The sequence below is a fragment of the Varroa destructor genome, unplaced genomic scaffold (genome assembly GCF_002443255.2).
Source record: "Varroa destructor unplaced genomic scaffold, Vdes_3.0 BEIS01000002.1, whole genome shotgun sequence".
In the NCBI taxonomy this organism is placed as follows: domain Eukaryota; kingdom Metazoa; phylum Arthropoda; class Arachnida; order Mesostigmata; family Varroidae; genus Varroa; species Varroa destructor.
In genome coordinates, this window is record NW_019211455.1 from 45322282 (window position 1) to 45394370 (window position 72089).

Sequence of the window (72089 nt, forward strand, 5' to 3'; positions counted from 1 at the left end):
GCATTGGTATTGGTGTAGGCATGTTACGTCCTCCTTGTGGAGGGCGCTGCAAACAGCTTCGATCCATTCAGTTTCCCCTTTGCGAGGCCTCGAACAGGCGTCAGTTGTTCTGCAACGAAGGCCTTACGGTCCCGCCATTAACGTTACTATTCTCTCTGTTTTTCTGCGTCCTAGTGTGTGGCGTACGCCGATACGCCATTTTAGCCTTTGGCATGAAGGTGAGCAATTTGGGTAGGCGTCCCGGTTGCGGTTACCCCCACATCCGAAGCACGTGGTTAAGGACCACAAAAGCCCTACAGAGCCTTGTGTGACTGACTCGGCTAACGTCCTACATGTGGCCTCGTCCTTCGTATACGGTTATTTAGTAGACAAGGTTGGCCTGTTGGAAACAGAAGCCAATTAGGCCGAGAAGCAGTCGCTTAGCGCCAGAAGACGCTATTTAGCTGCTTGAAACGGCGATTGTTGTTAGCCACATACGACTGTTTGAGAATATCACTTTATATTTACTAAACTATCAGAGTGCGTCGCATGGCTTTATAGTACTATTTTGTCTTTTTGTACGAGTCGACTAGCGAGGTCGAGCAGTACGACAAATTAAAACCTCTATGAATCCTTTCCATCGATTTAACAGTAGTGGTCGTTGGGTATTTATTGTCATTAAGGGCCGTTGTTGTTGTTATTATTATGGCGGTTAGCGGATAACAGCAAAAACCTGTAGCAAAGCAAATAGGAGCTCGTGATGACGGAGAGAGAATGGCAAACCCCCCTGTTATTGTTACTTATAAGGGCCTGCTAGGGCCTGGGGGACATGCGTCCGCAGGTTGCAGCTGGGCGCATATAGTCCTAACGATACTATGGCAGCGAACAAGTTCATGTTGCTCGAACCACTTGCTATCCGTAGCGGAAAAGCCATTGATAGTATGTCATATATATATATATATATATGCGTGTGCGCACTTTAAGTGCATATTACAATGAAGCTAAAGTGGGGTTTAGCCAGGGGTACTGTCTAGGTTGAGGGGACTTCTCAAAAGAGGAAGGAGGGAGCGCCTAATGAAACCGGGCAGAAGTGTAGCAAATCAGCGTGGAGTTTTCGTCCATAGTAGCGAAATTCCGTGCTGGCAATAGATGACACTCTAGACGGCATAGTCTAAAGAATGCACGTAGCGCCACTATTGAGAAAAGCACAGACAACTTTTGTTCAACATTGCCTATACAGACACAGAGTCACATATGTAGCTACATATCTTTGCTCTATGCGATTGTGTCCTTCTGACTATTGAACAGAGCGAGGAAAACATGTCGTAAGCTAGCGCGTCTGTCCAGACTCGCAGGCAATACCGAAAGCGAACATACACAAACGTCGTCGACAACTGTAATGAGAGTACAAATAATAACAGCGTATCTAGGAGCAATACGAGTACGGAAAATATTAACTAAATTCTACCAGAAGTAGTACGCGCAGTAAAACTGGCTAGAAGGCTTCCACTGCAATACCTAAAACTCTGCTGATAGCACCATGGCGTCATCGTAATTGTTAGTAACAACAACAGTCAACTCCCATTGATACTATTCTAATTATAGGGAACGTAGTCACGAGTAACCGTCCCGTAAGTGTTCAGAGACGCTTGAACTGCAGTGATTGCACCTACTCCGAAAACAAATGTATTAGTGTTAGACGCATCAATGCGGGCATATGGATATCTGGCAGCCCACGGAACGTGTTCGATGCGTGAGGAATATTGCTACCATTTAGCATCCGCTTGTTTAGCTCGGTCGAAGTTTGCTGCTAGGACATAAAACCGCAGTTGATATTCTGATAAAATAGCGGTAATAATCAAGGGGAAATTTGTGAATATGTAGGCCAGCAATATGGTGTACAGCATGTACTTTGCGTTAGCGAAAGCTCGATTGGAAGCAGCTGCCTGCTGGGAGGGATGAGGCAGATCAGTGTCTCATTTCGCCCCTCTTTTTGCGCCCTAGCTTCGGATGGGGTTGAGGCATTCATAAATATTATATTAACTTTTAAGCACCTATCATAGCAAATAATACAAAACTACCCGAAAGGCTACTAGTGTCTTCAGTGACAAAATGATGAGAGCTGATTCACGTCGACTAAATATATTATAGATGCCCACGTGTCAGATTCAGCTGACAGACAAGTTGGACTTGTCGATATATGCTAGCAGGATATTTGTGGTACGGTGGCAACGATCATCGACAAAATGCCCTTAAACACTGTGTATAGTAGAAGTATCACGAAACCGTCTTGCCCGTAGTTCACAGATTAGCTTCGGCTATCGACGCTATAAAGTTTGAAAATTACAGTTAACGAACTTCTAAATGCCGCTTGCAACGGCTGAACGGTAATAATTCATCAGGATCGTAAGTAAAAAAAGGTGCTAGAGCGATCATTCTTTAGAAAAACTTTTGTTGCATTTTCTTTTTCGCTAAACTAAAACGGGTTAGAACGATCTTACCCAGTGACATTTGTTAAGAAGGCAATGTATATCTACACACATATATAAACTTATTATATAAATAAGCACAACTGTAATTGCAAATATGTCGTGCAAGGTGTATAAAAACTATCTCCTATTAGATTCCGTATTTCTGCAATGACACAAATGCACAAGACTGCAAATGACACCAGAGGAAACAATAAAACGCAATTTTGAACATCCATTACGCCGAATACACTGATCCCTCCATTCGTACAAGGCTTAATAGTTCTCCCTGAAGAGAGTTGGCGAACTGAGCGAAAGGAGGGTAAATTAAATCAATGTATTTTCTATCCACATCCTTTATATATGCGTGAGCCTACATTCAAATCATGTGGAGTGGCCTCGTAGTTAAGCAACGAACGTGGTACCCCATCCAGCACAATCCTGTCGCGTATCCTTAGGCACCTCCCCCCCTCCTGTAGCTGCGCAAAAGCTAGTCCTCGCTGATACACACACTAAAACTCAGAAGAAGGGCAAAATTGGACAATGTCATTATCTCTTTGCAAAAGCCAAGAACTCCCTGTCTGTCCGATCTTAATGCGAACACGATGTTTGTGCCTGAATTTGTCTCCGCCGCCGCTACAACATCGGCGCTACAACACATAGTATATAAAATCAATACCGACAACTGTGGCCGCAGACGCGGTCGGCCAGCCACTGTGAATTCGATTAATAAAGGCGAACCCCTATACGACTACCCCTCAGGATCCCTGGTGTGTCCGCTCGATAGAAGGCTCTCGGTGCGAGGACACACGGGTCTGTTCCACTAGTTGAGGCTTTCTTTCTCCTTCAGTCGTCCGACGGTCGTGCGCTAGGAAACTGTTAGCAGAAAGAAGGAATGGAGGAAGGCAGGGGAGACAATAGAGAACAAGGGCACTGTGCGGGCCAACTGGAAACTGATATGTCGCTGGCGCTGCCTGTCTGTCTTTGCCGACCGTTGAATGGCTGTATGAGTCAGAGATTACATAAGGCTCCTGAGAGGCGATCTGCTTAGGCTATCCATGTAATAGCGTGTAGGTAGTTTGTTGAAGCCGGTAATACTATAGCAAAGGTTGATAAACATTGTACAATTGCGAGGACAGAACAGAGAGCTAAGCAGTTACGCTCGTAAACTCTATTGATTTTTGACATCTTTACGCTGAATATTGTACATTTAAACCAAATCCATGATCGTAATGAAACGGCTGAACACGTACACATTTTATTTCGCGATAATAATTATTGTAACTATAAAATGGTATTACTCTATTGATCTCATGTATTATTCTATTGTGTACCGGGAGGGCAGGGGAAGGATTGTACACAGACGTCGTCGATTATCTGATATCACACACTGTTCGTAGATTGGAGAGTTCGTAATAGTGGTACAATAGCAGATGGGAAGGGTGAGGCAGTTGTCTTGAAGTTAAAGAGTCGGCCCAAGCCGTAAGATCGACTCTCACAAAATGTAAGGGAGAATCTAATCTCTCCGCGTATATTGTTGTTCGATAAGTCTGCTAGGGAAAATGTCCTTTGCGCTTATCTCTACCTTTAGCAGGAATAAACACCTCATATTAGTAGTCAGGAGGCTTGGGGGAACGTGACAAATGTAAACCGGGAGTCGGCACAACGCTCATGCTGGAGACTAACCGTTACATGTAATGGCTCGGTATGTAAACCGGAAAAATTATCTTTATGAATTAACATGAACGTGTCGATTAATTCTGACATGTTTAGACTATAATGTACATTATAGGTATACATCGTGGAAGCATACGGTGAGCACGCTTCGACGAGAACCAGGGAATATGGTTTACAACGGCAAAAACCACCTCTCGAACTGAATAGCCATGCATGTTGCTAAATGGAAAAAAATCTTCGAAAGGACCTCGTTCTGTATATATTGAGGAGCCTCTAATCTTGTACTTTCGTTAGGAGTTCTCTTTGAGAGCGATACGCATTTAACGAGGGCGCGAAGTAACCTATGACACTCTTGCGATTTGTTCTCTACCCTAGTGTACTGCATTTGTCATCTATTTTGGCCTCATCATGGGTTTTTATGTCCTTTTTGAATTCAGCACCGCGTCTAGACAGGTAACAGTTGAAAATCGGGTTTCGTATATTATGGTGTAGGTATCAACAATGTGGGTTGGTAACTTGTACTATAAATTGGTGATTTTCTGAGATTTACTGCACTTACGTATTTTACTCTATAATAACCTGTGATTAGCTGGGTTTATTTATCGTATTTGTTCTTACTATACGAACTATGACTAAAAAAACTAGGTGTTTTAAGAAGATTAAGTTATTTTATAATGTACAAACGAATATCTAAATACTTCTGTACCTTAAATCACGAATTAGATAATCGTGAGTAGATAGCATTGGGCTGCCGCCATCATTGCTTTCCAATGGAAAAACCAACATTGTCACGTAGATTGACTCTTCTACGCGTTCTCTTCAAAACAATCGCCGGTACGATTCAGTGTCATAGAGGGTCTGTCGCATTGCTTGTTGAATTGTATAGCGTTCCGTATGTACCGGCCGCACGTTATAGTCGTAGCTGTAGACTCACAGAGACCAACACACTTCGCTATACTGAAATATTAAAACAAAGCTTCGTTTCGCTTAGGCTAGCAAAAAACATCATCCAACAGCTTCAGTCAGATTAAAGAGTGCCGAATATAGCACGTGCTCCTAGAAGCGTTAAACTTAAACGAAATTCTACATTTGACCAAGGACCTCTTCGAGATAAGTTTGGTATCTATTATACCAAAGGGAATTTAATATCGAGTAACTAGCCTATGTTATTACATTACTCGAAACCGCCTCTACTGTGCGGTATACTCTTCCACCTATTTATATAGTCGAGCTTTAAAGGAAGATCCGTTGTAAAAAGTAACTTACGAACTTCGTCGACGTTAGTGGAGAAGAGACTGTTTCTGTATTGAGGTCACACAGTGGCAAACATTTCACCCCTTAGTAGCCGTTTCATCGTTCGGGGCTTTGGCAAGTACAACGTTACACAAGCGCTTAGCTAGTTGCTTTCCTCTTAACTTTTCTTGTAAGACCCCGACAGCTTGCCATGTCTTTAGGAGGCATAACTATGAAAAGCTACTAGAAGAGGACAAATTATAGTTATACTGGAGGACTTATACTATTACTAGTTAATAAGAGACAAAGTAAGCGAAAGATAGTCAGATATCCGAAAAAGAAAGAGAAAGGAGGGAAGGCAGCAAGGACTTTGCTGTTTGCTACAAAGTCTGTCCTTGGCCTTAGTAATTACTTCTATAATAATATTTGCCGCCGAGTAGTCAGCACCATTAACACTATATCGCTTGCAGGACGACTTTGGCGTATTGGCAGGCGTTTCTGCTTTCTCGTTCGTGCCAGTCTATGTATAAACGTTTTCGTTCACCGTGAAATGGCTGAAGAGTCTATAACGACGATATGAGTATGCCGTCGCTACTAGAGAAGCGTCCAACATCTCTCGAGCCCCTTGTTAGCAGACTTATCGCGAAAGCTTTCATTTCAGTGATCTTCCTTTGGTGCTCCAAGAGTGCTGCATGGTGCGCCACTATGAAGTTTGACACACTACTAGCACTACCAGTTGTTCCATCGGGCTTGGGACGGCGGCGAAGGAGCGAATGCATGGCAGCGTACTGGTATTCCGAGTCGTGCTGGTCATACTCCAGGCCGTGCTGGTAGTGCCTGTAGGTGATGTCTGCCTTGTCTTGCCTGCTTGCAAAGTCGGGCTCGTGAGCCTCGCCTGGCTGTATATGACCAGGTGGCCGGAACCTTGCACGAGCCTATCTTATAACCTATGCCCCTGTCCCCTGCCTATTTCTTCTGCATCTATATGAACGGAAACGCATTTGATGGTAACGTGGGGTAGAGGGATACCTTGGGTCATAAAGCGGTAGGATTTACTGCCGAACCAAGCAGCCGACAGCGGGCTGTATATGGAAGTCGACTAAGAGGGCCTGCATGTGCTAGGCGACGAACTGTGCGGATGAAGGCATCACGAAAAGGCTCCGACCAGGAGGGCTATTCGGAGAAGAACAGTGCAAACACACACACACACTACACACACACACACACACACACACACACACACACACACACACACACACACACACACACACACACACACACACACACACACACACACACACACACACACACACACACACACACACACACACACACACACACACACACACACACACACACACACACACACACACACACACACACACACACACACACACACAACCACACCCACACACACACACACACACACACAGATGCAGACATATATACACTCAAAAGCTACTTCTCACTATAACGAACGTGCCGGGTACAGCTGCGTTCCGCCACGTCACATGCCGCCTATTTGTCGTTCGTGGATTCGCTCAGGTCTCAAGATCCAGGGATTCAGACATCTGAAGACTCTTCCTCTCTTTCTGTCTCTTTGCTCCAGAAGGCGAAGGCTCTTGTTATATTCTTCAGACGCCCAATCGGGCCGTGTTGGTTTGCATTTGCATCAGCAGATGCGAAGGGGTCCAGCCTTGCTGAGTGTTCAGTGCTCAGATGGTCATAGCCCTTACTGTGCCGCTAGCGCTGCTACACCTCAATGCGGCAGGCTCTGGTGGTCCTGTCGGTAGCCTACCGCTCATCGCCAGAGAGGTTTGGGTAGTTACTGGTCTCGCGCGATGAGCATAGCTAACTCTAAGAGCTGGCAAGCCAGCAGTCTTAAATAATTCTGGCCACGCGTCCACGACGGCTACCGTCGGCGCCTGTTTATGCTTATGGGAGTACCGCTTATTTAACTCTTGGGGCGGACGTATGCAGTGGCGAACGACGCCAGAAGGAGCACGAGGAAGAAAAGACTTAGAAGTCGGTGGCTAGCGAGTCCGTTTCAGGCCGAGTTCCTCCGCCATCATCCCGCGATGATCTGCTTATGATGATGCTTATGGCTGGGGTACGCCGGATCACCGCCAGCACTCTGAGCCAAGAAGGGAATCACAGTCTGTGAAAAAAAATGCTCCTCCGCGAAGAGGTCAGGCTTTACCTCCTTCGTCGTTGCAGTTTGCCCCGTCTTTCCATCATCTGGCCCCTTTTGCCAGGCCATCCCCTTTCACGCGGCCAAACCACCCCTTCGTTCTTCTCTACACATTGAAGTGACTCGTCGGCTGGCCGTTTACCTTAGAACCAACTAGCTCTCATGACTTCATCTCTACTGCGGGGTGATGGCGTTGATACGGCCTCAGGCCGCTTACACTTCCTTGCCGCTGCTGCCATTGCTCTGCCTGCCATTACGAAGACAGTCCTACGGTGCCGCCCATAGCAGCCGTCGCAGCAATTACCTTTAGGAAAATTAACGTCACAAGCCTCGGTGCCAGCTCAGGCCTACCTACACCTGACTACGTACTCCTTCGCATACCTTACGCGGGACGATCTAAGTTTGCTTTCAGCTACTACCGCTACCTCTAGGACTATAAGGAAATGTACATTTTATGGAGCTGCGTGCTGCTCATATTCGTCGTTTGTCCTACGCAGTGAAAGATCGGGTTAGCCTAGATGTAAATGTGCCACTAAACGTAAAAGAAACGGGCGACCCCATCGTCTACGCCGAGGCCGTAGTGAAGATAACAGCTAAAATGTGCTAACGTCCGGAAAGTATATGATTATGAAAATACTACTACAACATACGATGCAGATCATGAACCGACAAATTGAAAAAGGGGGGTGTACTCATAATCGAGAAGCCCTTATCAATCCGTCGACAAGCCATGGACAGGTTTATTGGTCCAACTTAAGTGAAATTGTCTAGAATCGCAAGTGAGCACCTTGTTTGTAGAGTTCACAGTATATAAGAATAATTTGTTTTGGGAAAACATATTTTAAGTAAGCTATAAGTATCGCGTTATTTATCGTTTTATTTTCTGTCGGATTTCATTTTTCGATGGGGCAAAATCTCAAGATGACACAAAAGTTATTTTACGATTCTGCTTATTCACTCATACGACAAGCTAAAAGGCAATAAAGATGACTACCGCTACAAATAGCTTTGCGTCTGCATAACAGCAAAGCGTCACACGAATTATTTACGAAGTCCACGTTCCTTTGGCTAAACTTCATTGCCGTCGTCCTCGGCGGCTATGGATTACAGTTAGTAATGCTTCCGTGGCGAAGTATTGCGCCGAAGTTATCTACAAGCCAGCTTTCAACCGAACAGCTATAATATAAGCCATATATCTCTCAATATGGCTCTATCAAACCTGGTAACACACTATTAACTCAGTGTACACTTGTCCGCCCGCTCGATTGTATAGCAATGCTTATTTAGGCACCATATAGCAAGCGGTGCAATTTGTCCTCCGATTGATTCAAGGTCGAGTACAATACCATCAGGCTTGTATCAGTCAGCATGTAATGTCGGATGCGCCCGGATTCATAACAGGCTCGACTAGATATAATTTTGCATTGAGTTTTTATATTTATTACAAACTATCGTCGGAAAACGCTTGACAACTGTGCAAGTTTGGCTGCGATAGGTGTTTTGCTGGACTGGCCGACTGATGCTCGATTTGTGCATTTGGACTTCGCTCAAAGAGCGAGCTCGAAGCGTAGAGGTTAGTTACATCCTTCACTTCTTTCTAAATCAATACTTGTGCACCCCGCATTCGCATGCACGTTTTTTACGTCGAATGAGTAGTGTAAATTAATTATAACGAAGTACAGGCAGTCCTCGTTGACCGTAATCAACCGCGTATGAGTGATGACATCGATCAGGTATCAATCGAGGTAGGCTATTGCTCTGTTTATCTTTACGATAACCAAGTGTCGGCCGGATAGCGCTGTCTCTGCGCTCGGTATTTGTAATCATTTGTCCGATTCAAACGAAGTTACCTTAGGTTCGTGCTCTAGAAATGGGCACCGTCGGATAATAGGTATGTCTCCCTATTTACTCTCGTCGTTGGCCGGGTTTAACTCAACGACTTTTTGATTTTTAAGCTGCTAGAGTTTGGGTTATAAGAAACAACATTTTTCGGATCCTGTTTTATGTTGCGTCAAGTAATGGGAAAGGAGGGCTGAAAGAGACTTCACTTTTAATCTGTATCTTGTCGTCTTCTTCGATCTGCGCTCGCTTATAAAGCGATACATCAACAACCGTATTTTTAGCTCCATGTTACATCTGTGCACGTACATTTGGCTATTTAAAATAACATACTAAAGCCTATCTGAATTTGTTTTAATGTACTAAGATTCTGTTGAAGCGTTTGTTTCCAGGTCCATATTTACTCAAAACATGTTTTTCGGCAGCTTGCTCAGAGCATTATCACCTGCAGATAAGCTTTCAGAGCAGTGCGAGATAACTCCTACCCTAACGATTATTTGGTCTTTTCCCAATATAACTTTTCCAAATGTTATTTATATATATAAGAACAAAGGAGATCTAAATTGCCATTAATACCAGGTGTAACAAGTCGCCCATAACGATGATTGTTTTCCACGCGCTATGTTTGCTATTGGCAGTTACTCGTCATCGTCATGTTTTCCAAATCCCTGTGCAGTGTCAGCGTTACTTGTGACCATCTGGTATCTTCCTTGACGCAGAACGTAATATTACGTTCTGCGGCAGGGTGGCGCAGCGTTCGACAGTACACTTTGGTATTGTAAAAAAAATACAAAATATTGCCGAAACCTATTGGTTACACAATACTGGCAAATTATTTGAAAAACGACACATGTGAAATTCGACATGTGTGAGCAGGTGGGCGGATGAGTATAGCGCTACAAGTTCGGTTACAAAGTGGCGGATGATTTATCTATGCTTTTTGACTTTGATGAAGGCATTAGCTTTACGTATATTACGCTCTCTTTCTCCTAACACAGCCGTAATAGAGAATCACTGCAAAGGTAATTATCGTCGACGTCCTATGCTGTACGTGTCCGTCATTTCTATAATTACGGATTATTTGCCCATTTTAAAATTTAAATAATGTCTATCGTGATGTTGACTATAATGGCCCGGTATTTGCCTACGGGAAAAAGTATAGTATCGATCCTGGCTACGATTCAGCTAAATTGAGGACCAAAAAACATGGCGTTAATATTGGCCCTAATAACAGTGAAGTGATCGAATCTTTCTGCCCCACCTAAACTAATACGAGTTATCGTGTTCAACTGTACACATACCTACATGTGTTGATCGCCTATGCATGCAACGTACATATGTGCATATAGATCAAGATCCGCTCGTATAATGCAATACATGTGTGCCTATTACCCTTACACGGCTCTGTCTAGCTGCTGTCGCTATAGAGAACATCGCAGAAAATAAATACAGGACATACATGTTTTTTACTTAACGAGCAAGCTCACTTCTTCACAATCAATTGGATCAATCTAATGGATCGCGATAGAACGCGCTGAGGGACGCGGTCCCGACAGAGTAAGTACTCATATAACGGACTAAGAACACTCAGTAGAGTATGAAAGAAGAACTGCAATACAATCGTATATGACGTGTATTTCTATGACGAATACAAAGTTAGCTTTACTCCATCTTAGCAAGAACTGTGCTGGCCGCTTTTGTGAAGGTGGCAGGTGGTTAAGAATATATAATGTCAATTTGACCCCGATAAATTTCTGGAAGCTATTAGGTGCGCCAGTGCATTAAAGTTTGACGTGATAACAACAACGATGATACGCAGCTCTGACAATAACAATAATAGCGATGATAAAAACGTGATTTGAAGACTCGTCAGATGAAGGCCCCGTTTTTCTAGATGTTTTTTGTATTTTGCTGTTCAAAATGGGAGAAACTGCATGTGAAATAGTCCTGCATATATTTTTAGTCCTTAATCAGGACTGGTAACCATTGATGTAGAGCGTGACGTGTCCGCACCGTGTGAATTTAGTAAGAAATGAGGATGTTTAGAACCGACGAAATCATATGCTCGAGCGTATTTTTCAATTGTTACATTAAAAATATATAATTCTGTCTTATGTTTTTGTAAGGCCAGAGTAGTTCACACACAAACACACACACACAGTTTTCAATTCAGCGCAACGAACGTCCTGCATATAAAGATTGATTATAGGCGCAGTCTATATTGTCCACTTAACAAAACCACGCGCTTCCTGAGATATATATATATATAGATATATGCATATATATTGATAACGGGATCACTAAGATAAAATATAGCTCAAAAACATGGTAAACACGTTACCTAGATAATCAAATGCTGCGCACACATAAATGGATGTAACGTGTAACTGTTTGCTTTATATTGATCTCAACAAACACTACGTAAGCTTGAGGTTATATAGAATTTTATTGCTGTGCAAAAATTCGGCCGCGTTTTTACTGGCTCGACGTAAATTAGCTAGTCGAAGATCCAATAGCAACATTTGACTTTATAGTCGGTTAGAAAAAGCGTACATTTTCTAATTGTTTAAATCATTCGATAGAAGCTGTATAATTGTGGCAGGGTTTAGCAGTTATAGGGGGAAGTGCCGCCGGTTACGCGAGGCGATAAACATTCGATGGGTTTGGTGTTTGTGTCTGGGTGCGCATACGTGTGTATGAGTTAGTATATGTTTATTCGTGTCCTATTGTAATGTTACTGCGACTCTGTTACACGGTAAGCATTTAAGCTTCATGTACTTCAAATCGATTCACTTGTAAAACGAGCTAGAGAAGACGGTGGTGTTCGAAGCCATATATGAAGGTGTCTTGTCGTGAAGTGGCAATGGCCCCAGAGCGTACGGGTCTACAAGGAAAGTCAGCATCAGCTTCCAAAGGCTATTCTAAAGAGGAGTTACGCCTCGCAAAATAGACTTTTCCCAAAATTTTCCCACAGAAGTTTTTCCGCTAAGACCCGTTTTTCAGCACAAGGCGTTACACTTGGACGCTAGCAACAATGAACTCGCTTCCACTGCCTCGAGCAATAGCGTTTATAATGTCCTTACGACGGTGGCGCACGACGAGCGTTTCCACAAGCCGCCGCCCTCTTGGCCGCTCGTGTTACTCGCAAAGCTTCGATCTCTCTCCTTTGGCCTACTCTCTCCTCCCTTCCTTTCCTGTCTCTCAAATTTCTCTTTCTTTAGCCTTCTCTCTCCTTTTCTCAAACTCTGCCTACAGCGTGTAAGTGTACGTACAAACGAGGCGTCGTTTTCTGTTCCGCTATGGCGTTTCTCCTCCTCGGTCCTCGTCCGCCAGCCAGGTCTCCAGCTGCATATTCCTTATTGTATATTGCGCTCCAAAAGCTTGCGCCACAGCCGCGCTCCTTGCAGACTTCGGTGCTCGCTTTTCATGCGTTTAGGTGTAGCGAAGTCGACGGTGGAGACGACGACAAGCGCTCATGGAATTGCAAAACGGAGATCTCACTCGCCGCTACCACCGCTACGGTTACTAGGTGCTTACGGCTCTTGAAAATGTTCATCGCCGAATCAGTGAGTATGTTCGTTATGTGTGAAGACTAGGCGCGCTCCAAGGATTCGAAGCGATAGAGTGTTAGCCTGAAGACCCCTGCCGAGACGCCATGCAACAAGAGCCTTTTCCTTTGGCAACGATGTCCAACACCCCTGCTGATTTCCCTGGTCGTAGCCGTCGTCGTCATGGTAGAACTCCTTTTCTCTCGTAGAACGAGCTAAATCGCGATGCAGCTCCGAGTGGTTTGCGAAGTCCAGAGGCTTCGAACACAGAGATATTCCCTGGCGTTGTCCTCGTACCGTTCAGTCGCCTTGCTTGGTATGTAACTTCGAGCACAGCCAGCGCCACCGTTTCCAGAACCTCAGCTGAGGTAGGCTCCGTGCGCGTAGCGTGTGTGGTGTTCGTAGGAATTAGCTTGCGGACGCCAAGTACGGTCCCAAGGGATTGCCGCAAGAATCACGAGGATACGACAAGCTAAAGAAGTGGAAAGCGGAATGAAGGTGTGCCTGTACTAGTCAGGTATTTAGACGAAGGAACGCGTTCAAGTCTCAATTGCGTGCATTTGTGCGAAGGGCCTCCCCGCATACGAGTTCTGGAAAAGCACATGTGCGTCCTGAGTTAGAAACGAACCACCTACAGCCTTCAGCTTCTCAGACTGAAGGCTAGAGCTTCTGAACGCAGAGTCCTGGTCGACCCGAGAAATACTGGGAATTTCTAAGATTTCTACAAAGGAATAGGACGCAAGCGAACTGCAGCTCGAGCCATTGTGGAGATTTTGTTCATTTTGCATATTCACTCGTTTAAAGTATTATAACAAGAAAAAAAAAGTCAACTTCGTGACGCTAAGTGGTGATAAGACTACTTCGATAATAGGCTATACTATAACCTAACCACTTAGTATTTTAGAGGTTTGAAAGAATGGCTATTTCTATATTATTGAGAAGTTAGCGGTGAAATATTCGCTTCGGAAGAATGATTTATTGATGGTGCTTATTTCTTTATAATTTTTTGCTAGTTCGTTATATTTACTATTATCTGAATGTGTGTGTTATTGAGGGTCTTATTATATAGCTCGGAAAGCCGCGCTTCATTGAAAACAAAGCGATCTGGGTACCACTTTAATTGGTAAAGGCGTCCTCTACATGTACTCGGCATCAATGTTATTAAATAAAAACTAATACATTCAATTTTGGAGACAGACTTTCATCTCTCGTAGAAGAGACGGCAGCAGGGTATGAATCGCAGCACTAAACATAAGCAGCACCAGCAATCGTAATTTGCCTAGCATAAGTAGAAGTAAACAGCTTGGATATATGTGATTGAAGAAGTTGCGTTAAATTACAGGCTTTGTTATTGCAACAATGAGTCAGCATCGTCCTCATATGGTTTTGACGTAATACGTAAATTATGTGTAATTTCATCTTAATTATAAATCACATATCAGGACTCGGGCCCATTCATGGTTCACTGCGCAGGCCAGTAGTGCTTGTGCGGTATCTGAGATATTCGAATGAATAGTCGATTCTACATACATTCATTAATCATGATGGATAGACTCGTTTTTGTACTACTGAACAAAAGATAGTGGTGATATTGCTTGTTCTGTTATTGTCAACGGGACACCAAAAATTACCTAGCTATTGGTACTTACCCTGACTTGCACGCGTGCTCACACATGTCGATAGCGAAGTGGCAACCTGTAAAGGCGGAAACGTACAAAAATCAGTAACGCAGCTTTGAGACACGATCAGGGCCTTTTATAATATATATAATAAGATGTAGACCTTATTATTGATACTATTAATCAGAATTTGCGTTGCGACCCATTCTCTGGGCAGATAAACTTTGTCGTATGCTGATGCTTTCGCATATTGCAAACCATTAACCAAAAGTAGCAGTGTTTCTACCTTTTTCTCCAACTGTTTTAGTCAACTAGAGTTTCACGAAACTTCTCTCAGTCGTTTGCTATCGGCGCTTCCTAGTAACCTCAGCACGACGCCCTAAATCATCTTGTTGCCCTAAAATAGATTACAATAGCTGCTAGTGCAAGCCGGTCCTATAATTAGGCGACGCTTTGAAGCTTCGCTGTTAACGCAGGTGCTTGTTTCTATCATCCAAATCCTGCCGACCTAAGCAGCAGCCACTTCTATACATGCTCTGAACCTCTATATGCTATTTCTTTGTTGGCGGCTCTGGTAACGTTTAGTTGATTTTGTCAATGGTCCCAACGTTTCTTCTTCCGGGTGTCAATTCTTCAGTTAGCTTTTACCACGGCACATTGATCGGTGCCCGGTTCAAGAAGAGAGCGAGTCTGGCCGCGGAGTGCTAAAGATTGAAATCCCTTAACCACAATGGCTCATTTGCTAAACTAGTTAGTGCAGCGAAAACTTTATTGCTTTCATCTATTCGCCTGCAGGTTCTCTTTTAAACTTTGTTTGCTCAATTCCACAACTGCTTTTGAGGTCACAACTGTCGTGAGGCACGGTCCTCCTGGACTGATGACGAGTTTACTCCAAAGGAGTTTTTAAGGACGTAAACGAAGTACCATATTCAGTTAACCGTGTTGCTCGTACATACGCTCTCCTGTACGCCGACCACAGAGCTGCAATGCGTGCGAGGCAGCAGCGGCACCCCCCACGTCTGCTCACCGATGTCTTATATCGGAACACTTTCACGCCATCAGGACATGTACAGACAATCTGTTCTAGTCAACATATCTCAATGCCTAAATAGACGAGTATGTGCACATACTGCCCCATTTAAAGATAGCGCAGTTCCCTTCTTTTATAAATATCCTACAAACAGAAAGGTCGTCAGCGCTTTCTGTAATTCTTCGCGTGCAAGTCCGTCGTCTAAAGGCATTTGAATACATGTTTACTTTTTGCAAGCAATCCACAGTGAAAGCTGGCCGTTGTGCATGGGTGAGACCGTGCCAGAACCATAGCTATAGACCGCTGAAAACTATGCTATGGCTTCAGCTGCCTATCGCATAACCATAACGTCACATATGTGCAAAAAGTAAATTTACCAATAATAATGATTATGTGTATGTATATAGACACACTCATCATAAATAAAACCTACTTGAATGGAAACATATAGCTCGCATATAATATTTTTTGTAACGGTTCCTCTGTCGAAGCATTTTACTAACTTAGTGTTTCAACATAGTACAGGCTGATTGCGTTGGCGAAGCTTATATGTCGCCATATATATAAACGAATGCCAATTCTTGTAGGACGAAGGCGGATTCAGAGTTCTCAATTGAACCTGGCTTAGCCGAGCGGAGGATCAAAGCAGCAGCGTTTCCGTCTGGACGTCCGTCGTCTCCCTTGTTCGACCCAACAGATTTGCCACCATGCCACTATTTCACCACGCGCCATTTTGCACATTACCTTCCCATCATCATCTAGATAGTGCCAGTACTACTATGACTCCAGCGTCTGCCACAACTCACAGCGTAAAAGCTGACCAGGCCGTGAGCATTCTCAACTTATCAGAGCGACAAATTTTTTTCGTCCTTCACTAACAGCGTCGACTCGCGCAGCAAAAAGGCCGAGGTTGGTAACGCCGAAGCCGCTGCCTTTAAAGGCACGGCCGACTCTGTTGCCGCTGCATCCGAATCTTCATAGCCTGTTTTTGGCACCAGCTGTACAACGAAGGCGATAAATTCTCTTTCCAATCCGCGCGTGTCGCTTTAGCTCATGTCCGCACCGACTAGACAGAGATAGAACCTCCTGGATAGTTCAAAAGGGCAACCAGTTGGGTCCAATCTTCCACTGACGGGAAAACCACAAGACTCTGTTCCCAGGCTTCGAAGCTCCACAATTTCCACTTCCACAAGATATATCCGCAGAGCTGACAACAAACAACACATATCCACGGATAGTGTGCGCCGATGGTAATCACATAATATCCGACGGCTCACATAGAGCGAAACGTGCAGAAGGAAAGAGGAAGCACGAGCGAGCTGGAAAAACAAGATTCGGAACCGCTCGATGTAGAAGGCTTTTCCTACAGATCATCTTTGGGCATCGCCCACGCGAGTGCTTAATTCTTCATTAGTCAGCCGACACTAAACGGGGGGCGTCTGCCCAGTACGACATTGCTTGTGGGGAAACAACTGAACCTACTAGAATCCACCGAAGTAGCAGCCAAACATTTTTTTGCTTTGTGATATTGTGACGATTAGAGAGAATTTCCCGCAACGCTTCATCCCAGTGAGCTGCTCACAAGTGATTCGTGCGCAAGTATACATTAATTGCTATATGTTTTTAAACGATTTGGGAGAGGTGAAATAACGTTTGGGTAGAATTTTTAACAATTTTCTAGCTTACCAGGATGGCTGTCTGGTTCAGTTTCCATAACAAAATCGTGCCTAATCACCTTTTCTTGGCATCCACATAGAAATGTTCATGTTTAGAGTTTACTTCGTGTACATGCACACTGTGCTTGTCAGTAGTGAAGTCCACTGACCTGTCAGGTTACGGCAATCATCGGGCCATACCATGTCTCGGAATCCACATCTGGTGATATCGGCCATCGGATGAATTCGCCATGTTTGTCAGGCTGTCAGCATGATCTGATACTGCGTTATTAATCTTTATTCGTTAAAAGTCAATGTCGTGTTGTCCTAAGGAGGAAGAATTATGTCTCTACAGCCTATTAGCTAATGTCGTGTTCCCCTGTAACAATTTAGCGTTAAATTTACAACTGGACGAGGCGAGATCCGCTGTTCCAAGCGTCCACTAACGGATGACGCACATTTCGCTACACGCTTCCAACCTTTTGTCTGATGTTACACCTATCACTGCTGATCAATTTGTCCACAGTAAAAATCGCTTTAGATACTTCCTCTCATACTGAAACGCCATCGCATCGCCTTCGAATTTCATACCACTGAAAATGTAGGCTTAATTATAAACCTGATGACTTTTTTTAGAGGTCAGTCATCTTTATTGGGCACGATATGAATAGATATACAAGAAGCACTGGTCAATTTAAGTTGAATAATGTTAGTATGCGATAATATCCTCAATTGTCTCTCCATGTCTACATTTAACAGCAATATTCTTCCGGAAACGTGTTTACGCCTTCTCGAGAAGCAACGAAGCCAGAGTGCACACACGCTACCCCTTATTAAAACATTATCGAATATATACCGTCCTTCACAAATCACTGGCTTTAGCGCCACTTCAAGCAGCGAGTCGCGTTACGAGCAACCGTGTTTTATTAAGCCCTTGTGAACCATGAATGTCCTGCGATGACTAGCTTGTAACCACTAGATAATCACAAGTTAGTTTTTTTTTTTGTAAAATTGTACATTGCGCCGCTGGCCTAGTTCCCGTCGATACTCATTCCATATATTTCTTCATCCGAGGTGCACATATATGTGTGTGTATCATGCGTCAGAAGTACTACTCGGCTCGCGGACGGTTTTCTTTCGGCAGTACTGCCGTAAAATATTGTTAGCCCATCAGAATTAGTCGTGCTTCTAGTTTCTTTATGATCGTTATCATAGTAACAGCCTCGCTATCTAATGACTAGCCTAGAACCTGTGCTCCCTTCATAAACATTCCATACATTTCTCTCACTCGCACAAAAATTCCACCCGATTCACTTCATACATAAACAACTTTATCCTTGGCGCTTTACTTTCATCCATTCGACGTTATACCGAATATCTGCATCAACAAAGGAGCGACATATTAACATATTTTTCGCACTTGTGTGTGAATATCAGACCTTATTTAGTAAGGTTATTTGGGTATAGCAGACGGCCCACGTGTCGACGCTATGCCAAACGTATCTGTTGACAACCCCTATCTCGTCTTTATTTGTTTCTAGCTTCAGATCGACAGTGGACAAAATGTTCCACTCATAAATTTGTCTTTAATGCTCAATTACTATTGCTGTTGAGCTAATATGTTTCTTTTGGACAGAGAGAAGCCTAAATCAAGCGTCCTGTGAGACATGTGCCGGTAACAGGGTCCTGTTTGATGTTCGGTCATAATACACTTATGACAGTGTCTATGTTCTCCAATCACTACAACATTTCAACCCGAAATTCTACACCGGACAGCGAGAGAGAGATTTCGCAATTGCCACCTGATTTGCCATTGGCCAAATTTAGCCACCTCGAGCTGGCAGAATTATTGCGTTATAGAGATCTAGCTAGCGGTATGAACTACAGGCAGACACACTCCACTTCGTGTCAGTCACACGTCTTTTCTCTTCAAGTCGGCCTAGCCATCCAGTTGCGCGGTTCAAAAAGATGTAATGAAAAATACATTTGAGCGGTGTCCACTGTATCATTACGTTCTATATCCTATGTATCTCCTTCAAGTAGACAACATCTGAAGGCGGAGGAATTTAGCGGGGAAGAGACATTGAATTAAAGAGCGCGAAGCAGACGCCATCTAGCGGAATGATGGAATCTGCGCATACTGCCAGCCCATACAGTATCATCGACCGTCCCAGCATAACTGTTACATCGCTGAGTTGCTTCAGTCTGGCTCGTAGCGTGCGGGGCATAATTCGATAACCACTCTACACCCCGACCCAGTTGGAGGTTTCCCTGGCCGTTATTCGCTCAAGCTTTGTTGCTTTATTCGCTAGCAATCTCTCGCGCACAGCATGCGACGGTTAGATGAAGAACACATAGTATCAGCGGCGAATTTCGAACAGCTTCAACCCAGGTCAGCCGAGCCGACGACTACGATTAAACTTGAATAGAGTACGCTCCATGCGCATTATACAGTACAGCTTAGTTTCATCATCGGCCACGTTGACAGCACCCGGCAGTAGCAGCAACAACATCTGCGGGGTAGCATGCAAAGCTGCGGAACTCCGACAAAGCTACCGGATATGCTTACTTCACTCGGCGGGACGGACTGCTACAAATTTACGAGAAAGCCGCGACCGGCAGTGGTCTTACATCTATATACTACGAGAGCTGACAAGAGACTATCATTAATCCTTAGCGAAGCGGCCCGCTGCTGCTGCTGCCCAACGCCTGGCGCTCAGCGACCGTCCGACGAACGTCCAGCGCAATCGTACCGATGGCGGTAGTAATGGCTGTAATGCCGATGGTGCCAGCGGCTGTAGTGGTAATTGTTGAGTTATATTCCTGTTTCGTGCCATCCCGCCTGCCTCGCGTCTTCGGTCTGTCGAATGCGAAAGGAGCATCGCAAATTGCGACAAAGCATAGTGAAGGTGCTAGTTGTCAGATCTTGCCGGACGGTTCGACCGTGGGCGATGTGCTGTGCGTGCGCACGAGGGCGTCCTCTGATGTTATTACAGATGACTGTGTATGTAGGAGTGATGGATGGCGTAAAATGGCTAGCTGTATAAAGGGGTTTCGCGTTTCTATATATCCAGTACGTTGTGGGCCGGCAACAATGCTTAAAATGAATAATAATGGTAATACCGATGATTATGATGACACCAATAATAAATATCATCATCATAATTATAAAGATAACACTAACAACGGCAATAGTAGTAGTAGTAGTAGTGGTAGTAATAAAGCGTCATGGTCTTCCCGTCTTTTATGACCTGCCCACTTTTCTTCGACTGAAGCAACTTGAACATCTAGGTACACATGCCGTACTGACAAATAGGTTAAACAGATCTCTCGAAAACTGCTGCATAGAAAGGCTTGCTATTGCTTGGTCTGCTGTTTTCTTTTATGAACCACAAAAATAACACCAAAAATAACAACAGTAAGATAAAAATCGTATTTGTTTAGCCGTAGATGATATCCAGTTAATGCATCATGGAATTCGAGTTCCCTGCGCATCTAAGCCACAGGCCGAGTTATCGTACAATTTGCTGCGTAAATTGGTGACGGTGGCGGCTGCAGTATCATGAATAGCAATACATATTCCTCACGGAGTAGACGTACATATATATCTTCTTTGAAAGTAAACTAACTTGTGTAGGTCTCTTATATCCATACTATATAGGATTGTACATAGCCATGCCTCGAAGGCACACTGTGACATCTGTCGCACTTTGCGGCAGTTTCGAGCATCGGGTACGGCTTGAATACGACGCTCAGGGCGCTCGACGATTGTGTCAGACGCAAAACGGAAACGCAGCTCCTTTTCTTTTTTTTTTGGACTTGCTCATTCGTTTAGACACCGAAACGGAATAACACAAAATTGCATGACGCCCCATTTGTGCTGCTACCCCCACTGCCGCACACTAAGACCCTCCTGATGCTGGTTTTACCACAGACGGCGGAAACGGTAGTAATTCAATCAACGACAGTACTTTGCCGGTAGGCGGTTCTTCGTTCGTAGACATAGGGGGTGCGAACCTTTTTCTACCCCTCTAACCCTTGCACTCTACGGTGCCAAGGCCTAGCGGCGGCTTTGTGGTGACAGGCGCAGGGTTTGCACCGCGAGAACTCTAGCAATGCAGCGCAACGCGCAGCACTCGCTGTCTTATATTTTGTAGCTACTAGATTTTAATTTTTGCACCGCCATCGTGAGCCTTTACTCATCAATAGAATATACCATCTCCGGTACGATGGAAGAAAAGTGAAGAAACTCACGGTTTGTGTGTCTTTGTTATGCGGGACAATATGCTTGGGATTCTGGACTTCAATTATTGGTTTTGGTTTTCATTGCTGTATTGGTATATTTCCTTTAGCTTCTGCTGCTTTTTAGACGTGGTTGTTGTTATTGTTTCAGTTTATATTGTCACTATCCCCCGTGTACATCCCGTCGCGGGCGTTAGGGGCTCCGTGAGTATTCCTAAGGAACGGCGCGACAGGAAAAAATCCAAGACGGCAACTAGCATACGTGGTCCCACAGGCAGGAGCTGAAGAGAAAGCAGACCGGTAACACCCTTCGTCCGCTTGTGGATAAGAGCAAGTAATACCATTCACCACATAGCGGTCGTATCAGGATTTCTAACTTTATTGTGCAAGTCTGTCGCCATGGCTCATTTTAAAAGTTAATGAATGTTTACATTGGTAATCGCAGCTTTAAATTAGACCACCGACAAGCAAATCTTTTAGAAAGATGATTCGGACTGCTCCTAATCAGTATATAGTAGTTAACCTTTATCATATACGTTGAGTGCAATCTTATGGCGCAGTACAAAAAAAGAACACTCGAAAGAACGTTCGATGCTTGTGGCCAACATCGAACTATATCAAACGACTTCGGCATTAAGCGCTTCGTACCTATTCAAGTGTGGCGTGTTCCACACCTTCATCACAATCAGGTTTGTTTAGATAGGCGGAAGGGTGAGAACAAAATGTTATAGCCAATAGTCTCATCTTCGTGAAGTCGTGTGCCGTTGGTCGGATTGCTTTTCGTAATGCGGTCGTTGCTGAAGTTACTTTTCTACAGTGGATTTCGATAAGAAGCCAACGACACAGGAAATCGTTCTCGACTGTTCAAGTTTGCTAGAAGTTGAACGAGAATTTGAAGTCTTGAAATAAGTACGGCCCCTGAGCAAGCCTGTATGTTCTGATCATTCGTGCATATATGCACAATATTTCCGGGGTGTAACGGACTTACTCTTGCCAATGCTTTGTCTTTGCCACACTGCTCGTGTTACTCTTCATCCATATCATATATACTTCATCGTGGTTATACTCATGACGGTTCAGACCTGAGATTAGGAAATGCCCTGCGAACAAGATACGCATCGGTTTTTGGGACACTGGCCGGCTTACTATCATTGTCCCTCCGGTAGAATAGTTGCTGCTACGGTAAATAGGTAACAGCAAGGTTCTTTGACGCGTCTAAGATCGAGTGCAGAAGCGACCTTCGTCTCGGACGGACGAACCGCCCAAGAATATATTTTCACAGAGAGGTCGTTTCCTGTCGTTCTTTGCTCTTCCTTCTACGACAGCCTCTATAACCCTGACAACTGACTGGACCGTCTGTTCAACCGGCCGACTCGTACCGAGCTAGGCCCGGCCAACAGCAGCCTGTCCGCCTTAGTGGTCCGGGCATATGTCGCAGGTAAGTCTCTCGAAATAAATTGTCCTTCTATGCAAAACAGCGACGTCACCGCGAGCAAACGGAGCAAAGCAGAAGGAACGACGGCGAACGGCTCCGTCAGGCAGTAAGGTAAGATTTGCCCCTGTCCTGTGCAATGGCCCCGGCCAGAAAAAAAGTTGGACAGCGACGATGCGAAACAGCAGAAGAGGCTTCCTATGCTCCTGCTCCATGAACCCCTAACAAATGGAAGGCCGACGTTGATCCGATTTCAACGGTTAAGGAAAGGAGAAGAAGGGAAGCGCGAATGAGAAAGAATGCTTGAAGCTCGGGGTAACCGAAGCTCTAGGATTCTTACATGGGCACGAAAGCCCGTATTTCTATCGTTGCTTCTATCGCCTATGGCATAGGCTGCCGTGGACCGGCAGACCGGAGGCAAGCATAAATGGTAAGTGCCACTTTTTTCTAAGAAAGCTTCTGCGATGGACCACATGCTGACTCTCGCGATAGCAAAGAAAGGGTCATAGTCAAGAAATAGGTAAGATTCGCGACTGCATCATAAGCATAGGGAAACTTGTTGATATCAACTCCAACAATAACAACGGTGGTAGCAGTGGACTAGTCGGTACCCTTATAATAATGCGATAGCTCCGTACTGCTTTTGATCCTACTTTCGGCTTTGGACAACTTCACAATAAACTAAAAATTATGCGCATTTCTGGGAACCACCTGGCATCGCCAAACTTACATTCCCCGCGCGTATTTCGCCTCCTCTAAGAAAAACCCTAAAGAAAAAGGAGTATTATATTGATGGGTACGGAGTGGGGCAGGCGTGGGATCGGCAAAGGTTCAAGGCATGCAAAATAGCCCCCGATGCAGCAATGGGAAGGGTACTTCTAATATTTTTGAGGTCAGGATTGGCAACAATGTTAAGGGAACCGCTTGTTCTGGCGCGCGCATTAGAGTTCAGCGGTGTCAGCTTTCATCGTTCGCGAGACTGACGGCGACGGGAAGAGTGTCGTAGTGGTACTGCCATCGCTAGAGAAAGGCAGTCAGTGGTGATATGTTAAAGTCAAACGTAAAGACTGCGCTGGTATTATACGAGTAAGCTAAAGGAAGTAGGCACTGGTACGATGGAGGCAACTTTTGTCGTCGCCATCGTCGTTCTTCTAAGAGAGAGAGGAAGAGAAATTACGAGATCCTTTTTTAAGGCGGTGTTATGGGCTTCGCTTTTTCGTTTGGCTGTTTTCATGATGGCAAGCCGTCGGTCCCTACCAGCTCTTCAAGCAAAATAAATCCCAACCGGGGGAGCGCTTGGTCCTTCTATCGCCGACTGCCTGAACCCTGCTTATTTTCCCTTCAACTCGAGACTCGAGCAACGGGGACAACTTGGGTCACGATTACAACGTCGGGTTATGCCATCGTGGCTAGGTGCCGCCCGCCGGTGCCAGTTTCTGCTTGTGGAAAGCGACGGTGACAAGGAGCTGATGCGTGTGCGAGCACCGATCTCTGAGGTAGAGAAAATGGAGGCAAGCCGAAAAGCAGACGACGAGTCCCATTTTCTTGATCACGCCCTGAGGGCCTAAACGCTCTTTATGGCTATGGGTGCTCCTTTGCTTTCATTGGGTTCTGTATCGATGATGATAAGATCTTCATGAAAAAGGCACCGAGGTCGTCTGCGTTTTGTCCACAGGCTACGAAACACTAGATATGCATCTGTACAGCACACAAACGCCAGGGATATTCGCACGGAACACATTTCCTCTTCAGGCATCTTCCGTTAGTTTCCTGCTGCCGACGAAGTCGCTACCTCTGCGTACAGAAACGTCCCTTAAACGCAGCATTCTGCTATCTACCTCATACTGCCATCCTGTGCCTTGGTGCCACACAGAAGCCAAGCTTCCAATTGGGACTTCAAGCCTACTGAAGGTTGATGTTGTTTGGCATCATCATTCCTAAGGTTGGTTACCGCCCAGATGGAAAGCTACGGAACTTGCAAAATGAAAAATATACTATATAGTATAAGCAATGTGATTATGGTGGCGTGGATGACTGCGTAGTGGGTGGCGCAGCTGGAGCAGACGAAGTTTGGTTTACAAAGATGGCGACGAAAATGATCCAATAGGCTCGGATGATTCGATAAGAAAGGTGAAAAAGAGCATCAAAGTTATCCCAAAAACGGAGTGTTTATTGCGCGTACCCGTATACTTAAGCAGATGGTAATATGTGGCCATGGCAGAGCGTATCGCACACCTTAAAGGAGTACAGTATATATAAAGAGGTTAGAACAACGAGTGGCCTTAAAAGAGCGGGGATTCTAGTAGATAATTGCTAAGGGCCACGTGAGATCATCTAGGTTCAAGATCGGGGTCGATGGACACACGATTCGTTTCCTACTGGAAGAAGCCACGGTCCAAAAGCAATACGTAATGGTAGCAGAGAGCCAAAAACCCCAACGACTGTTCTAGTGATTACTTCTCTGTTCTACTGTTGATGGTTACTTTACAATCTTATTTGAGAGACATGTCCATGCACCATGCGGGCGATTAACATGGATCTATTGCGAAGATAGATTATGCGGGCATATCACCCCTACCAAGAATTATGCTTAAGCTTGTCACGCTTATAAACGAGCGAATTTACTAAAGACTGATGATTTCAAAACTGATTAAAATTTTAGCACTATGCATACAAGTCACAGCTTAAAAGTACTGCTAGGGTGTTGCCTTCTTAGTAAGGTTACTAGTACTCTCACAGACGAGCTAGCGTACTGCGAACTCTTGCTTGATTGTGATGGTGTCCCAACGCCTTGTTCTGCAAATTGCCTTTGTAGCGTGCATTCGTTGCACTAGCGTACACACGGCATCAGTACCAACTTTTTCTATATACAACATCTGCCCACCCGGGCCATGAAAAGCCCCGATACCGTGTTGCAATTGGCGGTCGTTTCAGCCGCCTTAACAGGCGGACGGGGGCAATACTGCTAGATCCACCCATGCCTCTCACGGACCCCTACACATCCACTGCGCATACCAGCACATGATAATAGGCGTATGTAATTCTAATAATAAAATGTTTGAGCAAGCCCGCCGTCACAGTGGTCGAAACGCACTCGAGCGAACTAATGAAATCTCTCCGTCTCCTATTCTTCAAACAGGCTTAATCCCATTAGGCTTCCGCGCAGATCTGTCTCCCTATTCGCTCAGTCAGTCAAGTCCCTATTCGGAAAACCAACCTACCGCGCCACGCCAGCGGCACTCATTTAGGCAACAACGTGCCAGGAGATTCAAGCTAGTTCAAGCGCAACCTCGAGAGTTCAGTTGTGATGATGGCTCCGCAGAGCCTTGTACTAGCTACTTCTGAAGGCTGAGTCAAGACCCGGCGCAGACTAAAGGTTGATCGTTCGATCGCTCAATAGTCGAGAGAACCCGTTTTGCTACGGCTGTTTTGGTTAAAGGCAAAGAAAATTTTGCCCCGCCGCTGATAGATAGATGACACGAGCGGAAAGCAGGGTTCACCCGTTTGTCGGGCCGGTGAATAAATACCTGCCCGTTCGTCGCCTCCCCCTGCTTAGTGCAGAGCCACCGAATCACTATCTTCGGCCCTATAGCGACTCGTTGCGGCTCACATTGGTCGAGATCGTATTGCTGTTTCATAGAGAAAACGGAAGGATGGCGGTTTGGGGTTGCTGGAAGCTGAGAAGGGACAAAAAGTCGGCGACGAAGAGTTACAGAGTTCTTTCCTTTCTCTCTTAGCTCGTGCAGAGTGAGAAGGAAGGTAAAAGAGCGAAGCTGCTATTGAAAATGGCACGTGCACTATATTACTACACTGCTGCGGCCGCTGGCACTGCTTTAGGACCGTTGCTACGGCGCAGGCAGCAAAGGCGCCGGTAGGTTGCGAGTGCTTGTTATGGTCCCTAAGATGATGCTCTGCTTCTAAATTTGGCTCTCCCCTCGCTCGCTGTCTTTATTTTTTCTTCCCGTGCTCTTATATATATATATATATATATATATACAGTGTGTGCATACCCACTAGGATCTATCTTGTGCTTGCGTGTATATAGCATGGAAGCAGACTTTCCATACCCGTTGTTTTGTTACTTTTTCGTTTGCTTGCCTTTACATCTTTCACCATTGCTCCAATTATGCACAGATGCCACAAAGCAAGAACCTCTACAAGGAAGAGAATTAGCAAAGGTTATGGGGGTAAGGCATAAAAGTAAGGTGTGGGGCTGCCACAAGGGATGTGATTTTGATCATTCATCTAACACAAGCCGTCATCTCTCGGAATCTCCGTCACCTAACACGGTGTAGCTGTTCTTGCCAAACAGGACCATTATGCCTGTTCCATTGCTTTTCCCGTTAAGCAAATATACAGGAAGAGAGCTGCTATTATCCCGGCAACCGGACCCTTAAGTGGTCGTTCATGCAGCGGGAGGCAGCTAGCAAATCAGGCCAACGAAAAGCTTGAAAATTGATACACGCAATCATCAAACACCGTTCCAACATCCTGCATCTTATAGCAGTCTCTATACACGCGTCTTCCACCTGGGGAGGGGGAGTCCTGATGAAGTCGTTCGTTGGTTGCCCGGTCGATCAAAAGGAGTCGTCTGTGGTACATTTAGCTTCCCTTGTACCTTTCCAAATTAGCATTCGTCACTGACTGTACAGATGACACTAAAACCCATATGGTGCAGCATACCCAAAGAGGATTGGTGCCATTCAGATTAGCTACACAGATTAGTAGTACTAGTGGCTTAGAGCGAATCCACAAAGGATAACTGTCGAACCGAAGGTGGCTGACGAAGGACGAGGGGCTGGGCAGGGTGTGTATGACAAACTTGCTGGATGACCAAATAGTCGATCGTACTGTACAAAGCGAACCATACCAAATTCATAATATAATTGAACCAAGTTGACTAGATATTTCTCTCCCACGGTAACTAATAATTTCTCATGAACTTCTAGGCTTTCGAGTACGTCGCCTAATCGCTAACAGCCTCCACTAGAGACTTGCACAGCTCACTATGTTGAGACTATGTCACGCCAAGGATATATCAGGAGAGTTTCGGAAGGTAAAAGTTGCTAAGCCTATCGCACGGTGGAGATGGAAGTTACGAACCGGATCACCTCGCTTGATAAGTTCTTTTAAAATATGAAGATACATGGTGTACATAATAGGCAATTAACTACATATTACTGTAGGAGACGTCTGCTGTACATAAAGTATACGGTTTGTTTTTGCGAACCTTAATGAGGTAAGGGAGTCTATCTGAATGTGTCACAAGGAGACCGATACACGAGCTGGCTCGAGATGGCTTAAAAAGCATGAACTGAAAAATGCCATTTGTCCTTCCCAAGCTTAGTCAGAACGGTGTTGCTGCTGGTGATGTTACGTGCTTACCATAATATGTAGTTGCGATGCATGTTTCTAACATCGAGGAAAATATCAGTTGGGACCTGCTAGTAGAAAGAAGTTTCGTTTTTCTCATTAAAATCCTACCAAAAAGGCCAGGATAATGATTAGTGGGCGTGATGTGGAAGCATACGATACAATCGGCGAAAGAGCTAATAGCATCGTCCTAATATATTATTGTATATATATCATATACATTTCCCGTTGATTATAAGTGCACGATTTTTTTTGTATGATTATGGCCGTAATGTTCAAAGGGAACGGGTTACGATTCCAGCTAGACGTTTTACCCGTGGATAGCTTTTTAAACAATACAAAGATACTTGATCGAGTTGATTGTCAATGTATGCCCGGGAACCATGTGCACTTCATAAAATAATAACAGTAATAACAGTGATACACTTTAGTGACAGGTTTGCAAGTAAAAATAGAAAAGCGACATCAATGGATAGCAAAGTATGCGCACGTATGTGTGGGTTACTTTTGATGTCTTTATTCTGGGTCGATTATTCCCGTTTTAACTAAGCAAGATAAATTTGCATACTATATATACATATATATAGTGTGCAACCTGATTTACATTAGTTATTATTTATCATTTGGAATAGCAATGCAATTTTTCCACGAGCAATCTAAAATAAGGATCGTGAGTAGGTCTGTAGTGATAGGGGTCATTTTGCTCTGTCTGGATGAAAGACTACGCAATTAAAGTTGTATATGTACTTAGTAGTTCAACAATATTTACAACAGCATATGTACACATATCGTACATGACACAGCCCGTACATTTTCTATGTGAATACGAAAGTATATGAGAATTGATCACACATAAATGAGACAATATACTGATAATATATCACAAGTTTCCGAAAATTGAATCAAAGAAATATACAAACATATACGGAGTACTGAACACAAACTCCTCGACCGCAGTCCGCCATAGGCAGGGGGAGTCGTTGAAGCAATGGCAGCAGAAGTCAGCGTGTCGCCGCATAATCAGTACGGTGGACGCATTTGAGGTGAGGAGATATTGGCGTCATTTTGTATAAAACGGCAGTCGACCAAAGCTAAGGTGATTGTACATTATGATGCAGCCAATAATGAAAGACCCGGTAACAGATTAGGTACCGTACCTTACTTTCGACCTGCACGCGTTGCCTTGACGATATGACGTCAGGAAGCCATAGACGGATCTCGCAAATGTTCATATTACGAACTATGGCAAAGCAGCTATTTGCACTGGGCTCTTGACGCTCGTTCAGAATCCGAGAAAAGCTATTCGAAAAACTTAACAGTAAGTTAACTGAACGCGCGCGCACCAAACTGCCGACTGTATGCCCGACTCTTCTGGCACGGCTTAATGCAATTGGGTAATGAAGGATTGCCCCCTAAGCTATGCCAAATCGAACCTACGAAACGGGGGCTCTGCATTGGTTTCTGTGCAGGGACCCACTCTAGTTTCCTTTTTCACTCTATTCTTGACTCGTCCTGTCCTCGTCTCTATATATATATATATATGCGCAATCCAACTGCATATATATGTGCGGGGCTATATATCCGGTTGGGTTGAGACCTTCCAAAGCTCTTTTTTGGGGTTGCCACCATCGTCTGCGAGCGACTGAAGCTTTGTTCTTGACAGAATCACTATACAAAATTTTCAACTGTCCCATGTTTCCGTAGCGATAATTCACCCACCACCACCAGCATCGCCATGGCCGGTTGGAAGCTCAAATGCGCTGGACATTTTTAGTCGCATGCGATGCTTCGTTTCTTTATTTGCTTATTGCCGAACTCATTCACTTGGTTGATCTAATCGGTCAGTAGAGACTGAATTCTGCGCACTGTAGGCGCCTGGAGGACCCTCAGCTACGCTCATTCCAATGGTTGGCGTGCCAGTGAGATAAGCTATGCTATAAGCCTAGGTCCACAGCGTCCGGTTTGAACCTTGGAGAAAAGGTCCGTCGAAACGCAGTTAAGGTTTTTTTGTTCGATCACGATGAACGACCTAAAGAAAAACAAGGCACAAGTGGGTTAGAAAGCAAAGCGACTTATATTGGGTTATATTGGGGCAAACGACGGATATTGGGTTCGCATTCATTAATTAAATCCCTGAGTGTTTTAGAAAGACAGTAAACTCTCCGTTCTTTTTTCCAAGCTTAGGTTTCTACAAGCAGTACTATCAACTTTTCTCAAGTACTGAAAGAATAAGTTGATATGATACACGAAGTGTGCACCAGTGATCAACTTTTTCGCAAATGGATGCGTCGCCGAGCTGTACGCAAGTTACTGGATGGACGCCAATGCTTTTCTATTTGAATCATTGATACTCACTGCGTGACTTATAAGAGGAAGTTGACTGCACAATCATCCTAGAGCTAATCATGCGTTTGACCTCGAAAATTTGACGGAACGTGGCGCTGAAATCTGCACAAAATCAACTTACTATAGGCAGATCAGCTTTTCGAATTCTATGGTAGTCTTCGTAAGTACGCACGCCTGTCAACAATGAGCCCATACTAGAGAAGCGTGCCGTGCTTATAGAAACGTCTCCAATGCAATGGCATGGGAACTGGAACTTAGTTCCGAAGTAAACAGCTGATATTAACAATGCTATTATAACGTTAGCTATCATCGGCTGGTAAACTTGTACTAAAACAGTGCTTTTTTTCGCCCTTCCATACGAATCCCGACCGCTGGCAAGCTGCTGACTATCGACTTAGCGAGGAAAACCTCACAACGACAGTAGCCCAGGATGTATGAGCGTTATTATCGAAAGGCAGAACCATTTATGAATCCAAAATTGATTCATTATGTTGCTACTGCTGCATAAATTTTTCCTTTATTCATACTGACTTACTAGGAAACGGCGTAACAACATACAACTGCGTATTATTGCCAAAATTGCACACGTGACTGCAACCATTGATTTTTTTCAGTTATCTCTTCTAAGTTTTTGTGGTACATTTATAGCGTGACTATTATCAGATGATTCAGAAGCGTGAAGAGAGAGTACGCTGGTCATTGTTATGCTAGAAAGCTGACATAACTAGGTTATTCAATACATATTACATATATAGCATATATATTGGGTTAAAAAGATATAAGATTTTTATTTACTAAGAAAAGCAAATCCTACCACTATTAAACTAAATAGAAAACAAAAAAAAATATTCACTATTATCAAACAGGAATTCTTTCACCTATCTTGTGTTATTATGGCCGAATAAACTGTTATTGGACAATAATGGTGGACAGGCACTCGGAAATGGACTGCTGATAATGAATGCCACAGAAATAGTTGATATATGGTTTTTTTAGGCCGTAAGAAAACATCTAGTGTGTTTTTCTTATCATGTAGGACTAAAATTCACTAGGACTTGTTTTATTTCCTAATTGTACTATTACTTACTTGTGAGCGTGAGACACCTGGAATTTTTGCTGAGATCTCGTTTGACCTGCTTGTCTATGTCCTCTTGTAAGTAACTATCTAACGTTTGTCGGCTGTATTTCCATGACACTAAAATAACGAAAAATAGACAAAGGCCCAAATTCATTTTATCTAACAGGTTAGTTTTCCCTTTGATACCGTTTTTTAGTTCGCAGTTAATCACGTCTCGCACTAACTTTTATGATGATTAATTCTCCCGCTGTACTGACGTTTATTGACTAATTTCATGGTTTTTGCAGGTCAAACACGTCGGATCACTGTAGGGTTAATTGCGTTAGAAACTGAAGGCATGCCCCTCTGTTCTGCTCGTGTAGACATTTCATAGAGAAGGCCTCTGTCCTGTTTACATACTACGACTGGATCTATTTTTAGTACATTTTAATTATAACAGAATGGAATTACTTTATGGCCACCACCGGATATATAACAGTCGAAACAGATAGTGTAATGGGTGCCGGTCTAGAGTATGCTAACATGAACGATATCTTAGCATTGCCGTCACGTGTATATAATGATAGAAAAACTGGGTATGTTAGAAGTTCCTTATTCATCAGTGTTTTACTTGTAGGGATAGGAGATAACGGAATAACAATCAGCCTTCGAGCGGGAAACTAAGTGGATCACAATAGCTATTAATATTTTAAAGAGTAGGTATGGCTTTATACATGTAGGATATTTCGCGGCTAAAAAGTGTCACATGTTTTTTATATATATCAGTCTGAACTAATATAGTGTTTTGCACTTTAGTTACAGACTTTATAACAGCATAAAACACTTGTTTTTAGACTGCTTATTAAGCGATGATCTCTCCGAAACATACGCTGCGAAATAACAAAATAACATTATATACGAAATATACGGTAGTAGATTCCAACGAAATATTCGATGGGTGCATAGAATACTGTTTGTTTACGTACATTGTATGCTGACACATAATTTTTCATGATACAGTATGTTGTTCAAAACATTTATACTCACTGTTTATCTAAGTATTAAGTCATAGTCACTTTTGCTTGCGTACGATAAGTTATCATTAGCGTATCGTCTAGTTTTCGTTCTTCAACTTTTTAAGGGAAATTTTCCTATATATTTCCATCTCCCGACCAATCAACTAACATGTTTTCAGCATCTACATATCTAAAAAAAAAACAGAAGATACGTCCCTCAACGTTTTTCTTCCGTCTTTCAACCTCTTTACACTCAATTCGGTGTGCTGCAGGCACTATCCCGTGCACCGGCCTGTCACTAGACCGTGCTTTTCCCAATTTTCTGAAATAGTAAATATCAGACTGAAACTAGCAGCACCATGGACCTTAGTTATTCTGCTACATCCGCGGAAATCCTGCCGGTGGTTGCTTGTCTCCGTAGTTCTCTCAGTTCCCCCTTTTCCATCTCAAGGGGGCTTGTTTGCTCGAACGCTTTCCCCGCTCGCGATTCTGCCAGTGAACATTTCTAAGTGTCGCATTCCCACGTCTTGATGCGTACTAGTATCTTTCACTGTTTCATCCTTACAGGACTGCGGCTTCATCCTTTTAAGCGACGCTTTCTAAAACTCTAGCTAGCGACTGGAATCCTCGAGACTAAGGCAACGCTGGATATGCTAGAGTGCAGCCTCTGGGTAAAACGGCAGGAAAGCATCAACGACAGATGTAAAGAGGCAGCCGCCGGCAGAAAAGCAAGTAGTTGAAGAAACGAACCTTTCCGAAGAGCCTGAAAGCTTCTCGGAAGCTAGCCCAAAACGATGTAAAGACTCCGGCGCAGTCGACATCCAAGGTTCGAACCACATGCGTTTCAGTTTCTCGTTCCTCTCTCCTTTTCTAGAGAAAACGCTGTCGTCAAAGCGACGGGTATCAGTAGTCGCTATGAAGGCCGTATTACCACTACGGGCGGAACGGCTCGAAGTATTCCCGGTCCGAAGTTCGTATATCGTAACTTTGGCGTCCGCATCGCCAGCGGTGGAAACGGCAGTGGCAGCATGGAAAAGAGAGCGCATCTCTATCTTCTCCAATTTTTCAGATGAACGGGTCCCAGTAGCTGGCTAAGGGATGTCTCCCCCTTTCGCTCTGCTCGCTCGACGTGCCGCCAGTTGTCCAACCCAACGGTCTGTTTCCTGAGGACTTGAACCCTCCAAACGTTCGAGTCTGTCTTGACCCTGAAACCTTCCCTATCCACGACTTGCGTCGTGTCTCTGGAATGAAAGCTACCGTCCGTTCGGCCTAGAGCCTCGCTGCTCGCTGTTTTACGATGCGTCCCGAGCAAGCATATCCGCACAGCTGAAATCAGTATGCTACGACTCTAAGCGAGAGTCCCGTAACGGCAAGTGTAGCCATTACTGGAAAACTGGCGTTACGATATCAAAACCAAAATCATATTTGGCATTCTTGGAGTCTCATTTATGGTACTAACTGTGTCAAGTATTCTAAAATTTCTGTTTATACCTTGGCTAGTCTTTAATGCTATATGCTCGTTTGGAACGTAGGTGATTCTGCTTTTTCGAGCTTGCAAAATAGCCAGCTCTCTCGAATCCTGACAACAAATTATTTATATTCTATTTGCCCATACCCTTTACGACCTTCTCTTATCCTTCAATGAATTAATTTTTATCCTAGAAATTCCCCCAGGTCTGGTGTTGACTCGACAAGTCAGGTTTTAGGACACCCCTGAGTGGCAGATGTACAATTATCAATTTAATTTGCTAGTGATTAGAAAAAAACAATAACCGGAGCGAAATCTGGTTCACATGGTGATTGCAAAAACCTTTCAATCAAGCCAATGCAAGGCAGCTTTTACGATCTTAACCGTGTATGGCCTGACATTGTTGTTTAGAAAGATGACTCGTCTATCGAACTATTTCTATAGGATAGCCTCATTTGTTCAGCGCACCATATACAGTGCACTCCTGTCGACTGACTTGTTTTTCTTAAACATTTCCCAGTGTATCGGACTTTTCCAGTCCCACCAAACACGAATAATCTCCTTTTTAAGATGAAAATATAGCTTGTATGTGAGTCTGAGCGTACCTCACGGAGCTACCTATTCCTCTCTCCGCTATATATCGATGCGGAGATCCCGCGTTTGGCTACCGGAGGCAATTTTATGTAGAAAGCAGTCATTATCGCTATCTGTTGTTTGGTGCCGGTCGAGATGTTGAAAGGCAATGAGAAGCCATGTTTTTTTGTGCTGATCACTTATTTCCTAAAAGAGCCAAACACCTAACTTGTTAATAAACCTCATAGATTTAACGTACACTGTTAACATTTATATGACCGCAGTTGACCTTTCTGCTACCCACAAACTGTTTACCGGCCGTCCTCCTTCAAAACAGCCATTTATCGGTCCTCATCGACTTCAGAGCCGTTCGGGGCCATGAATTTCCTGCAGTTCCAAGGTGCTATTCCTAAACGTCGCAAATCATTCTGCTCAATCCACACAAGAATTCTAATCAATCCTCTCGGTTATGGAGTTCTTGCTGTATACAATACGAATCTTCTGGGCTGCATCAACAGCTGTTTGACTTCAGTAAAAGGAGAAACAGAGTAGATTTTTTTAAGTACACATCTTTCCCTTGGAAGCTCTTTGAAGCCTGAACTCGACATAAAATTCCCTTCACAGTATAATGAAGTTATAACAGGCAGAGAAAGGGAGTGCATTTTCAAAGTAAACAAACAGTAAAGATATTAAATTAAAAAAAAAGATCAAAAATGAACCGAATGTATTTGAGTTCCAACCTAGTAGTTACCTACATTCTCCGCTTTTTCAACAATCACTTAGCGTTTTAAGGTCGCAGACTGCCTTGTAATCGGCGATCATTTTAACGGTTCTGTACGATGACCTGTTCAACTAGCTGACAGTGATGTAGATTTATCTTTGCCTCTAGATCCATATTATCATTTTACGCGTAAGATTTACGCGTGCCGAGTATAACGATCGTAAACTAGACCACAAGCATTCAACTAACTTCTTCCTTAAATCGAATTTCCTAAACATTTTGTACATTTGCTAAATCGCCTTTGCGAAGCGAAGTGAAAATGGGGCTTTTTTTTCGTCTGAACCATTGATTCGTTCGTAGCTCCCAGCGCCGGCCTTAGCAGCTTAATTGGCACTCGCTGAGGGATACAGCCATCGAATCCTGGAAAGTCTCACTAAAAAAAAAGCTATAAACAGCGTGCCACTTATACGCGGAGTTACTATACTACTACTATACGCCGTGTTTGTCGCAGCACCGGGCTGGAATCGCCCTGCAAGTCCACGTTACTGACAACAGCGACGACACCGAGCACCCGTACTTCCACAATAAGTGTACTCTAGAAAACGGCGCGCACGACGAATAATTCGGGGAATGTGGAGAAAAACCTATGACAATCCAAAGGGGACAGTGGTGGTGGGCGGGGGTCATCTTTCTCAAGTTTTTATCTAGCCGTCTCGACGACTTTTGTTTTATTATGTCTGGTCGCTAGTCCTGGCACTAATGCTTAGGAGAAAAGACGACAACTGATTCCTCTTCTCGTTTATGCACAGCCAGAAGTAGCCTAAAGGTCCATTCTATTTGGCCTGCCATTTAAAGTTCTCTGAAAGGTTTATACATCCCGGCTTCTATCTAATTCTCTGTACCCACACGAGTGCTGAAAACGAAAACGGAAGCGCCGCTAAGTTAACAGTCTAAGCGTACCCTGGCATCAAATAACGCGGTTCTATCTTTTATCGATGTACCACCTACGATGTGCTTATAAATTGACTTTTCGCTTGAACGGGCAGTTGGGCAGGGTGGAGAAATGTGTATTGTATGTGCTATATGAATATATATATATCCTTGTTTCGGGTGATGACCCTGTGTATAACGGCAAGGAAAATAAAACCTTTTCTATTTAGTTACTACCATATCCACTTGACTGGGACATACGATAGCGATAAACTCGACGTAGCATAACGAGTCCGCTATTTACCAGAAGGAGTTGCGTTGTGTTTGAGATGGCAAGGCCAACTGATTCTACAAACTTTTTGTTTCCTTCAAGTCTTTATTTCTAAAAAGCACAATTTATTTCAGTGCTCTTAGACTGAACAAGTATTGCGTCTACAGCCTCGTCACTTCGTACTTCGGATCGCTATGGGAAGAACCTTTCTGAATTACCAGATGACCCAGGTCTTTGTATTTTGTATGTTTGTGTATAACGAGGACCCTTTTGCGTCCACTCTTAGTTATCTTCATCCAGAATAAGGGACACTGGTAAGTGGTAACGACTCAACCTACAATAGAATTCAATGGACCAGTCGTCGTGTGCGCACAACTAATAGATATTACACTTGCGTGGCGGAGAAGCATCAGTTGTCCGGCAAGCGTGGTGGGTTGAATCCTATAAGCTGCCCCGCTTCTCTTTCCCCAATGCTCGAGAGCTTTTCCCTGCGGCTCACTTGATACTGTCAGACCGCCGTAGACATGTTATATTCGCTCAGTTTGTTCGTTTGTATGTGCGTCTTTGTTTGTACATATATTTCCGTCTGCCTTCGTAGTCGATGCCTGGGTGTTCCTGTCACGTTTCCTCATCAATAGATAGATAAGGAAAGCATCCTGGAGCAGTAGCGAACCCTTATCCCAGTACTTGCAGGGACGCACCTTGACGGGTGCTGACTACCTTAGGAGACTCAAAAAGACGTTTCCAATAGTGGACAACGTACGAACTGAGGCTACCGCCTTCGTTTACCTCCGCTGAAGCAAAATAGACTGGAGCAGCTTTCATAACAGCCGCATCGGCAGCCATGACCAGAGTCCTACCTAAAAGTTCAGGAACTGGGGCAGGACTGCCTAAACGCTTTCTCCCTTTCTGGAAAGGATAGCAGCCGCATCGAGACACGAAGAGCCTGTCGACGTCCGTGCCTTACCACTACGTGCTGCTGCACTCAGGATGTGTTCAGGAAGATCTCAAACGAAACGCATCTCTTCCATACTTGGCGCAGAGCACTAAAAAGGACTATATGAAACGAAAGAACCAAAAAAAACTTGCGTGGACTGAGGGACTCGAAAAACGCTCGTTTTCCTTTGCCCGGCTCGGCATCTCCCCGCCCTGTCTGCTTGCCCTTAGTTCTTTTTCCTCCGCTCATACTGGGGCAGCCGACAAACTGCTGATCTTTACCCCTACCTCTATCTTTGGCAGAGATCGCTAAGCCCGTTGCACTGTAGCGCGAATTTTGCTGGTGTGCTCCGCTGGGCTGGAACGAGTATCGGATGTACACAGCAGACTTGACCCCCTCAGGGCTTGGAGAAAACTTGCTGCCAATAGGGATCGTATAAGGTAGGGTCTGCAGCGGAAACGGGGAAGTCGTCAGCCGCCGTTGTCTGCCCTCATCACTGCACCAACTACTGTTCACCATAGGGGTTGCGTGTCTCGGCGGATGTGTGCGTAAGAGGGGTGGAAAGAGAAAAGTACGTCTGACTGCTTAGAAAAACAGAGGTTACCGGCAACCCAAGCCAACCAGTGGTACCGGCTCAATTCCACAACTGTGTAGTGTAAAGGGTCCACAACAACGACAAAAGCAGTAGCAGCACACGGTGAAAGTATAAAGAAAAAAAAATGCTTTCTACCTTTTCCTTTAGCCACTTCTCACAGCCCAGCCCAATGTTGCGCTTTCGTATCCCATTTTTCTCTCGCCGCCTCTTCGTGCAATAAAACACAAATCTCGGTTGGTTCAAAGTCTGCTTTGCTGCTCGATGCCGGTGGTTGAATGCAAATGGACGCATTGGTATCGTGGAAGTTGCCGCTTGCAGGCCGAATGGCCAGGTTTCCTGTCGAATGTTAGAGACTGTCGGTAAAAAGCTAGCTCCAGTCCTGAAGAGAAGAGCAAAAATTATAGTTTCTGAAAAAAGAAGCTTGAAAAGGATACAGCAGGGATTTGACAAAGGGCGGCGGAGACAAAAGGTTGACGAGCAAGATCGGGCAATTCGAAAATCGATGCCCACCTGCCCAAGATGCGTCTGCAACAAAAAGTTACAGCAACAACAGCAGCAGCAACAGCGGGACAGAGACTAACGGCAAACTAGCTTTGTTAGAAAGACGGGATATTACTGTGAGTAGGCTGCTTTCTGGCTATGATCTGGCCCCGACACTCTTCACACAACCTGCTCCCCCGAGATCAAAGCATAGAGCCTCTAGAGTCGGATACAGTGTAGACTTCAGCGTGTATCTTCGGCTTCGACTAGGTCGTTTCATGTTGTGGCTTCAGAAAAGGGCCGCCCACGCGCCCATGCCTGTCCACTTTTTCGGCTGATTTCCTTCCATTTTCCTCTCCATGTGTATTTTTTTCCCATATTTTCTTTTTTTCAGTCTCTCTGGCTATTAGCAGGATTGAGGATAACAATTCCGCCGATAGAGGCTGGAAGGACTGGTAGACGATCGAATGAAGATGTCTCCGGGGAGCGCGAAAAAAATCAATTTTTAGGGAAATATGCAGGCTATAAGTATAGCATAGCTACGTTATGGTAGTGGTCTGTCTACGCAGAATATTGACCGTGCTTTGCGTATGTGGCCGACTCACAAATCAAACATCCGCCAGATCACCGCAGGCTGTTGAGTATACTGATGTGTTTAATTTAGGTATCGCCAGGACCTTCGCCGTCGAGGTAGCAATACGTGTTTCTCTTCAATGGTACAACGAACTTGCTCTATATCTTTACAATTACATGCCTTATCTGTCTAAGGGAAATCAAATGTATTAAGGCGGGGGTCAGATCTGTAACCGCAAGAAATCGCTGAAAGTAAAAAAAGTATGCATCAAAACCAAAAAGAAAACTAAACATTGATATATATCTCAAAAAAAAATAACGGCGGCCCTCGTCATTAGTACAACTCATATAATATTCAGCCTTACCCTGAACTCTAATCGAAGTGACAAACATCCTTTGTTCCTATACCGCAGTGTTCGAATATCAATGTCAGGCAATCTCTGGTGAGCTCCAATGCCGATTCTTTCTTTCTTCAACCACTCTATGATTAACGTGCTAATAATGTAGTCAATGCGCGAGATATATTAGAAGCCTCCTCCGATAAAGTCATTTGTTCCGGAACCGGCTTCCTTCGACCTAATACTTCTCATCGTTTTCTTGTTTTTTGCCCTTTGCTTTGTAGTACCGCTATATCTTTGCTTTGCGCCCGTGAAACCGATGAACACCGCGATCAACACAGACTATTGGGTACTGCTTGCGGTGCACGCGACGAACACGACTACTACTAGTACGGCAATCTCATTACGATCGGATCAAATGACCATCCCTGCTAAATTCCTGAACCGTCATCGGCAGTTCCAGTGCCTCACAATGATTCGTTGCTTCCTAAAGGGGGTAACATTATATTGTGTATGGCAAAAATCGACCGACTTCAATTGTATGCGGCAAAATCAGCGCGCGTCCTTATGGTGGGGCTCCGTTTCCAACAGGCGCTGTCCATACGGAATGCACCGTGGTACAGATTCCGGCGAGTTGGCTTACTGCGCTGCCGAAAAGTGGGACTTGGGATCCGCTTCGATGCGAACCCTGCTTGGTTGTATGGTTAACTTGTACCGATCTCTCCTTATCGATAACTGTGCCACTCAGCTAGCTAACAGAAAACCAAGCAGAGGAAGGCCGCTTCCGAAGCCAGTGTTCATGAGCAAACGTTGGCACTCGCTGCTCCTTTATGGGGGTCTCGTACAGGGAGGCATTCCCTTCCGTTATTTGGACACTGCGCCTGGACTTTTACTGTGTGGCAAAGCCTCTTCAACTGCCCCGTATTTCTACAAAGGTAGAGGGGCAGAAAACGGTATAGGCCATATGGTCTAGACATTACGGATTATATATGAGCAGCGGTGTTTCTCAGCTCATTCCTCTTTGACTGCTCCGGCGTCGGCTTGTGGAACCCCACATTTCTTTAGATCCGACAAGCAGAGTGAGATTGAAAGTGGTGAGGCTGCTTTCGTTGTTCACTTCCCTTATACCTCGTTTGCTTGTCTTTCAAACCCCGCACTTTAACCATTGCTGCTGACATGACGGAAGAGGCGGGGGCAGCGCGAACCAATGCGAAACTCCAGACCATACTGCGCAAAAGTGTACGAACTCAGAAATAAACATACGCACACTCACATGTATACGAATCCGCTGACCGAACATGTTTTGTAGCGCCCACAAGCTGAAAGCCCTTTAAACTCTCCCCGATCCATGGGTCGCTTTGCGGATACTATAAAGAAGCCGAACCTAGAGACCAGCTTGCGGTCCGCCCGCCCAAGAGCTATACAGAGGTGCTTCGATACTCATAGTCCGGCCACAACAGGCCCGAGCAGACAGAAAAAGAAGGTATTAGGGATCAGTGATCACCATCCGCCCCTGCTCCGCCATAACGACCATTAGTACTACCGTATCCATCGAATAGCGACTATTGGGTCAACAGACCTTAAATATCACTATTTGTTATGAATGGTAAAGCATCGGCATGGCATGATAACCGACGTACTAGTATGGTTGGTGAGCTCCGCTTCGTGGAAAATTCGCCCTCGCAACGAGACGAAAAATGCTCCAAAGGCACAGGCACAAACGGACTTAAAGAGAAAAACAGAAAAAGCTAAACCTGCTGGGCGCATTGCGAAAACCTCAATGTCAAATCAGTCTCGCTCAATATATGTCGCCGATTTCATTTTCCTTCGCAGTTTTTTTTTTGATATGTCGGGACTGACATCACTAAAGTCTTCCCGAAATCCACCACTACGCAACCGGACTATCGATCCGCTAAAAGCAAATTCAAGTACCTACAACTGCTTTGCTTGGGCTTTACCGCGAATATTATTGCCCCGACATGCGAGGCTGTCGCTGCTGCAATTGCTTTCACTGCCATTAACGAAACGACACCCGTACTTTGTCATCTTTATATGGTCGTACACTGGTATGTCCATATGTTGCTTTGAGATTGACATAGAAGCTCGCGTCTGGTCCTGAAGCCACAGGAAGCTTTAATGGACAGCTTTTGTCTCGACGGGCGACTACAGGTGAGCGAGGAGGAACAACTGTATACGTTTTGGCTTCACAATTTCTTGATAACAATGGCAAACAACAAGACACTATTAGGAGATTAAAGCAGGGTAACTGGCAGGATACATTGGCACATTCGTCTTTGCCAACGTCTTGACTTGCCAAATCCCGTATCGGATTGATGGGCTCGACATTATGGTTGTTGGCGATAACCACGCAGTCCGTTTGCTCCGGTCGTCATGTCACTTTCAACAGCAGCAACGGGTTTATTGGCATTTGAATCGCGGAATTTTTTTACGGCTGTGTTAAAAGATCGGTAAGAGCATTGAAGAAGTAAATGTAAGGGGGGGGGGGGGGTTCACGCTTGTGATACTAAAAAGGAGTATTTTGCTCTGTGTTGTTCAAATCAAATACCCAACGGCTTAAATACTGCGTTCTAAAGTTAGTCTGCGCTTTATAAGGCCTGTCTTTTCCACTTCCGCATGTTTCAGAAGTAATCGACTATGACAACTGTGGTGTGTTATTAGTGAGTGTAGCGTACAAAGGACGATTTACTTTTCGTCGGTCCCTTTCATTCAGCGCGAGTCAATTAAACAGCCTGTTAATCGGCCCGATCACCTACGTTCGGCTCATAATATAGGCGGATGATAAGGATGCGGACTTTGCGTCGTCCTTCTCGAACTTTCCAGTGTCCAATTTCTAGCATTTATAGCTATTTATTGATAGTGTTGATGCGCGCAATGTAAATTGTCTCAAGGTAGATAGAAGCCTCTATTACTATGTGCTTGCAGGTCATAGCCTAGTGTCTTCGGTACGATGAAATGCACGCCTGGCACACCGCTACGCTCGTACATCCACAGCGTTTCGCTTCGGAGGTACGAGAAGATTAGGCGAATTGATACTCTTGGTAGGTGCGGTAAGTATGTTATTTGTCGAAAAAAACGAAAGCTTTGGCTAGATCAGATAAGTGTTTTCTAATGTGTAAGTCTGCCGTCATAAACGACACCCGCAAGTGATTTCTTCTCCACGCAATTTTAGCAATAGGTGACAACCACTCTCTTAATATATGTTGAAATGTTTGAACCATATTATATAAAATGTTAAAGCCATCACTTGAAGCGACATAAATGTAAATTTATAGCATCAAGTCAAATATGAACCACATTGGTGGTCCCGTGTCCACGTGGCGGATGCAAGTCCCTGGTGGATACAAAGACTTCACATTGCTATTACTACGTTGACGCACGCATCTGCGAAGAATTTCTGTATCACAATACTTTACAGCGCCACTGTTCCACTGGCACCCTCGACCATAAGTCCCAAATAACGCTGATGAAGATCCCGGACTACGCCTGCCCGAGAGCTACAGAAACCTCGCTCGAAGATGCAAAAACGCTGCGTCTCTCTCTTCAGTGAGCTGTATGTGTTTTTGGTCGCCACCACGTTTTCTTACAAGCGTTCATATATCAATATATCTCACTACCTATGTACACATTCACGTCTCGGATTTTTCTTATTACGTGGAGAGGAGCTTGCATAGGTTGAGCCGATTTGTTATTTTTTGACTTCTTTCAATGCATGATTCTGTTTTTCATTCTATAGTACATACAAATAGTAGAGACTAGTGTGTTGATTCGCTGCTTTTTTGCAGCAAAAAGGGATGACTGGGGAGGTATTCAACAAAAGCCAAATACGAATAAATTGCGTCAAATGCTGCGAGACGCCCGTCAAACCTTGACTGCATTGGGCCTATTTGCCGTTCAAGTTCGGATTCCGCAGGAATCGAGGCAGTTTTTTGCCTTCTCTCTCTCTACCTTTGACTTAAGACTCTCTGCAGGCCAACAGGCCCAACCGCTCTTGCCCTTCCCCAGTAGCTTCTATTATCGCACAAGTCATGACATTCATAAACGCGCAATTTTTCTGCTTCAGCAATAGGGCATCGGTGGCTACCCACGTTTTTTTGCTGATGCTTCGGCGCCACTACTTTCAAGTGCGGCTGAACACGTCGAAGTAATCTATGTAATGGCGACCTTTATCGTATAGGACTGTCGTTCTTCACCATCGTACATGAGTGCGTACACAGGTTATAAGTAAAACCCAAGCGAATGAGGTGTGCACGATGTCTAATCTGATACATGAAAGAACGATACGACTTTGGCTTGATTTTTGTGTTGCTGGGAACAGTGCTCGATGTCTCCAGCTGCGTATTGAAGTTAGCTTGAATCGTGAAATATGTACGTATTGGCATCTCTAACCAGTTACTCCTATTGGTTGATGTTAGTTCAAACGAGGCCGGAGCTTTTGGTTAATAGATTCGGTGGAACAGCCCTGCTAAGGCAGTAGCCACAAAAGATAAAAAACGATGCCCGCGTATAACATAAACATAGACAATAACATGATCTACGCTCATATATCATATGGCCTGCATCGTATCACTAGACCCTGCTACATTTCTAAGCAGTCGCATGGTTTACTTTCGATGATGTTGCGATCGTACAGGAGCACGTGCCAACGCTTCTATTAATGTTAATATACTCGAATGCGGGGCAGCGTCGTCTGCTAGTGATTCGTTGTCTGTACGACGCCCTGGATTTCTATATGAAGATCTATGTTGGCAAAAACTAATTTGACAAGTTTCGCTAATTAGCAACAGAGTGACAATATATAGATGCGTAAACTTGCTTCAGCCACCATATGTCGGCAGCAATATTATTAAATGTATGCATTCACAGTCAACAGGTTTAGCCGCACGCCAAGTCGTGCATGTGGATAATTTACCTTGGCCATTGTCTCTCCTATCATCGAATATAAGCGCCGTTATTGAAAACGTGTTCCAAATCTACTTTGCATCGACTTTAATTAAACTTACTTGTTTTACATGGAATTGGAGTACTTAAAAAAATCGATTACAAGTATTAATATGTGTTATCCTTGTAGATATATATGTATAGTCTACAAGCATATATATGCATATGCTTATATCGCTCTAAACGAGAAGTCGTACAACGACCTCGCAAGAGTACTTACGCCTGCCAGACGTCCTTCACTAACCAACTGAACTTTGCCTTTGACTATAGTACAACAAAACGAGCTCCTTAGATAATAACAGGGCTGACCTTTATGGAAGCGTATGTAAAATATGTAACAGAACAGTGAAACGTATCATCTAATTGCTTTCTCTCCTTTTCGCGACAGCTTTACCTTTGCTTTGTTCTATATATACACATACAATTTAAGTTTGCCCTACGTGGGATAGTGATAGTTGTAATAAGGCTAGCAAGAAACGTGCAGGTGCCGGGATGCGACGCAATCACTATAAACCGTCATAGAGTCATGCTCCGGTTCGATCGTCCCGGGAGCCACCGCCACCTGTGAGCCTTTTATAATAACAATAACAGCAAACGCTGCACAAGCATTCAGATATGAATCTCGAATAAAAGGTCCGCTTTATAAGAACCGCTGCTAGAAGCTCTTTGCCCAGGGGGACTGGAGCGAGGCTTCTACATGCCGTATGTGGCAAACAATGAAAGCTGGTTATTGCACCATGTTGCTTAGTCTGCAGCCGCAGCCTCAGACGAAGGTCGAAACTGAATCAGTACATATCCTATATAAGCAAGACGTTTTCGTTCAGCGCACGGAAGGAGTTCTACTATAGTCCCGCAAGAAGCATGTCTGTAGCGCACGATTTTAAGCGAGTTCGAGCGTATAAGTCTGCCGTCAATGCAGTGGACACCACTGTGAGCGGGTATGACGAAGTTTAGTAATTTTCTTATATATATATGTCACTTTTGTCTCGACAAAATGGGATGGTTGTGATCATCACTGTAGATTGTTAATGTTTTGATACGTACGCTGTATCGTTGGCACTTAAACCTTTCCGGGTGCTATTTTCACATACGTATATGAATAGCAGACGGTATCCTATACAAAGGATCTAGGCGTAAACAATGGTCTGCGAAGACCAACGGGACCGAAAATGCTTCGTCAGTTAGATGCAACTTTGCGGTTCGACCTCTCGTACAAAGCCTGACCGACCTGGTGCATAATGCTGAGAAAGTCAGTTCTTTACCACGCGCTGTCGAATGTGCAGCTTTCAGGTCAGAGCTTTATTCGTAATAACAGATCTGTACACGTAAAAACGGCACTAGTTCAGTAGGAGAACTATAAGAGTGATAACAAAAACGAGAACAGGCACCAAGTCATTTAAAAGTAATAAATAATAACAGGTTAATACACAAAACATGTAATGCAAAGATTACTGTGTGTTGTTCGTTAAACAACAAAGTTAATCGGAAGAAAATGAGTTAATGAATGTCGCGCATCATAAAGGTATGACGCGTCATGCTATGTTTGCTGACCCGAGTACTGAAAGGTGCCTTATGTCGCCGAAGACGACGCTAAAAGATGAAAGGTAAAATACATCCCGTAATGGTGAAGCCCGATGGCAATTACTCGCAGAACGCTACCATATCTTAGTCGTACTATGGGACTACAACGGTACCGTCTATGAAGGGTTGTTGTTGATACGTCAGACCTCTATAAGGGATGGCAAACGCTTGTTGAAGACTTTACAGAAGATGTACTAACGAATTGGGATAGACTTATCCTCTCCTGCTAGATAACTGGACGAAGGACTAAGCAGCCGTTAAACCCGATAGTCATGTTGACAGGAACAGATCGCAGCAAATGGAATCGACCTTTTGTCATTGACTAAAATTCCAGCCATATTCTTTTGCTTTCCACCCTTCTATGCTGCGACTTTTACGTGCCCTGTTCTACTATTACGCTACCAAGAACACACCTTTTCAGTAGCTCTGATCTTTTCAATGTCCTGGCTATCTTTTAGTGTTTAGGATTTGCTAGAAGCCGACGAGCTATTTTTAGCGGAATGACTACCGCACTGCTAATCGCCTATTCTGTTTACTGCGTTCCCCACAGCAGGACATACAACAGCGGATGAGAGGAACCGCAAATTAGGATTAGCGCTGCTCTCATAACTAGCAATAGTAACAACGGATGAAAATCCAACCATGATTGTCAGCAGAACGAACCATAACTGTCAAGGCACCATCAGCAATGAATGTTAAATGTTAGACCGGGATCGCCATGCGGAACGCGTATAGCGTTCAGCGCATTTTCGATAGCGCGCGCGCTGCTGGCGACTTTATTATACCGTAAACGTCAACTGAGACATCTGGCATGTATTTTTTTTGTATTGTAGTGTGACAAACGGGGCAAAAAACATAGACAGAAACAGTAAGAGAAGATCAGATAAAGACGTATGAAAACGCAGCATCAACAAGACCGACAAGAGACATGTTGGACAGGGGCTAAGAATAAGATAGTGGCTAATTCGTACGGAGGCTAAAATACTATTCTCAGTAGCGGGTGCCCGTTCTTTGGAGTACATTGCTATGACAGCTGAACAAAATTCACAGAAAAGATGAAGAAATTGAAATGTGAAAATAATAACACCGTATAAATACTATCAAAAAAAAAAAAGTAGGCCTTTCGTTTTATGTTCGACCATATAAACATAGGCAAACAGGCCGCACGACCTCGGTCGTACATTTCAGTCTCCGAAATCACTCTGTAATCGGTATCTGAAATTAAAAGCCATGTCTCACTCTCGCTTCTGACACCATCTTCACCCCCTTTGGTCGCTTGCACTATACGCTTACAGGTGGGGTTGTATTATGTTTCTGACGCAAAACGTGACTAGCTATTACCACCCATTTGAGACAAAGGCGTAATTTCGCTTCCGACTAGAAACTGTCATAGATAACCTGCTGCTACTGTCGATCTCTTTTGAGCAATAGCAGCCTCTAAATAAGGCTTTTATATGTGTAATGATTAAGGGTAAAATTTTAATTTTACCCTTAACCATTACACATACATTTGACCACAATTCAATGACCCAACTTTTTTTGCTCATAAATCGACTGAGATTTACGACGACGTTAGTGATGTTCAGGCGTCCAGCTGTGTAACGTTTTGCAACTGATGCCTATTGCAATTATACTTTTCATAATCTAAGTAAATAACATGCCTTTAGGAACTTCCCAAGCTCGGCATGGATTATTTGACCATTAATGTAAGGAAGACCATCGATTCCATGACATAAAAACCAGATGTTTTTTAGGGACAAATTTTTTATTAGATCTTTTTCTTTACGATCGCCTGTAATAAGTTTTTACACATATCTCTTTATATATAGGTTATTTATTTAGCCCCCCTCAACCTGTCTATCCTCATCAACCCCCATCGCTCCCCTTTCTCCGGCGCCGTTCACTCTGAACTATGAAGGTGTAAAGTCTCACATAACCCAAAGCAAAATTCATCATCTGCCCGTTATACAGCAAGCTAAGAAAACGTCCCGTCAAGGAGATTCCCTGCAGGTTTAAGAAACATCGAGTTGCCACTCGACATAGCAGCCATGGCTACTACGAATTACGGTGCGGAGATACCGCTTCAGGTTGAATTTTTAGCAATAGCCAAACGACTGGCCCACCGCTTATCTTTTCTCTGCTGTAGGGATTATATAGAAGTCGATCAAGAGTACTGTGTTTCACGCAGACATCCACTCTTCAGACAGACGGAGCCGACTTTTACTTTTTGGATAGCTTATTCCTGCTATTCCATTTCATTCACTATTGCTGCATTTTCGTAGCTATGTAATAGTCCTCCCGTACAATTTCTGTGTCTCTCTGACCATGGCAAGGTGTTGACGCCTAGCGACTCTTATGTGGAATGAGCATGGGCCAGCAGTGGTAGTGAGAAGTACTTGAAGCCGATAGTTTGTGTATTTATATGTTTGTTGGTGTCTATGCATGTCGGTGGTCCATGGGGCCATCTTGCCATACCACAACAGTGCCAATCTACGACTAACTTACAAACCGGGTGCGGTACGGCTTATGTTCATGTGAGGAGTATGCAGGGTTGTGCAAAAGCGAGGCGACTGGCCTGGGTATGCGGAGTGTTTCCTGCACTTGGTCAACGGGGGGAATAACAGTGTTGCGGATCGAGGAAGTAGGCGAAGAGGATTTCAGGAGTTCGTTTTCTATAACAACCGACTACCGTCACAGTCCTAGGTCTACTCGCTATATGAAAAATAGATCTACTTGTTCTTTAACCTAGGCTTGTTCTCTCAGGAGGCGCACCGCACAGAACTGAATAGGAGTGCTATAGTAGCGGGACAGCTTGCTGGGAACCTTGGATCAAATGCCTCGCCTGCCGCCACATATCAAGATTAGAAATTCCATCTCCATTCAACCTGCTGCGGCTTTAGTCGTTTGTGTTGTCGGTTTCGGCCGATCTGATCTGCGCGCATCTGTGTCTGTGTTAGCTTGTATAAATAACTTTCGTGCCAATAGCCATCTTGCTGTGCTCAAGTAATGCCTGTCGCGTCTGCGCCTACTCGCCATGCGATAGGTAGCGATGTCAGAGTTGAGGATTCAGATGGACCACAGTCAGTCGTCTTTAGCAGGCCCTTCTTTCTTCTCGGGCTTCACTTCTGTCTGTCCGTGATGGAAGTCTCACCATCATCGCCATATACATATATATATATATATATATATATACGTTAGAGGGTATTTTTGCAGGGCCTAAGCTTTGCTCGCTGGCTCGAGATTTTGCCTTCGACGTGTTCGTCCTATTCAGGTCTGTTAGGAAACAGAGATACGGCTATTGCAGCAGCAGTTTTCGCAGCAGCTGCAGAATCTCAATCCACTGTTCTGATCCTGCGTAGTCGGCGACCGACCGAGTCCCTTGGATTTGTTTCTACATTATAGTCCAGGACGAGCGCTCCTAGAGGCGACTAACCCTCTACTAGCAGCACCACCAGTTTGGAGCCGCTAGCAGCGCCTATAGAGAAGTTACTGAGAGCGCAAAGTGCAAAAAGCCAAAGGCCGTCGAAAGTGCGGGCCAATGCAACAGCCGGTCGCCCTTTGCTGAACGCCAAAAACTTGAAGGGAACACAAATCTAAGGTTAAAAATGTTGCCTTCGTCCTGCTTCAAAGGACAACAAACCAGGAGACGATTCGAGCTTGCCTCTTGATGCGTCCCAGTCCGCATCACCCACTACATTGATTTAAATGCCAGTGCATGCGTTACACTGCAGCCAGCTGCTTCTGTGGACGCCCTTCTCCCTAGTGGCACGAACGGTTACAACACCGTGGCGGCAGTGGTAGTTCGATAGTATTACAACCACTACTCCTGACTTGGGTTTTCCCGCTTGTGAATCCTATTCCTGTATAGTAAGGATATCTGCTATATTGTGTACAGACCCAATTCAGTTAGGCCAACGACGGACAAAAATACTGTATCGAATGGACGATACTAAAATACAACGACGCGTGGTGACGACGCGTCCAGGACAGAGTGGATGACGGAGTTTGCCCGATGCAAAGCGAACCAAGGGCAGTCTATTGGCACGCAGCGTATTGTGTCGGCAACGCAGCAACTAACGACAGGGGCACAATGTCATGGTGGGTCTTATGGGAAGTACATTGGTTGCGCCCTTGCTGGGCATTTGGAATTCCGTGGATAACGGTCTATAGAGGCGTGGGTAAAGGCACGCCCTCCGAGCCGCTTTAAAACTATGTACCTATGTCAGTGTGTTTTTGTGCGTCGATAAGAGCCAGCGCGTGAAGACCGCGCAAAGGTTCATGGAAACCAAAACGAGGAAGTGAGACGGAAGACATATAAGGTAGGGGAACCGGAATCTAATCGGTAACGGTTGGTTTTTTTCTGTCTTGCGCTTGTAAACAGCAAAACAGTGGAGTGAAGCGGTACACAGCACACAAAACAACAAACTTGCGTCAACAGATTTGGCCGACCATCTAACGTTCTTCGGGCCCCGGGGCAAATAGCGCAGTAAGCGACATTGGGGTCGCGACTTGACAGACAGATAAGCCCACACAAAAACAACATATAGTCACTTTTTTATCATGTAAAAAAATCTTATGACATCACTCAAATGACCCCTCCAAACTCTTCCAAGAAATTTCTATATGCAATATTTGTATGGGCTGGAACAGACCCGCTGCAGGTGGCGGCAGAGAAATATAGTCAAGACTAAAATGCCTACATTATACCTATAGCTCGTACATCGTGTACATAGTGTCTATCTATGCTTCCATGTATTTAGGTTATATAATTATTATAATTGAAGTGGAACAATCGAAGAACTTTTTTCCATATTCGATACGTTTTCCTGTACTATGTTGAAATAACTTATGTAGTATGACTTTTTTTTTTTAATGGTTTATATCCATAAACGTTAATTCAATACGTCTGGAAAAACTGTGAACACTTAAACACAAAGCTGGACACACGAATGATGCCGTACCGTTCACACACAAGGTTTCATTTAGAAACAACAATGATTGCTGGTCTCAGAGAAATATCAGCGCCGGTTAGTTACTTGATATTAATCATGCCTAAGTATTTAACAATTAAGCCATGTCGATCTGCCAGCCCTTTTCCCGTCACCGCTTCCGCTCGTTGTTCGAGGAATTGGCACTCAGTACAAATGAAGTTGCGATTTAATTCCGTACTAGCCCTACCGCTTCGATTCCGTCATGTAACCAAACGAACACACACAATGGGCCGAGCGTAAACATGTCGCTAGGCTTTTTGCACGGGCACAAGTAGAAAAAGCGCGTAGTCCATCGTACGGACGGATTCGTCGAGTAGGCCTGTTCGTTGTTTGCCACTGGCCTGGACCGTTTTAGAGTTGTTGATTTACCTATTTCTTTATTGAACATTAAGAAGGCGTTCATAGGGCAAAGAATAGGCTGTCGAAGTCACAAATTACTGACGTCCGGATAGAATAATGGTCGAAATGACCGATACAGCTTAGCTATCTTCCAATGGCACTGGTAAAATACTACTATATCTCAATCACAGAATGATTGGTCGTTGTATAGCGTCCAGCTGAAGCGAAGTAACTGCGGAACTCGGATCGAGTTCTAGTCCTCTTTGCTACGAAGTTTACTCCGAGCTTTGTCTTACCATTACGTGCTACGCTGTACTCATCTGCCGACATATATCCTTTTCATTGGAACAAGAAGAAAGGAGCGATCGTCGGCTTTTCTTCTGCAACTCAGCAACAATAGCCCAGAACTTCTTCACAGTATCTCGGTGCTGTTTTTTACTTGCCAGACCAATGTTTCATGATATACAATAGGTTTCTTCGTCGAAGTTGTCGGTGCAGATCTGAGCATCTTTATGATGCGCTTCAACGATGCGGTGCGCGACGTTGTAGTTGGTCGTTTTCGTTATCAGTTTGAGTCGTACAATTATACCTGGAGTAACAAGCCTAACCGATGAACGAAGTATCGCCGTGGAACGAATTCCATTGCTATTCTTCACGTCAGATTTTGAAATGATTATGATTAACATTGTTGCTTTTGACCGCTTGAAAACTACGTACCAAGAAACGTCTAGAAAAATGCAGCCAGATGGTAGAAAAGCAAAAAGTATAGCTACTTCTCAGCGCATGCGCTGGCCACGTAATCGAACTGATTGAGGGAGTGTCTAGAAAAGGTTGTGGCGAAGTACACCAACACGATTTCAAAAGTCAAAATATTGCGTTCGTTATGTGATTGGGCCTTTGATGAAAGCTTTGTTTTTGTTCTTTGTGTGAATAGGCTACGCCAGAATAACGTGTGATCGCCTTATACAAACGAATTTTGTTATTGCCTATATTTTCTTTTTGCAATTTTGAAGCGGCGTTAAAGAACCGAGCGCAAGCTAAAGAGCTGATACGATAATAGTACGTGCCGTACAGTCGAATATAATACGCACTGCTGTGCAAAATTTATACGTGTTGTTTTTGTTCTTTTCCTTATTGTTATTTTTCAAATTCGGCTTTACGTGCTACAAATACGCACATTGGTAATTTCGACTAATCAGTCTGTATATTGTTAAATGACCATATTTGAAGTACATGCGAAGGAACATTCTGATTTTGCATATAAAGGTAGTTTTGGGTTTAAATTTAAAAAAAAAAAATGGTATCAACATTTACTAATACCTAACGTAAGGCTTGATTAGCCTTTCAAGACTACGCATGACAATACGTCTAAGCAGCTAAAGACGAACAAGGAAAAGTCTTGCGAGAGCTTTTCTCCTTTCCTTTTAGCCTGTGAATTCAACATATCCATGGAAACGTGTATGATGCTTCAATCGTCCCGTTTTACCATTGCCGGTCCGACCTTATAAAAAGGCTGTACCCTATGTTCCTTATCATATTGAACAGCTGAATCAACGAGGTAGAAACGCTATTGTTCTTCACAACGAGTAAACGATGCAACAGGCTGTATGCTACTGCCTAGACATAATGCGCCCAGTAACGCGTATCGGTCTTGATATCAAGGGGTCCCTCAAGCGGGTCATAGACGCTATTTTCGGCTAATTGAACAATACATCGAAACGGGTTCGTAATTGCCTAAGATCAATGGGACATTCACTGTGGAGAGTCGACGTTAGATGTCATACTAAACACGTAAGAATTCTCGGGAATAAATTACAGAATCTGCGTTCATACTCCTCAACTTGAAAAAGCTATTTTGAATACGTTATTTGGCAACATCTACTTTTCAACTACTTTTTTTTTTTTTTTTTTGCCGTATTTTAGATTTAACGGTCATTTCTTAAATAATGGGTTATATTTGACCAGCAGGTAGCGAAACACATGGACGTAGGTTAGTAAGCTAAGGTAATACAAAGACCACACTTTGGTTATTCTATTTGTATCCGCATAGTTTGAGTGACAATTTAAATCTGATTGAGTTTAAAGATGAAAGAAACAAATTCAGGAATCAACCTTATACGGTTCTTCAAAGCAATTACACCTATAATTTTTCGGTAGTTAGGAATGGACAATCTAGCTTTAAAAAAAGATACCTTTATCTACGTTTTTCTATATTCTAGCACCTTCGTTATGGGTCGCTCAATATCAAGATTCGTGATTATGTCAGACTATTTGGGTTTAGTGTAAACTCTATAATGGCTCTATATCCCACCTGAACGACTATAAAACAAGGTTCCCCTGTGAGTCACAGGCTGCAACGTAACACAGATAAGGTACAGCACCTGTCTTCATGTTTCACATCCAGCTAGTTACAAGTATCTTGGCGAAGCATTTACTGACTGAGAAACTTGAATATCGATGCCGCTGTGAGGAAACTTCGAGCTTTGCTAGGCGTACTGTAAAAAGTTGTAGGCCCAGCTGCGAGTTCATATCTACTAGGTATCTAGAAGCGATTCTGCAGAAATTGGTTTTACTGATGTTTGTTGAAACTTGTGCATCCTTCTTCGCCTTCAAACGCCGCATTACATTTCGAGAAAAAAAAAAGTGATTTCGAAGAATCTACAATCGACCCTGTAACGTTACAATTGAGCATGCTCCAATGTAACAACATAGCTAGAATTTTATGTGTAGGTTTACTATAATCCCTTATTCAATACTCTCTAATATGGTACGTTACAACGGGTACGGAGCACACTGAAGTGTAATCCAGGAGAAGGTTCGAATTTAGCAAACGATCATAGATATCAACAACGGATGATCGCTCATGTAAAACTTACCAATTCTTCTTTGCCAATGAACATTAATAAAGCATCAATTAGCAAACACATGTGATGCGTCCATATGTCTCACCTCATTTCATTCATTAGTCCCTCCCGTCGTAGCAGGCACTCTTTGCTATATAAAGGCCCAACAGAGTAATGCCAAGTATAACGTGCTCCATTAGCCATAATAGTCCTTAGTACGTTTCCACAAAATTAGCAACATTGATAGTACCATATATTGTACCAAATATCTCATCCTATGTCAAGGCCAATTGATTTTCTCGAACCAGTATTTATTCAACTACTTGATATCTAAATTGACGCTGGGCCATTGGACCTGTTCGCCTTTCTAACTACCACATACAGGAAAGCCATTGTGCCTCTACTGCAAATATGGTAACGATTAAACAGACTTCAGAAATACGGACTGCCGTCTCCAACGCTATGAGCATATATTAGGTTTAACGAATCGACAACAATTAAATACCTGAAAGAAATGTAATGACCTCATTGAGCTTCATGCTTGTCCTCCACCTACACCTTTCCCCTCGATGGAGAAGAAGAAGCATATTGAGCCAGCGAGCAACGTCGCGAACTCCTTTGTATTCGTCTCTAACCCTAATTCGGCCTTCCCGAACACAACCTGTTAGACCGCCGGAACGAGTGCTACCACAGCATTGCCAGGGGGATGCAGAGGTTACCGACGGGAGTCGATCGGCTGGTCGGGGCTTCAACTCCTTTGCCCCGAACGAAAGGGCAAACTAAGGCAAGGAATACGTTAAAGAAGCTATAGTGCTACCAGGATAGGAGGTACATGGTCGGTCAAGCGGATCTCGGATTTCGCTGAAGAAGGGGCCAGGATTGTAATAGGATCATGGATAAAAAAGCGGAAATAACAGCCGGGTTGAGGGACGACTGCCCAAAAAACGAAGGGATACGCGTATATGTGTAGAGGAATGTGCGACAGTGGGCGAAGGAATGGTCAAAAAAGCACGATAGTTATGTGGACTAATGCTGTAGACTACTAACGGCTTGTTACTCCATGAAGCATGTTTCTGACCGCCGACACTGGCGCTTCTACTTGCGTCGGTAACATATAGAATCCATACGAGCTGCTTGGTACCCGGTGCCCGGCAGGCCCGATAGATCGCGAATTGGGTGTCGCTTCTGTTCTTCTGAGCGTAAATCGCTGAAATCAACTCGGTTGGATTGCTCGGTCATTGTTGGCCAACTGGGGGGTTGTTTGTATATGGTGGAGTTCAAGAGTAAGAAGAAAAAGAAAAGAAGGCAAGAAGAAGGTCTAGTGATATTAAGGACTTCGTCTTTCTTGGGACGCAGCAAAAGGACCTTCAGCCTACAGGTAGAGGCTGTAGGTCGAAAATTTTTTTTACCTATGGCTCAAGCGGTGGCGTCGGTAATAGCAACTGCCGGATTATATATCTATGTATATATAATGCAGATAGTTGGGATTCGTTGTTGCTCAAGAAAGCTATAGGAAACGAAGGCTGGAGAGTGTGGGAGCCTATAAAGGCGTGTTAGGTTAAGCTTTAACCTCGTCTATCATCATACGTCGAAAATCCGTTTGTACTACCATGACCCCCAATCACCATCCTGACCTCTGTTTTTGACAAATGGCATCGTTCGAGCTTAATGACAAAGCTATGTGACTACTATTAGATAAACTTACATCACCCTTGTCATACAATGATAGAGTAGCACATACCTCGAATGGGTGTGAGTGTAAGAGTAGAACAAAAAGACCTTATCGAGCCTATATTTTACGGTAAGTATATTGAAAAGGTACATTTTGTTGTAATGTTTCTATGGTCATTATTGCGTGATGAAACAAAAGATAGTGTAGACGTTCAATATGTACGTTTAAGCGTCCGTATCCCGTAGCCGTGAATAAATTTATGTCAGACGATTTTGTTAGTCGACTTTCAACGTCGCACTCAATTTAAGCTAACCCTGAGGCTGTAAACAAGTGATTTTCGAACTGCGGGAGTCTTCCATTATGGACGTTGTGCAACAAATCGCTTCTTACGGTACATGGCCTGAGCCCCATAACGCCACTATTTGCAGTAGTCGCTTATGGAATAACGTGCATACTATGCATTACTACAACAACAAATGAGTGCATCCTGAATGGTGCGCGCGGTCGACCGCATTAGCCCACCCTATGTTTGGATGTGACGTGCGCTCAAGTCATTTTGACTGAGTTATCCGCCGGTTAGGCCACAACCTCTCTTTATTAGAGAATGTGTAGGTGGCTAACACTGCCAGAAGCCCAGCCAATCCCAGATGTAATACGGGATTTGAGATGAACGGTCATCAAAGTGGCGAGGGTATAGAGGTAAAGAGAAGCTCGTATAGATGATTAGAGAAGTTTGTTGTCCTAGGCTGTTGTGTCGTTCCGTCGGGTCTCTATACCTTGAGTTATCGTCGCCGTGAGAAGGCCTGCGCACCCCTTCTCCACCACCCGCCCGGGCAAAGCCCCATATAACCCTAAGGCTGTCTCACTGAAAGACCGATTTTTCGACTTCGCTTTGGTCAGTGGGCAGCTAGCGTCACTCAGTAGCTTGCTTTTAGACAAAGCTTCAACTTTCTGGGGGTGATGGCAGTAGCGGTTGGTGGTAGCTCAGGCCCCAGGCTCAGGGATCTAAGCCCTAAGCCGCGACTCGTCTGAGTTTGAGACTCGGTGAAGCCGATGGAGTAAGATCGCCCAATGCGATCAGTGCCGCACCCACTGGACTGCTTTACTACTGGCCAGAAAGCTGCTCAACGCCTTCGCAAGCAGTCGGCCTGCAACTAAAGTCCTGGGCTGTTTGGGCCTGGCTCGCCTAGGCGAGGGAGACCACTCGCTTTTACGGCAAGTGTTCTTCTTAACCACAAAGGACTGCTACTGCTGTTCCTACTAGTATCATCATTATACTATAAGGTGGATAGACAAAAGTCCGCATCATGAGGATACGAATGGAGAAACTGAAACTGAGAGGCTGGCGGTTAGCTAACCATCCTATGAAGTGCTATAAGAACTGTAATTGACGCGTTGCTTCGCTGTTGGTGGTCTTACGGAGGAGTTCTTCGGTGGGGTACGAGACGAAGTGCGGTACGATAGTGAGTAAGGCTGCGAGCATCAAGTCCTACTCGACTCACCCTGCCACTCGGTCCTTTCCAAATGCGACAAATGGGGGAAACATCGGGGAGTATCATGCGCAGGAGAGGGCTAGGACGAAAGCAGGGGAGGGGGGCCAAATAGACGGGGGCATTGTCTGGAGAGTTTATTACTGTGATACTATGTGCTTCTGCTACAACCAACATCTGTAGCTAGGACTGGTTGCAACGTGACTCCTCGGTTGAGCGAGGCCCCACAAAGTTGTCGCGTAATAAGCAGAAGTTGGACGTCACGGTAAGTAGCATCACATAGCTTCGTAAAACAGCGGTTTGAGACAAATCAGCGTAATTTGCGTCGCTTGAAATTGATGCCATCAAATGTCTCGTATAGCGGCAAGATCTTCCGCTGTGCGGGAGAGGTTGATATGACGACTTACCTGGAACAGAAAAATAATGTCAGCCGAAGGTAGAAACGAAACACTTTGGTGAGATGACTGGGTGCACATTAAATTTCTACCCAGCTATCGTTCCAAAATCTTTTTGATTTAGTATTTATTTGCCAAAAAAAAATAAAAATTGTTGTAAAATCTGACCATGCCAATTTACTATAATAACCGAGAAGGCGCATAACAGCGGCGTAAAGGAGAAAACTCATAAAAAGCCGTAAGTGTTTCCTTACAGTACAGCCAAATAGGCAACAAACTACTAGCCAAATGCCGATACCATCTAAAACCACAATCTTGTATTTTCTAACGCGATCGACCTTTCCGTTGAGACCCCGATCGCAGCTCCAATATTTTCTAATGATGTTCAAACAGCAGAGTTGAATAGCTAGACGATACAAGTTATTATGTGTAGGTGACATTTTCCTTTATGCTAGTTAACTAAGTGCCAGGAAAACCAAATTTTAACTATCATCTATAATAGTTAACACTTCAGCGTTAACTGTCGTCGCTATGACAGTTAACAACAAATAGTTTACATGTTTAAAACGTCGCGCTGCTTCAACGTGCGCCTTCACGTTCGGCTAACGTGAAGGCTGTAGCTGGTTCGTCATTGAGTGCTTTTCTTTTCACATTCACTGTTGTTCACCGGGCCCTTTTCCCGTTGCGTTTGGCCGTTTTCTCCCTTAACCCCCTTCTTTGCGCATTGTCATTGCTACCCATTCAAACGGAACCATCGGATAATCATTAAGCTGCATCAGCAGCGCGCGTTCCACGTGACCGTTAGCGCCTTCACAGGAAGTGGTATTAGACACGATGATGGCGGCGACTTACAGCGATGGCCGCCTGACTTTAACCTATCGTCTAAAAGTGCGAGACGTTTAACAGACCTAACGTAAACGTCCAGCGGTGATTGGTAAATGACAAATACTATTACCTTGGCGAGAGTCGCTAGAGCGTGTTCCACGACATCGCCGGCGTCATTGCTAGCTTATCGTTGCCGTAGGCACTACTTCTGATGCGACCACTACATTCTGCAGTGGAAATATTGCTACAACTCGTAGTTCTATCCCCTCTGACCGTAGTTAGCGCTCAAGACCTGCCATGAGTTCCACGATAGCAGATCCCGTGACGAGAAGTGTTTCGTATATAGCTTGGTAATAGTGTTTCAGAGCGGACGCCTGGCATCGTCTAGCGTCAGGAGTTTGTTCGGTGGCTTGATGGATCTATGTGTAGTTTGGTGAATAGAACTGGGCATAGGGACATGCTGATACGTACTGCTACACATTGCCTAAATACTAAAGCGCGTCCAACAAGCACATGATAGTTGTGGATGTAAATGTAACAGCAGTGACCACAAATGCCAACACGATAACTTGTTGAACAAGTTACAGTCGGATAACTAAGCGCTTGATCGTTGTCGCCCGTGAGTGTTTACTGTGTGCAATATAGTGAATGTTTCGGAAGTAAATAGCTCCCCAGTCCTTGTACCGAACTTACAACTTATAGTTAAATCACCACCTTCGGTGGTGGTAGCGGTCGCGGAGGTGTATCTTCCATGTAGTCAGTGTAATGTATTTATGCTGCAGAAGGAACAATATCAGATTACATTAAGCAGGCATTGCAAATTTTCTAACCTTTGTTAGGTTAGGTTAGGTAATTCCAGTGCTAATGTCACTTCACGCTTTTAGCGAAACATTACCCTACAAGCCGAAATTAGAGTCTGGGCTTAAGATTTGCTTTCTTTAGTTTTGCATTGTCACATAGGTTGAGTCAATTTTCTATAGAGAAAAAAAATAGGCGTCGAAAGGTAGCTTAACAATGACACCGTGCTTCAATTAGCTCCTCATTGAAGCAGTCATTTAGGCGCAAGTCCATTGCTCATTTGAGTCTATAAAAGAGTGAATCATCTTGTCTACCGTATAGTTAACATTACGAAAAAGTACACACACCTTTTCAATGAAGGGTTGCCTGGCTCGAACACAGTTTCATCGAATAAGTATCGCACACTTCTAAGCAGCTTTATTACCCAGACAGACTGCTAGTCAGACTGTTTACTGGCACTGCGCATTTGAAAGCCGGCCTCATGCTTTCTCCCACCCTATAGAAAAAGCTATAAAAAGTTTCCATTCTTTATCCATTGGATTCAGGGTACTTACCTCACTAGAATCGGCTCTTTCGTCCTCTGCCTCATTTTGTTCAGCCGCCTTCAGGGCATTTGGGAAATCCTGTATGACTTCACATGCGCTTCTCTCAAACGAGGTTCACATATCGAAGCCATATCAAATGGGGTTTGTCAGTACTGGATTCTAAGCCGACGCCCGGGCCAAAGCAGCAACACCCATAAGCTGCTAATTACAAGACTCTCATTTTCCTCTTCGCTATCGCACCCCTTTTACCCCTCAACAACATGTCTGTTATTAAACTCGGTGGTACAAAGGCAAGCAGGCTTGTTACAAATTCCACACGCCTCGCACAGTGATCCATCGTCGAGGCGGGGGATTCAGCGTTTGAAGAGCGTCTCACGAACGCCGAAACGCTGGCTAGCAGCAACCAAGAGGGTTGGGTCCCAGTTTACTGGGAAGAATAAAAAGGAACTCTATGTTTAGTCGGCAGCCTATGATGGCAGGGCACAGACATTTGAGAGAGGGAAAGAGTCGAAACTGAGGAGGCAAGCGATCCCAGAACGGTATCCTCCTTCCCTTGGCACTCCTTATTGCCGTAAAGGATAGCAATAGTAGCGAAAACAGGCAGGCAGTCATTCGCAGGAAAGAGAAACAAAAGAGGCAGTTGAGCTCTGTTATTCCTCAGTTGTTTGAAGCGGAACTCGAAGCAGACTCTGCCTATGAAGAAAAGGTTTCATGCTGATGAAAGTGGATGTCTTATGCAGTGCCGGTTGCCTCTTCGTTTCTATGCTACGCTCTCGTCGACTCTTCCTTTTCCTAGTTCTTTCTAATTTTCAGTCGGAACATGTTGTCTTCTATGAAAGCGTCTGCTTAGATCAGCATAGCGTGCACAGGCTCCTTTCGCAGTAGCTGTGCTAATAAAGATTACCGTGTTCGCCGGTAGCAGCAAAACCGACCGTAATAGCATACGACCCTTTTGACGTCGTCCTCATGCGCCATTCTGTCATTTGTTCTTAGCGCGAAGCCGTGTGGTTCTCTTCTATTACCGTTGAGTTCACCAAGGCAGGGGTTAAAAAGCGCTATTCCACTAAAAGTAAAGCACATCTTAATCCCCCTTCAGTGTCCGTCAGCATTGTTAGCTCAATGTAGGCTAGGCAAGTACTGAACTGGTTTCACGTCTTCCTTCCATGTCATTTGTCTGGCAGCGCCTCCTATTACGTGGGTTCGTTTTGCTAAGTAGCTTTCATAAATAATAGAGATGCATTACTGAACGAGTAAACTCACTCCAGGCTAAGGCCCATTGTCTTCTTTATGATGCGATAAGCTATATGGACTCTCGCACGAGCTAGCTCACCTCTATTCTTTTGGTTTAGCACGGCACAACAACATGCACATGCGGTCCTGGTCAGACAACGAATAGTTAAGGAGTCCGAGGAATCAGAGAACTGGAGGGTTCCGACGTTCTGAGGTCTTTATGCAAAGAAAGGGGTAAGCTGCACATTTAGGAGCGGTGCGTTAGGGTGTTCATTCCCGCATTTGGCCAAACCAAACTTTACAATGAACGGGGCTTCAGCAAGGGAAGAAATGACTAACCATACGCATGGTTTATCCACCGGTGCAGTCGTGCTGTCGTTATTTGCCACGAGAGACGTTTCAAAAAAAGAGCCTTCAGCCTTCGTCATTGTCATTGTACTGATTGCGGGATAGGAGAGAGTGGCGAGCAGAAGGAACAGGAAGGGGAGTAATGACAACCAAAACTACTGCATCCTGTTGTCCTGAGCCTCGAACTCGGTTCCTAGTCTCTAGGCCTGCCTTCTTCGCCTTCTCCCTTTTTGTGCAAATTATTCCATACACTCCCTCTATGCCAGATCGTTTCCCCGATCCACATGTAAGAGCGTCCAAAACAGTAACTCCTTCTGTATCCTCAACAACTTTGTGGGCCTGCATGTGTGTCCGGTCAGCCGGGCATCGTGGATGCCAACCTTTTTAGCCGCTAGTAGCTTCGCCACTCTCGCCGCAAGATGACGTTCATTATGTTACAATGTGAGCATCCGACGAAAGAATGAATGAGACATACTCGAACATACAAGAACATTCTCCACCGTCCTATCTCGCTATTGAGGTGAAGAGCGAAGCGAAGGACGGGGTAAAGAGTATCGAAGAAAGGCAGTTGTGTATTTTACGTCATTGGCTTCGCTGCGAAAACTTGTACTGTGTAGCTTAGATGGAAAGCTCGACGGTAAGGTCATAGGATACAAGGGAGGGCAGGCGTTATTTGCACAAAGTCGCAATCGCAGTTGCACTGCTAGCAAAGCCTCAAACCATCCGTTTTGGTGTGCCCAATGCTTACGAAGTCGTGTCCACAACGAAACCTCGTGGAAGTTACTGGGGGCTGATCAGAAGGTTTTAACGGAGAGAGAGAAAAACTGGAAGAACATTTCTGTGCGCCGTTTCGCACCATTACATAAAGGGTGCGCTCACTGTAATACAGGCAGAACGGCTTGTTCTACTCAAAAGAGGTAAAACTCGTCCTGTGCTTCAACGGAATCCTCTCACTAAACTAAATACAGGCTCATCTGCTATGTTCAAAAAATAAGGGAACACATCTTAAATAGGAAGACAGGCTGAGCTGCCCATCTGAGCTTCGCGTATTTTTTGGCGCGATGCGAAGTGCATGTTATAATACTTGTTCACAGTAAGGTAGAGATAGGAACAAGGATGTGTAAAGCTCATACCAGAAGCAATTAACTGGCAGGCTGTGTACGTCATTGTGGAAAAGGCGATGGAAGAACACCATTCTAAACTATTGATAAACACCTCCTGTGTATCGCATCCCAGTATGTTGCCGGTTCCTTCACTAATGTCGATGACTCAGTACTTTTTTAATGCAATCTTTATTTTTCATTCTGGCTGGTTATTATTGGTCGACGGTAACTGGAAGTTGAGTCATGTAAGCACGCTGAGGTAGCACACGCACAGAGTAACTTCAGCCACTGTTCGACGCCTAAGTCATACAGAAGGAGACTATCCCGGTTGGTTTTCGTCCTCCATACACTATATCAATGCTGTAGTCATCCTTTCTTCTAACAAGCATTTAGTTACTGCTTCTATGTAATTCCATATTTACCGTTTCTATTCCCCTCCACATCATGTTTTTATTCACTTTACTTACCTCGCAAGTCTCGAGCTTGTGAACGCGTAGAAGCGGACCATGGGTAACGGCACACCGCGTTCAAGCGAAGCCGCCACAGCAGCGGCTCGAAGCAAAAAGCAACTGAAATGACTCTGCCTTTTTTTTTTTTGTTTTCCTTATCCCTTGCATATCCTGGCGACGTTCTCACGCGTAACCCATTCTCTTTTGTCTTTATTCGAGTCGGCTGACCCTGATGCCGAACGACCGGCTCGTTCTTTTTGCTGCATCTGATCCCCTGTCTATAAACCTCTCGCACAATTCCTGCTCTTAGTTGCGAGCTGTTGTATGTGATCATGGTTCCGTTGTCTGCCCTTAGAAGGCCCTTAAGTTCCTAACAGCTTTTTTAACATCTGCGGGACCCGTTTGTTCCTCAGAGCCCTGATTATGTCTTGGTTTTTGATTATGTAGCAATACTGCAATAGCAACGACTCTCGGCCATTATTTCATAGCGATTCCCTCCAGTTCTTCCCGCCTATCCGCGCGGATTGCTCCTATAGAAAATGGCACATGGGAAACAGTGCTCTTCTTCTGCTTCCTGCCATCCTGAGTCATATTGCCAAGAGCTTCTCAGTGCGTCCGAGCTTAAACGGGCTAGCAAGAGTGTGAAGGCGTCGCTGTAGGAGAACGAAAATAAGTAGTTCGTATTCTGGAACCTCACCTCCGCCTGTAGAACCTCCTTCACTGATAGCTGCTTACTGGATGCGTGCTGGCGGAAAACGTTCGTCTAGTAAGAAAGGATCCGCATTCACGAACACGGGATGCTTCCGTAGGGCCTCCCAGTATTGGCAAAAAGGAGCTTCAACAAGTGTTTTCCAAAGGCGAATAATCGGTCAACAGGCGCGTATAAACGCAGAACAACAGAAAATACTGACCTTCCTAGAAAACAGGTACAAAGTAGATTGAAAGTAATTGTCCAAGCGCCCTATGAGAAATGAAAAAATGCCACTGCCCTTAGGATTTGATATGCACGCGTTTATTTCTCGTTAATGTGCTACTTTCTAGTCGTTCTAACCTTAGCCCCGTCAGCGCTGACGAAAGATGTGACGATTTCGTCTAAAACTTCTTCCACTTTTACTTTCTGGCAATAGCACAAAATGTGTAATTTTCATGTGCTACGCACCCCCAATGTTTAGTCCGATGCATAGAAACTAGCTATAAGGAAAAGCGACGGAAATGGCTCAATATGCTGTCATTTGTTATCATCATCTTGAAGTCGAAAACCGTACACAAGACAACTGCTGCGGTACAACTGTTCTAATACGTGCATGCCCCACTGTCGCAGTACCTATCATCGACTGCTGAATTGTCGAAGCAAACCCAGTAATGCTTCTAGGGAACATGGCAGACCATTATTGTTGAAGGTCGTTCTTGTAGAGCAGTTGTGAAAATGAGAACACTAGCCGGTAGCTGTTAGGCCAACCGACCGTCCTTTCTCAACCGCTAATCCTTGAAACGTCGATGCCCTAACGGACAGAAGGTCACACCCCGCCCTGTCTGGCGGATCAGCGACTGGCCAGTAATAACCGAGGGAGGCAATGTTCCCACTCCTGATAGCCCTCCACAGCGTTTATGCCACTAGAGATCCTTGTGTTCCTTAGGGTTATCGAATGGAAAAAAAGTTGGGCGAGCTGTAAGTTGCAAGCTAACTCAGCGCAAAACCCTCTTTGACTAAAGGCATACTCCTTCGAGGCTCCTTCATAGCTCGGTCGGCTAGGCTTTGTACGCCAGAGACCAGTTACCTACTTTGGTGAAGTGTGTGTACACAGTTATGTACTTATGGAAAACGTAGTCTGTGTCGTCTGCTGTGAGCGAGCTTTGTTGTGATCTGTTTTGCGTGAGCAGACTGGCAGTCAAGCTGGCTGACGAGGACCAAATGCCAGTAGCCCAAGCGTCGTTGACAGGGGTGGTTATCCAGGTTTTTTCAAGACTGTTCTAGTTGCTAGTCAAGCTAGAGTGATATGTGGAAGGTCAGCGGCGGCTGTGATGCAGTTCACAGCAGATTTACAGGGAGGACGAAATAGCACGCCGCTAAAGTCAAAAGTGGTCTTAGAAAACAAGACAAATATTGACAACATATCAAAGGTCTGCACAGAATTTAACTTATTACGCAATAGGCCAAATCGACCATTAAGTGCTCCCAAAGATCGACAAGCTATTAGACTAAGACTCTGCTCAACAGAACCAGTCTCTAGCCTCCGTAATAGCCTTAAAAAGGACCAACTAGCAGTGAGATCATGCCAATGACGAAAGAGGTGCTCAACCCGACTAGAAAAGTATAGGTTTTTTATTGTCAGGTGAAAAAAAGGCAGGAAAAGAAAGGAAAAAGCAAATATAACCTTTTTTTTTTGTAGCAGAACAATAATATTTCGATTCCAATAAACTTTATCCAAACATACAGGCCTCGAACAGACCTGAAGAGGCTCAGATCAAGCAAGAGGAACTCAACAATCTTATACATCATATTTAAATACGACGTCATTACTTTCAACTTCTCTAGCTTATTCGAATGGGGCGTGTTTCCGTTATACGTTAACATTTAGGAGTTTGTCGCTTATGCGGAAAATCATTCAATCTCAAACGTTTTGATCGTCGTACGTAGTAGGTGACGACATGGGCCTTATTCTCTATTCGTAAACATAAAACCAAATACAGTAATGCGCCGGAGATAATGGGCTCTTAAAATTAGAATATGTACTGCAACAAAAAAATCTTATTGTGATTTGTGCTATTCTGTAAGCGAGTAGAGAAGAAAGTATAAGAGACATGCGGTAGCTATATACACGCTATGCTTCGTTCAAAGAAGCACAACTCTTCCGTAACTAAACGCGGCGCAGTCATATACGTAATGCAGTCCGACGTTCAACTATTAGATTTTTCTCCCTGCGAGATAAACGTTAAACAAGAGATGATCTTGTTATTATCTCAAGAGATAATAACAATTATGTTAAGAACTGGCTTTGTTCATTTTAGTAATATGAGGAATAGTTGTGGATGTAACAAGGAAGTTCGATAATTGCTGATTTGCTGTTTTTACCATTATAGTTTACAGTACATGACATTTTGTGAATAGAAAAAAAAAAAGTCTAATCTGTACCTAGATAGTAACACTAATATATTCTATTGAATAGTATCAGTGTTATTAATTTGTTACTATTGTTTGTGTTAATAGTAAATAACAGTACTACTTGACAAGGTTGTTGCATTCTATTGTTATCCTAATAGTTGCGCAATGTCTACATCCCACACATAACGGCTAGAATAGTCTTTATACTAATATTTTCCTATTATAAATTAATTCATAATAATAAAACATTTATCTAGGCATTATAACGTTGGCCATATAATTGTCTTTTCCATTGTATAGGCTTGTAGGCGATCTCCCACTGTATAGGGTTACTTTCTATATATCGCGGAACATGTGGTGTTGTTTACATCTCGAATTGATTGCTTACGCAGTATTCTTTCAACAAACTGCTTTAAAACGGCCACGATCTATTTCCGGCGAACTTTTCTGCCGATTTTCAAAGCCGATTCGTGGCCCATATCTTTCTCTCGTGTCTTTTTTTGCAAAGAATACGACAAAATAACTAACTTTCTATGAATATCTATATAAAAATTGTCAGAAAACGTCGTTCGCTAATCTAACAAGCAAAAACCCCAAAAACAAGTCAACTCTTTGATGATTAGCTGGCACGGGATTCAATGTTTTGCTTTCCTTCTGTCTTTCCCTCGTCTTCTTTCCTTCTCGCTCTCGCTTCTTTGCAGACGATGCGGGTAGCCAAAGCTTTTTATCTTGTTTGGCTCATTTTTACCGCTGCTGGTATGAATTGGCCATCGTTTCTTTGAATCGAAGTCCAGCGGCTGGAGCAGCGGGATTGGGCACTTGAACTGCATCAGATCGCGGCATGAGTTCTTCGACCTTTTCGGAATTTGCCGTTCGCAAGCTAATTTTTATTCTGCGCCAGTACTGGCGAAGTGTCCGTGGCGAAACGGTCATTTTGTCGTGGTAATGATACGGCAATGGTGGCAGCGGCAGCCGCAGATGCATTGCGTCCACCCCATAATATATACTATAAAACGTTCTATGGGAGTTTAGGCCGGAAAATTACTTGCGGCTGTTGCCCTACCGCGTTTCACGCATTCGTTTCATGACTTTTATATTGTCGTTATGCTTACGGGTTCATACCAGTTCCCTGTGGCTCATTGGTTGGTATGGTCTTTCACTCACACACACGGATACATGCATGCAAGCATCACTGGTGTCCTGCTCATGCGCGGCTAACCAGAAGCGACTGACAGAAGAGTCTTTTTCGGCGTCCGGCGTGTTACGCTGCTATAGCCTCAATCAGCATTTAAGACATTTCCATATACCAAAAACCAGCCATGTTTGGAACAACGGTCGAAACTTGTCACACACTCACAGACACACCCATGCTGATATACATTGCTCGGTAGTTCGTAAGAGAGGTTTCGTGAAATGTTGAAGACTTCATCTAATGCAACAGTAAGAGAGCTGTTTATATGCCGCAAGAGGAAAGCATGAGGGAGAGGTTGTTGGTTAAATGCCTGGGGGATCTCTTTTATTTTCGTTGATACACAGCCATACCTATTTTCCTATTATATTTTTTCGAGGTGTTCAAATATTTTCTCTGTATATCTCGTTATTCCCTGACTTCCTTGGACAACTCCCGTGATTGGTTTAGTTCCCGTTGTTGTTCTCATCTAGCGCTCGATGCTTGCTTTTGTCCCGCGTCGTTGCTTGTAAGTTTGCAGCTCTCTTTGTTTGGGCTTGTTTCCACATCGCGGTCGATGGTCGCTGGCCGTTGCAGGTAGATCAAGAAGCCACACGCCAGAAGAATTCGGCATTGACTAGAAACTCTTGTAGGGAACTGACTGCGGGCCATGGCAATAACCAAGACAAACGGAACGAACCCTTTTGCGTGATTCGGAGATTATTATTACCGCTGCCCTACAGAAAATCACCAAAATAAGGCGGGGGAAGAGGCTAGACAGAAGAATTTAACCGTACGACTATTTTAGCTGATTTCGCAGTAATTTCTTGACGGTCCTGCCGCCGCCGCTATGGCAGCTGATAGGACCAGCTGATCTCGTGGATTTACTTTGCCTATCGAAAAACTTCTGTGGCAATGAATGCTGTGTCATCTATACTTAGGACTCGTCGCGTTCCGTCAGTGATAGTAGGCATGCTGGGACGAAGGGTTTTTATCAGGCTATTGTCTATGGTGACTAGATGCTTCGCTAGATAATTTGTTCGATGTAAAGGAACCAATGCAATGGATCTACAAAAGAACTACTACTAATATATGGATTGACCTTAAGATTATGACCCTAGAGAGAATAATGTAAGTTTTTCGATAGAATGTTTCTTAATAATTGGTATAAAAATGCATAAACAAACACTTGTCCCATGGTTGATAACTCTGTCCGTCAACACCGAAACAAGCCTAACATTTACCAATGTCTTTTCAACCTTTCTAGGTACCTATAGCATTAGTCAAATGAACGGGCAGCTGTCCTTCATTCAATTACACTTCGAAAAAGTTAGGAAATCGCTTGAGCACAGTTAGCAATACGTAGCGTACGTGTCGCGACTATAATTGGGTGTTTATTGTTACTTATGCCTGCTTTCCGCGTATTCCACGGCGCTAAATCCATCCTCTCTCGTTTTGCGATCAATTGCCTTTACATAAAGGCATTCTCTCGGTCGACTGTCGACATCTCGTGGTCTGTTTTCCCCTTCTTATCAAATATTTTATCACTTTCTAGAATGATTCCGGGTCGTCGTAGGGCACCATTCGTCTGGGCCGTACGTCTTGTCTCTGTTATGAAGCGCCTGCGTATACAGGGCATTACCTGCTTCATTGAGGTAGGTACGTTTATCGCACGCAATCGCATGTACCTACCACCAATACTGAGGCTGGCCATGCTGATTCGTACGGAAACTACCAATGCAAATAATAATTTCACAAAAAGTTCCATTGTACTTTACACACAGGCGCGTGCTTGCATGTTTCACATTTCTACCATAATACAGTTGATCCTATAGAACCTCGTGTGGGCTAGGTAAGGTAAGTAGCATGCAGAAGGAGCAAGGAAGTCGATCATTTTATTCTATTGATAGCTCTGAATAATAAGATTTATTTAAGTACGTTTTTTGTTCGGGTGGTGCACCGCGAAATCACAGCTTAGTTCAGAACATTTTCTAAAATTTCCATGGCCGAACGAAAATATACCTTTGTACCTCAGTGTTTGAATAACCCTACGCTACTTTTGATACATACGGGCGCCCAGCTTTCAACGATAACAGAACCAATCAATGGTCAACTGCGACGAAAGAATGACCATCGTGAGAGAAAAACAACTATACTTCAGGACGCAAAAAAATAATTTATTTTTCTTTTTACAGACATGTTTTGTTGCTTTAGTTCCGCCGAAACATCTTTACCAGAACATCCTTGCCATTGATTATGAACGCGTACAAATGCGTGTGGTTTGTATTTATTGAGATATCATGTCGTGACCTGCGAGTACAACCACGTTGAACACCCCATACGTGTTTTTAAAATCGAGCTACAATAAAATCATAAGTAGACCAGTACCAGCACGTCCGTGGGCTGGCAACAATAAAAAGCGTGTTATTTTTTAGTTTTTTTATTGAAAAATTGCAAAAGTACACAAATCGCCATTAGTATTTAGGTGTAGGTAATACACGATTTGGATCGATCTGATCGTCTTTCAACAAAAATGAATGCGAATTTATAGGTAAAAATTCACTAAGTCACTTTTGTTGAATAACTAATAATCACTGATTACTAAGCTAGATTGCAGTTTACCTTAGCACGTATGCTACCTCGTCGCTTTATTCTTCATAAATTCCGCGACGCCTCTTTTCCTGTTATTCCTCGAATATCAACTCAAGCGTTTATATTTGGCGATTTAAAGCCAAGCAATATCCTGACACAGATTCATTGGCAGTCCATTGTTTCACAATTTTTACTTACCCCATACGACGAAACTCGGGTCTACTTCAAGCCCCCTCGGGGGTCATATATGTTGTTTGTCATATCTATTGTATATACTGTTAGAATAGTGGCACCCATCGGCCCTCCTCATTCGGCCACTATTCCCCCCCATGTCCCTATGTCTGCGTGTATCAATTCGCTTGGCATATGTCAGATGGCCCATCCTGTGTACACCCACACGCAAGCGAACGACTCGGAGAGCTCCGAATAGCGTCTGACCAGTAACGATGGTTTAAGGTAGTAAAAATTTCTCTGCCTCCTATAGCACATTAGACAGGGACATTGCGACGACGTACCGTTAAGCAATACCGGTAGATATAGCAGCAGGAGTGGCAACTGGCAATATAATAAACATATATATATATATATACAGAAGCTGCAGAGGCCAGGCTTCGTCTGGTGCATGAAAACTATCAACGTCTGGGGACTCTGAACAAGGTGGTGGTAGAGCTTAGAGCTCGCATCTGGCACGAAGTGTGCGATGGCGGAAAACGGCCAGGGAGAAAGAATGGGGAATACAAAACTTTGAGTGAAAGGGAGAGATGGTGAATGAGCCTTGGAGAGCGGGGGCAGGCGGACAAACTCGATACTACTAGCGAGGGGCAGTATAGGCCAGGGCAAGATTCTTCATCTTGCCCTGGCCTGCGCCCTACCTGCAATGCATTGCACAGCACTTCAGCACGTTGGTCGGTTGGTCTCGCTGCAACACATTTAGTGCGCTTCTCTCTACCGGAGTGAGATGGGGCGATGGTCGTTCCCTTTCCGTGGACCCGTTCCAACTAATACTTCAGACGAGCGGAACATGACTACGAGTCAACCAAGTCCTCCCTATCAACCAACTAGACTGGCTGGTGAGTGACTGGGACTTGGTGGCCACGCGACCATACGCACAGCGGTTGCCTCGCTTCTACTGTTGTTAGCATGATTCTGTGACTCCCAGCTACACCACTGTCCCTCATCGAGCCACTCAGGAATAGTTTTCTGTTCCTTCACTTCCAGCTGTCTCAGATATTGTAGATGAACTGACTTGAACACATTCAGTCAGACAGGTGTTGCGCTGACTGTGCCAGCGGCGTCCACCGCCGTCTATAGGCCAGTTTATAGGCGACAACGTTGAAAGTTGAGTGGAAAGCTGCAGTAGTACGCTGATGTGGCAACCTACGTTCATTTTTTTTCTTTGCACTCTTACCCCCACGGGACTTCCCCTATACAACGACACAATGTGAACTGGCAATGTCAAAAGTCATCAACGTTTAGCTAGAGAGCCCGACTGAGTTTGGTCGCCAGCAGCAGATCGGCGACATTGACAGTCTCAGTAGCTTTGGGACTAGATGGTAGCATCGACGGCCCTGAGGGCTAAGTTGCTGTGCAGCATGATGGGAGTTCAACATGGCCAATGCCCGAAGGCATTTGCATTCCTACTAGCTCTATAACAATATAGACTTTGTAAATTTTAGCCAATTGGATGGTTTAGGTACTGGCTAACCTGGGCTGGGTCTCGGTTCGAGCAGAAACAAAGGGAAAAAACCCAGTTTGCGATAGCTGTTTTTCGTGAATAAGGCTGCACCATTACGCGGTTAATCATGTGGAGAATGGAAGATCGACCAAAAACGAAGATGTCGCAGCATTGGAAGGTGAGCCGCGCAGGTACACTTAGGAAATCGCTGCACCATAGAACTTGGTTAACGCACCTTGTCTTGGTGTTCGGAGCGGTATTCCAGCACGTACATAGATTCAAGCATTTGATGGAAATGCATAACGGGCCGGAATTTCTTTTTAATATTGATTCAATATTTGATCCCAGTTTCTTACTGCTTATTGTAATATTAACAGGTTATTCTGTCATAA

At 44.2% G+C, this 72089-nt stretch overlaps 1 protein-coding gene and 1 long non-coding RNA gene across 4 annotated transcripts; one reads left to right on the forward strand and one right to left on the reverse strand.

The window, feature by feature from the left end:
• Positions 1–10959: 10959 nt before the first annotated feature.
• On the reverse strand, positions 10960–31892 carry LOC147757874 (uncharacterized). Its single transcript, XM_086979998.1, has 3 exons — positions 31720–31892; positions 14585–14630; positions 10960–13525 (listed from the first exon to the last, which is right to left on the reverse strand). The coding sequence occupies exons 1-3, from the start codon at positions 31862–31864 to the stop codon at positions 13408–13410; spliced, it is 309 nt and encodes a 102-aa protein (XP_086836124.1). The 5' UTR covers positions 31865–31892; the 3' UTR covers positions 10960–13407.
• LOC111245396 (uncharacterized) lies at positions 31805–43807 on the forward strand. Of its 3 annotated transcripts, none has more exons than XR_015321006.1 (4): positions 31805–31876; positions 42535–42659; positions 43028–43162; positions 43395–43807. It is a non-coding gene; the product is annotated as an uncharacterized LOC111245396 (long non-coding RNA). The 3 variants fall into 3 exon arrangements; XR_002671310.2 differs by lacking the exon at positions 31805–31876 and adding an exon at positions 33393–33531; XR_015321004.1 differs by lacking the exon at positions 31805–31876 and adding an exon at positions 41772–42059.
• The last annotated feature ends 28282 nt before the right edge of the window (positions 43808–72089 follow it).

What these genes read in the sequence shown, in the direction of transcription:
- LOC147757874 (XM_086979998.1), bottom strand. Translation starts at nt 31,864, where the DNA reads ATGAATTTGGGCCTTTGTCTATTTTTCGTTATTTTAGTGTCATGGAAA. An exon ending in CAGGTGTCTCACGCTCACAA is followed by an intron (nt 14,631 to 31,719) that starts GTAAGTAATAGT and finishes CCGCCTTTACAG; the next exon opens with GTTGCCACTTCGCTATCGAC. An exon ending in GAGCACGCGTGCAAGTCAGG is followed by an intron (nt 13,526 to 14,584) that starts GTAAGTACCAAT and finishes GTGCTTTTCCAG; the next exon opens with AACTCGTATGCGGGGAGGCC.